The sequence below is a fragment of the Malania oleifera genome, chromosome 8 (genome assembly GCF_029873635.1).
Source record: "Malania oleifera isolate guangnan ecotype guangnan chromosome 8, ASM2987363v1, whole genome shotgun sequence".
In the NCBI taxonomy this organism is placed as follows: Eukaryota; Viridiplantae; Streptophyta; class Magnoliopsida; order Santalales; family Ximeniaceae; genus Malania; species Malania oleifera.
In genome coordinates, this window is record NC_080424.1 from 58,029,993 (window position 1) to 58,089,390 (window position 59,398).

At 34.4% G+C, this 59,398-nt stretch overlaps 1 protein-coding gene across 3 annotated transcripts; it reads left to right on the forward strand.

The window, feature by feature from the left end:
• Positions 1-4,854: 4,854 nt before the first annotated feature.
• On the forward strand, positions 4,855-58,177 carry LOC131162531 (rho GTPase-activating protein REN1). 3 transcript variants are annotated; one of them, XM_058119122.1, is made up of 24 exons: positions 4,855-5,070; positions 5,217-5,294; positions 5,437-5,505; positions 6,088-6,124; positions 8,271-8,347; positions 11,530-11,600; positions 11,719-11,797; positions 31,395-31,542; positions 31,974-32,093; positions 34,795-34,872; positions 35,320-35,375; positions 35,482-35,551; positions 38,558-38,642; positions 40,798-41,041; positions 48,431-48,664; positions 48,831-49,157; positions 49,306-49,355; positions 50,455-50,515; positions 50,600-50,683; positions 54,005-54,118; positions 54,197-54,366; positions 54,631-54,694; positions 56,577-56,798; positions 57,354-58,177. In XM_058119122.1, the coding sequence occupies exons 2-24, from the start codon at positions 5,265-5,267 to the stop codon at positions 57,822-57,824; spliced, it is 2,961 nt and encodes a 986-aa protein (XP_057975105.1). In that variant the 5' UTR covers positions 4,855-5,070; positions 5,217-5,264; the 3' UTR covers positions 57,825-58,177. The 3 variants fall into 3 exon arrangements, with proteins under 3 accessions (XP_057975105.1, XP_057975106.1, XP_057975107.1); XM_058119123.1 differs by having other exon boundaries at positions 56,586-56,798; XM_058119124.1 differs by having other exon boundaries at positions 54,215-54,366.
• Positions 58,178-59,398: the final 1,221 nt, after the last annotated feature.

The window sequence follows — 59,398 nt, forward strand, 5'->3', positions numbered from 1 at the left end:
TAAGAATTGTAAGTCTTGTTAGGCCAACAAGACCTTCTGACAAGAGCAATTAGCTCCAACTCAATAAAGAGGGGAGAGATCCACGCTGGTGCCTTAAATGTTTGGAGTGATACACATTGACACTTTATGACCCGGGAGTGATCCACGTCCCCGCATCATAAAGACGAATCACCTCAAGAGTCAACCCACGCCACTATAAAGAGGGAAACGCAAACAAGCGGAGGTATCTCATTCTTAACTTACCTTTACTGTTGCATTCAACATTTTTGAAGCATTCCCCTTACTTAGGCATCAAAGTGATCCCCCGGAGTACACCCTGGGTCCTCTAAACCTGTTTTGCTTTCACCCTTTTCAGGGCATCGGAAGTCAGAGAGCAGTCTTGCAGGTTATCGCTATTTTTATCCCGCAACATATATATATATATATATATAGAGAGAGAGAGAGAGAGAGAGAGAGAGAGAGAGAGAGAGAGAGAGAGAGAGAGAGAGAGAGAGAGAGAGAGAGAGAGAGAGAGAGAGAGAGAGAGAGGTTTGAATATTATAGCATGTGTTGGAGATCTATTGTTCAAATCTTGGAAAGGGTAAGAGATGAAAGATGGGCTACATCGTATTGGATCTAGTAGTATTACAAAGATATCATAGCTCATAAAAAAAGTCTTTGAGCTAAGATAATGGGAATTGAAGATTGTATAAATGAGAAATACATAGGAGAAAAATGTAATTGTCTTACTACTTTCTCAATTAATCGTTTAGAAATTGATTTTATTTTTTTAAAATTAGAAAAATATTGTCTTGGTCCCACTTCCATTACTTAAGTGACAAAATAGGCACAAAAAAAAAATATTGATCATTCAATTGATGCAATTGCCCAAATTTAATAATTTACCAATTAAAAGATCATTGAATATTTAAAAATAAATGCATTGATGATGCCTCCTTAAATCTTAAGTTCACGATGTCTCCTTACAAGTTTGGCAATGCTTGGAAGTTTCTTTAATTTTCGGCGTTTCCAAATGTTGTAAATATATTGGGAATATGACACCAAATGAATATGTTAATTACCAGCATGCAATAATTAATTTGAAATGTTTTTTTAGATTAAAAATAACACAAGAAGTTATTTAGTGTTATACAGTTACACATAGTGTTCAATAATAACACACACATGCTCTACACATCAAAAAATAAAATTGAAATTAGTGGAAAGAAAATAAATTGAGCTCCATGTTGTAAATATGATGAAAATATGTTAATTAAATTGTTGTATGTTGTCTGGATCAAAATTAATGCAAGATTTTACATCATAACCTATTGATAGCAATGAAAATATATTAAGTTTAAATCCAATGTTCCATAATAATACACAAATATTCTAACTAAACTTGGCATTATTAGAAGTTCATTTGTCTTGACCACTTCAAATACACAATATGTTCATTGACACTATGATTTATTTAATTAATGCTCCTATCATTCATTGAGATTTAAACAATACGGTTCATTGAAGTAATACTCCTCTCATTCGCTGAGATTTAAACTCAAAATATTAAACATAGAATTTTTAAGTTTAAATTATTGTGTTGTCCCCTTTCTAAGAACAAGCCTATATCTTTATCTAATAAAATTTATGATCAACATTGACGAAGATATAAAACATGTATGTCATATGAGGCCATCACGAGTTGACTTAGACCTTTGCCCTAAAGGTTATAATGGAAGGATTTCAAAACTTTCCTAATTAAGACAACAACGATTAGGAGTTAAGGGGAATATTAACAACTTTTTCATCATGAATGTTATAACTTCAGTCTCTTCTCTCCTCTAACAAATGCATCAAAGTAATATCTTGGAATACACCTTGAGTCCTTCAAAGCTTATTTTTCTTTCTCAACAGATACCTAATGAATAGAGTCTATAATTTTTGACACCTACAAGTATCAAGAGCATCAACATTTTTCTAATTGAATGACATCAAAATCCAATTCTTTTGTTTATCAGATGGCATTAACAAATTTTAAGCATTGCTAAGAAAATAAAATTAACCAATATTATTTTAAGCGAATGACATCATCCATTTTTAAGTTTCAGTATTGAAAAAGGTTGGTTGACAACTTCTATATAGTTTGATATTGACATTAAAAGTTAATTGGGTAGTGTTATTACTATCTTACTTATTTCTTATGAAACTTTTGTATTATGAGACAAAAATCAACACTAATGCAAATTATTCGGTGTGTCATTGTTCATTATGTTTTTATGTTATTTCAATATACTTGTCGACATTGTAATTTAAAGTTAACTATACATATGAAATTCTATAGACACTAAAAAACCATAGCGACCATATCATTTGATCATAATATTCAATTGTATCAATTGATGGCACCGCGTCGCGTTAGTGTGTTGTAAATGCAGAATTGAAAAAAAAAAAAAAGGCCAGATGAAAAGAAAAAATAAGTAAACTTCTCCTCTTTCTTTTTAAGTCTTTTTTCAAAGCTTAAAAGTCAAAAGAAAAAAAAAAAAAAAAAAAAAAAAAAAAACAGATTGGTTAATGGGTATATATTGAAAAGCCAGCTACCCTCATATTTGAATTTCTCCAAATCTATGCATGGGAAATCTCATACACTAATTTTACCAATTAAAAGTAGGTAAATACATAATTATAATTGATTAATTAATTAATTAAATTGTTAAAAATTCAGTGAGTTGGGCTCTCTATATGGATACCATGACTACAATCATTTTAGTTCTAAAAGTTAGAGCTGTCCCTCCCCTTGGGTTGGGCCCACTTAACATTCTTAGTTTCTCTTTTTATTTTTATTTTATTTTATTTGTTTTTATATTTATGGAAATAAAGAAACGATAATTAAATACTTAAGTGTGATAATCATATATAATTAGAATATAGCACGCCGTCCCGTCACACAATTACAGCCGACGTTTAAGGGAATATATTTATTTATTCATTTTCACATTCATTTATCTTGTAAAGATACGATTATAAATACCTAATATCAATTTTTTGTGAATTTCTCAAAAATTTCAATATCAATAAAAATGCCTTTTGTTATTAAACTGAAAATATATATGAAAAAAGAAAGATAAAATGACGATGTATGCAATTTTAGAATTTTAATTGAGAATTAAAAAAAAAATTTGAATAAATTAATATGTTATAACTTTATGCATTTTCATTTCCAACAAACATTTCCTAAAAATAATATTACTAGATTTATAAAGTTTGCGTTATTAATAATAGTAAACTTTTTACGAATTTCAAAATACTACATATTTTTTAATATCACTAGATCGAAATGCTTTTTGTTACCAGTCTCATTTAGAGATTCACAAATGAAAATTGCATCAATTTTTTAGCTAACAAAAATTTTCTCGGGAAAAAATTAAACAAAATATATTTTCGTTCTCCTCTCCCTCTCTCTCTCTCTCTCTCTCTCTCTCTCTCTCTCTCTCTCTCTCTCTTTTTAGCCAACCAAACATGCACATAGATAGGGACCTGAGTCTAAACTATGAACTATGAAACAGAGGTTATTTTTGGAAAAAAAAAAAAAAAAAGTTAAGGCCGGCACGCCCTCCCCCATTAAAAAGCAACACTGCCAGGCTGGCAAGATCATTAAATTACGTTACGGTCCTTAATTTATATATATATATATATATTAAAGACGCAAGTGGGTGGGCATATCTACCCACAGCACTGTAATTCTGCGAATTTTGAACTTGAATGCTAAGGTTTCCAACTGAATTTGACGAAATTGTCAACCTTGGTTGGTGCAAAAGATGCATATTATTTTTAAACGTACTAAATATTTATTTAGTTTCAATGTTAGTTTGCAATAAAGTTAATATGTATTAATTGGTAGTTGGAGAGAGTTAATAAGGGGCGGAGAGAGAGAGAAGACATGTATTTTGTAGGGTTATTGATCATTTATTCATTTACAATCCTTCTCTTTTCCTTTAATGTGATTTCTATGTATAAATTATGCACTCGTCGTCAAAGATAAAATAAGGAATAAACGATTTAAATAATTTGAATATTTAAAATGCGGGTGAAGCGATTCACTTGTAAATAGGAGTTAATTATTATTTTTGGAGTTAAAAAGGGCAGGAATAAGTTAAAAATGATTTAGAATGAGATAGTGAAGAAAAACTGAATAGTCGTTAATTTTGTCGAAAAAAGTGTCTTTAATCAAGTGAATTTGTGGAAAATGATTCATGTAACTATCCCCACTTAATTAGATTTAAAATTTGTTACGGTTGTTACTGTACAAAAAGAAGAAGAAGAAGAAGATATATAACAACTTATATAGCTAAAGACATGTTGTATTGGATCAGGTGTCTTGTTGTAAACAATCCGGAAAAGTTAACATATTCTTTTTTTAAGTAAGTTATGGGTGATTTTGAGTATTTGTTGGAATGTTTTAAAATATACATGAATAGTTAAGTTAAAGGAATTTTTTTTTCTTTTTTTAAAATAATTATAAAAATATTTTGGAGATATTAAAGTCCAAAAAATAAAAAAAAAGGAATCCTCTTTCTATGTATCAATAAAAATATAGATTCTCATGGATAACTTTTGGAAGAATATAAAGTTAAAATAAATTATTGAATTTTTATAGTAGTGGTATAATTTAGGATATAAATATTATTTTACTACTCAAAAATTTCGGAAAAAAAGTTACTACGAATTTGTTTTTTTGAAAAAAAGGGAGAAAAGTAAAAAGAAGAAGGGAATATTAATTTATTATTGGCTAATTTTTCTATTTCCCTCCCACGCGTTTGGGGGAGAGCGACAGGGTTGACGTGTACAACGGCCGCATAAACAGGACCCCTCCCCCACCTCAATTTGGCTTGCTTGACCGCCGGGTTTCCGTTGCGACGAAGGCGTGGGGTGGCGGGTGCGTGCGCTACCCATCATCAATTCCACTCTCTCTCCCTCTCTCTCTCTCTCTCTCACGCTCTCTTGCCTCCTGCTCTGTCTCCCCATCTCTGCTCGGGATTAATCGATACCTTTTCATGATTTTTTTTAGCATAAACCTGTTTAATTCATTAATAGGTATGTCGTAAATCTACTTTTCTCATCGAATCGCAGCTTATATGTACCCTAATTTTGATTTTGATTTTTTTTTTTCTGGTTTCTGTTTGGTTGGTTTGCTTTTTTATCTTTGAGCGGCAATGCGATTTTGATCAATGTGAATGCAGGTTGTTTGTGAGAAGCTTTTATTACGGTAGTTGATTCGGATTCTGAGGATGAGTAGTCGTTGCGCGGACTCTTCTCAGGTACATATGGATTAATCACATTTCCACGGAAGCCTCCGCTATGGATTCGATGCGGTCTATTCTTTTCTGCAAAATTGATATTGCCATGTGTTGTTAACGAGGAACTTGGAGTTGTGTAACTTGAATGGCTAATGTGTTGCAGGGAGATGGCAGCATCCCTCCTGCTCCTCCTGCGCCTCCTGATCAATCGCGTTCTCGTGCTGGAAATGTGGTACTTCTCAATTTTTAGGACAGTTGATGTCATCTTTCAGATTTTTATCCATGACAATCGCCAATGTATATTTCATGTTATGTGTTTGTTTGCGCGGACATGTATTCATACATATGTACATATATATGTGCTTATGTAGACGTGCTTCCGCGAATGTGTAATGTGTTTTTTTTGGCTTCCTTCCCCTGTGCTTGAATGTTCATATGGATTTGATTGATCGATTGATTTATTTATTTATTTTAAACTGGATATCCACTTGTCACTTATTCACTTTTAGCCCAAGATGAGGAAATATATACATGGATCACATCTTATCAGCACTTTGAAGATGGCTGCGAGTGTGACCAATTTTTGAATATTAAACAAAAAAAATGCTTAATTTCAAAAGAAAATTTTACTTAAATCTTTGTGAACCGGCCATTTTTTTTTTCTTTGTAAAGTCTAAGCATTATAATTGCTTAGACTGGGTGAGTGACGCATCCAAGACTTAGTTTAGTTTGTCATGTACCCTCCTGTTTTTATGCTCTTGGTGTACTGAAAATGGCTGCACTTTTGTGTTCTGAAATTTACACTGCCTTGCAGGTTTTCAAGAGTGGGCCACTTTTTTTATCTTCAAAAGGTGTGTCTTACATCTTTCTTGGGCATTTGTATTTTCTAAATGTCTTTTATGAGTTGGATGGTAGCAGTTTTAACTGTTTTGTAGTTGGTTTCTTCTTTGGCATCTCTTTTGTTGTGTGCCTTATGTGCTGGAATCAGCAGCAATGTTTACAGTTTTCTATTTCTCTATCCATTAAAAATATAGATTACCAAGTATTTTTTTTTTTGTATTTAAATAATTTTAGGGTTTAAATTTTAGCTACAACTTCTTGGCTACACAGATCAGTTTCTTGAAGTATAGATATCAGATTGTATGTATAACAGCTCACTGTGATGTGTCTCTTTTGTTGAGTGCCTTTTGCGCTGGAATCAGGAGCAATGTTTACTGGTTTTCTATTTCTTTATCCATTCAAAATATTGATTATCAAGTTTTTTTTTTTTTGGTATTAAATAATTTTAGGGATAAAATTTTAGCTACAACCTCTTGGCTACACAATCAGTTTCTTGGAGTATAGATACCAGATTGTATGTATACTCATTGTGATGTGTCCAAATCATCAAGTGTGGAGAAATTGAATTCCTGTTCTGCCATGTCACTTTGTTTGAAACTAAACTTTTAGTTGGACCAGCATTGTCAATTCTTTCACATTTCAAAATTTGCTTTAGTGATATCTTTATATGATAGGTAAATGCAACAGTTGAAACTTGCACAAGTTATTTTTTCACAAACATAAAAGATCATAGTTATATATAATCAAGAAGAACTGGATTATTGGCCCTAATTTAGATGGAAGTCTTCAATACCGTGGATGAAAATTTTCATTCTTGTGACCCAAACAAAAAGGTAGCATCCCTGCTAGCCTGCTAGAATATATAATTTAACCCAATTGGATGTGAAAATAAGAACGACCATGATGAACATTTTGCAACTCCATGGGAAATTTTAATTGTTTTCAGAGCTCCTATGAATGGAGTTTGGTAACAATTTTACATTTGACAAATAACTTCGTTATCTATTGACAAAATTCAAATTTTAGGAGCAGTAAGGAAGAAGAGCTGCTGACTATTTCATGGTTCTACCTAAGTTAGTCCAGCTGTTAGGTGTTCTACCTAAGTTAGTCCACCTGTTAGGTGTTCTACCTAAGTTAGTCCACCTGTTAGGTGTTGCTGTTATCTCTCTGAATTTGTTATAGTAGAGGTTCTATTCTTAGTTTGTTAATGACTTCTACTCTTTTACATCGGGGAAACAACAATCTATAAATGCTTGTACATTGACAAGTTTGTTCATCTATATTCATTTTAATTCTACTATTCAGATTCTTTGGAATTGGGAAAGCACTGCTGATGTTGTTATATACATATATATTATATGATTTACCTTGACATACCTACCTTAATGAATATTTGCTTCTCCCTCAAAATTTGTCTTGGTAGTGATGTTACCTCTACCATTAATGAAGATAAAAGCCTTTCTAATGTGGCACCCCAAGACTCTTGGTAAATTTTCAATTATGTTAATGATAAAATCTAATGTGACTTGGACATAACAAAAGGAGGACTTTATAGAAAGTGGGGATGTTTTTTAGAGACGTGGAAATGTGAGCAAGCAAGTTTTGTGGAGGGGCTTATTGTAGGAGAAGGAGTTGTTGCTGTGGCTAATGAATCCTGTGTGGTGAACCCGAACTTCAATTATTTTAACACATTGCTGATTTTTCAAATGTGGACCCCAGATTCATTTATTTGTTGCTTCTAAAATGGGGTGATGAATTAAGCTGGTATCTTTGCTTGAAGTTGTAGATTGTTGTTCTAACTTATTCTGTGACAAACTTACCTCAGGATTGTATGGATTCAGATAGATACACTGTACATCATACATAGTGGGATGCTTTAAGATGTGCAGAAATTCTTAAGCTTCTCAAGCACAGCTCAGTTTTCTAATAATATGCATCTTTGTCTGGTGAATCTGGGCATGAGAGTGTTGATTTCATCTGATAAATTGGCAGCTGTTCTTATTCTTATTTCATGTGTGTGGTGATTAATTTTTCTACCCCTTCTCCAGTTTTCTGCATATAATATTCATCTGTTGTCTAGACTCATACTTTTTACACACGCGTTGTGAGAGCTATGGCTTCATCTAAGTGACTACATTTTTATTCTTTTTTGTCTAGGAATTGGATGGACGTCCTGGAAGAAAAGATGGTTTATTTTGACACGTACCTCATTGGTGTTTTTCAGAAGTGATCCTGTAAGTAGTTCTACTCTGATCAGTCAACTATGCACATGTAATCTTATGTATCTTAAATTGCTGCTATTTAAAGATTACAAGGACAACACTGCATGAAAGCTATGTTTTTTTTCTTTCTAGTAACACACTTGAGTGAGTCTGTAGGTGATATGTTGTCCTATTTGAGCCCCTTTTTTAACTTCTACGATTTTTCTAGGTAACACTAGTTAGTCCGAACGGTAACATATTCATATCTGTTTGGTGTGAAACCAGAAGAATTTCTATTTAGTCATTTATACGACTGTTAATTTTCCAGTAATCTTCATTTCACATCAAAATTAATAAGTGTCTGTAGAGTTTGTTAATTGTCACATGATGCAGGGAATTTAATTCTGCTGCTGCTGAGGATGATAGTAATATCAATTGATGGCTGATAATGTGAGTCCTATGTTACATGGACTCAAATAAACATTGATTCAAATAAATATTTTGGGTGCACATGAATTGCTAGATTTGTCTAAAGTTTAAATCTTAGGGAATACAGCTGATTTTCAGTGTGTTCAGTTCTGATGGTTATCTATGTATTGCAGCTTGCTAGACAAGGCTACAAGCACTCCCATATTTTGTCATGTTGACTGTGTAATAAAGGAATGGAGTTGGAATGTTTAGGAAACTTCTAGTGAACTTGGGACATGCTCCTCTCTGTTCTTGTTAGATACTCTTGTTGGGTCTTCATCTAGCTATCATCTAGCTATAGTCATGCTAGACATGAATCCATTTGTCTTACCCATGTACTGTTGGGACTAATCTGTACTTGAGACATTTTGAGCGTCTATGTGAAGCAGAAAGTCTCTTTCTATCTCTATCTCTCTGAGATGTGTTGTCATGTTATGCCAGCTTAGTTAATCTCAAGGTTCTAAATTTCCATTTCAACTAAAATTTCAAGGCTTTTAAAATATGGAATTGTAATTGAAATTTCTATGTCGATTTTAATTTCAGTTTCAATTTAAAAAATGATACAAATCAGTAGTAAGGCAAGGAATTTTTTTTATGAAACTCTAGAAACTGTTAATTAGTCATAATAATGCACGATTTAAACAAAAATATAATAAATAAAATACATTAACAAGTGTCATGTATAAGTTGCAATTTTGTAATGCATTGATCATATTAAACATATTCAATGAGCATAAATAAAATTCATAAATTAGTTCAGTGTTAGTTATTATGCAGATATAGCTATTTTTGACATCAAAGGTCGAATAAAAAGTTGTAGCTAATACGTAAGTTCAATTATTCAAAAATTTAGAAAGCCTAAAAATTATCATCCGTTTTCTTCTTTTTATAGTCTCTATTTTCAACAAAATGGAGGATTCATTCACACAGGAATATCAATTTGGGTTTGCAATCTCAAATTTCAATTTCAAGGAAATTTTGCTCCATTGCAAAAGTTTCAAAATATTTCACTGAAATTTTGAGATTTTGATAAGTTTTGAATTATTTGTGGAAATTTTTATGGAAATTTTGCAAGATTGAAGTTGGCTGTCATTTTGATTTTTAGGGTTGTGGAAATTTGAAATTTCAACAATTTCATGGAAATTAGGACCATGGTAATCTTGAGTCTTGATCATTAAGAAGAGTTAATTTTGGATGCACTATATAAATCTGGAATGTAATTAATGGCTTGAAATGATTTGGTGGGGACTAGAATGTTATAAGTTATGAAATTGTGGCATGGTCTGCTATAATTGTAGTCATGGAACTATAAATGGTAGTGAATGCAACCCTATCATGACCAGTTGATTAAGTTCAGTAAAACTATTTTTCGCGGTAATCTTGGCCAGTATGTTCTTACAGTTGCGTGGCTACTAACATTTGAAATATCAAACTGGTAGAGATGCTCTAATATTTTTACAGGCTTGTAATGTCTAATGATCTACGAGTTCTAAATTTGTTATTATCATTCAGATTATTTAATATTTTCATGTATGGGCTTTGGTAATTGTGTAAGATTTCTGTTGAAGAGTTATAGCGTCTTGTGCAGTGTTGGTTTTCTCATTCCTTGTTAAGTGAGTGATGTAATGTTGTCCAGAGCAATGTTAGTCATTTTTTTTATTGGAGGATTTATTATTGGCAATTATTGTTCTGCTTTGAAGAACCAGAGAAATTGTTCTCCGAAAGTGAGCACTTGCTAGAGCAGGGTTTTTAGCATCTTGTTCTTTTGGTTTACAGTTTTCCAATCCCCTGGTATTTTTGCTACATGATGTACCATCCAGATTTCATATTTAATTTGAAAGCCAGCCCATGTAGGCCAGTCGTGGTACTGGCCTTCTTATTTGAATATTGTTTCTTGTACAGTGTTTTTTGGTTTCATGCTATATGTATGTGTGTGTATAATATATTGAAAAACAAATCTATATCAGTTAACATGAAATATTTTTTATAGCAGCATTAGGAGGAGCATAAGAGTGAGGCTCTTCACTTGGATCATATTTGCAAGAATGTGAATGCTCTCTGGTCTTGGACACAGAGTACAAAATATTCAAATTCAAATATTGACGTATGCATTTGTTTTACAAAAGAAATATTCATTTGCAATAACAATTTTGATGCAGAGATTTACTGGAAAATGAGGATTACATAGTTCACCTGCTGGCTGCACCTCTGCCTGGCTTCTCTTTAAATATTTAGTTTTTTGGAGGAAAAACTATGTTGTGCAGATTTAGACTGCAATATTAAAATGCATTGGATCAAATTGCTATGTGTTCTATTATTTAGAAGATATATTGTCAGATAACTCTCTGTATACAACAACAACAAGCCCTTAAGTCCCACTAGGTGGGGTCGGCTCCATGAATCTTTTTCTGCCAATTCACTTGATCAAGAGCGTTTTCCTCTATTAGATTAAGGACTAATAAATCCTTCCTCCCTACCTTATTCCAAGTTAAGATAACTCTCTGTATATTTAAGCAAATTCTAATTTATAGGTTAGGCCTCCATTCATAACCATGGTTTGAATTAGATATGCATGCTTGGTCATGAAGCATTAATTTAGATAGTAGATATCTATCAATAATGGATGTAAATCATCGTGGTTAGGAATCTCTATGTGAGAATGCATGGGTATGTGTCCGTCTATATCTGTTTACAATATCAAGGATTTGAAAGACTTGATCTTTGTTTATTTATTTATTACTTTTCAGAATGCAATTCCTCAGAAGGGGAGCGAGGTGAATTTGACACTTGGTGGTATTGATCTCAACAATTCAGGCAGGTTGGCTGCTGCTTCATATTTGACATTGTTTTATCATTCTGGCTTTCTACTTACAGTTGCTGCATTAAGGAAATTGAACCATTCTGCTTACCTTTTACTTTATTTGGGAATCTTTTAGCGTGGTGGTCAAAGAGGATAAAAAACTCTTGACAGTGCTTTTTCCTGATGGTCGTGATGGGCGAGCTTTTACACTCAAGGTACCTTTTTTTCCCCTTCTCATTTTTATTGTTTCCCTGAAGTTGCATTCGAGGTACATGTTCCTGCATATAGATTTTTCTCTCCCCCCACCTCCCTCTGACCCGGTTTTAAAAAAATTAAACTTTTATTGTCCCAATGTGTTTCAGATTTTCATTCTTGCTTTATGTATTGTTGACTTTTTAAGTCAAGTTGTCTTGAATTACTCACAAACTCAAAATAACTCTTGCCTTCTGTTTTTCTTTATTGGAACAGTTATATAGGCACACATTATTTCCTGTATATCTGTATGTGGTTGTTTTGTTGCTGCATTTTTTTTGGTTTCTAATTTTTATGAATTGAAAGTTTGATGCTTTAAAACTCTCTTGAACAGAGGACAGTTCTCATAAAAACTGAAGTGTCAAATGTTAACTGTTTCATGCATAGATATGGTAAAACAGTTAAAAACTCCTTTAGCTGATCTGTATTTGATCCACCTAAACCAATTCATATCCAATCTGCACAATGAATGATTCAGATGGTGAAATCTTACCCACTTTGTAAATGGATCAGATCAGCTAAACTGATGGATATCATCTAATCCACATATCATTAACAAAAAATTATATGGAATAGTCATAAATTGTATGTATCCCTATATAGAGTAAAAATTATCAATTTTGCCATCCAACCTCGCTGAAAACAAAGAAACCAAAGCACCTAAAACATCCAGAAGAGAAAACCAATAATAATGCAAAAAAAAAAAAAAAAAATCCTCCCCCACATTTCATCAATATCATATAATGATCATGGAAAATGTGAGCATTGCTCTCAAGCCAGATCATCCCTAAAATAGCCAAAAATGCACAACGTCATAATCTGCTTGCTTCCTTTTTCCTCCTGAAACCGCTAAAAGTAATCAAAAGAAAAGCCTCCGAAGAGTTACATACCCAACACTCACCAAAGAAGCAAAATAGTTTGTTCCAAAAACTCCAAGCACCGGCACAATGAAAGAATAGGTGAACATGAGTTTCACCACTAGCAAAAAGCATTACACAAACATCCGGAGACAAAGCCTTGTGTAGCCTTGTAGGCTGCAACACATGGTTGGTGTTAATTCTATTAAGAATGGTCATCCACAGAAATGCCTTAACCTTAAGAGGGAGATATCAGCTCTCCACGTAAAAAAATTTAGTGAGATGTGAAGACTTTGACAAACAAATCAAACAAGAATTTTAAAAACCATAGATTCTTGAAAGGCTATAATTACATTCTTTGGTTGAGTACTCTCTCTTAGCTATCCCAATCTTCTTTTTCCTAACTTAGTTCTCCAGGTCAAAAGATATCATGAAGCAATATGAGCTTTGGGCCTGCAATGGACATGTTAGGCATTTTTGGGATTTCTGGGCAATTTGTAGTTTATTATTTTAAAGATTTTTCCTATTTTTGCAGCATTTTTAAAGTAGGATTTTATAAGCTCATAATCTAGTAGATTATCTAGGGTCTTTATGATTTAAAAGTTTTACATTTATGTGCTTTAATTTTTAGGGATTTGATATTAGGATCTGAGATTGATTTCTAGTGATTGTTTACTTATTTAGTATTAGGAGAATTTAGGATCTGAGATTGATTTCTATTGATTGTTTACTTATTTAGTATTAGGAGAATGCCCATGTAAAGGCTTTATGTGTAACCATGAGGGACAGAATGGAATATTGAGCATTCAGCAGTAATTGAGTTCTGTCTTTGTTTTTATTCTCTCTTTTAATCCATTGTTCATTTTCCTAATCTCTTCTCTTAATTTCCTTCTTCCTTCTCTTGTGCCATTCATTCCAGCATCAATTTGGTACCAGACCTCATTTTGATCCTTCCTTGCCACCATCATCAAACCACTAGCCTCCACTGCCAGATCAACGATCAGACAACCATCAGTCAAGCTTACCAGCCACAGGTGAAACCCTAGCCTATCGCAATCACAAGTGCAGCCGCTACCCACAGCACCCAACCAGCAGATCTTCCTTGCTGAACAACTCTTGAATCAATCATCAGAATCTCCTTTCCTTTCAATCATGGGCCACAATTGGGCACTATCATCATCATTGAAGCCTTGCCAGCAATAGCACCAGCACCACAAGCTGCTCATTGTGCATCTATACCATTGCAAAATTCATGGCTCTTCCATTTCCCATCTGTGAGTTCTACCGAATGTGACCACTTCCCAAATCCCTAACCCACTTCCTCAGTTTCCTCAATGTTGTCATTATTCGGGCCAATTCAGCAAGATGTGCTTGAATTGAAGATCTGGGAAGATATCAGAGAAATCTAGAACAACAATATTTCATCAAGAAAATCATGGACATTAATCGTAAATTGACAGAAGTAATAGGCTGTTTAGGTGTGTGGATCAAAGGGGCCGTAGATATGACTAAGCGAACAACTCTAATGGCTACCAAGCATAGCAACCAACCCATTATTGCTATATTAAAGCTCATGGCATGGTTGACCAAAAGGACTTAATTGTCGAAAAAGAAGAGAGGTATTTGGAGATGCTAAGTGAGCCCCTGTGATGGACGACAGCATCATGGAATTATAGCCAGTAGAGAATTTTGGAGAGATGGAGGAGAGGAGAGGGAAAGAAGAAGAAGAAGAAGGAAGAAGGAAGAAGGAAGAAGGAAGAAGGAAGATAAGGAAAGATATCATACAATTGGGGGAAACTCGCATTCACTTCTCAGTTCAATATCATCAATATTATCCTCTTATGTGGCTTTCACACACTATTTTTAAGAAAGCCTATAATTACACAGATACCCCTAAAGCTTCATGAAATTATATATACACCCCTCAAGTATACAAATATTAAAAAAAATCCCCCAAATGCCTAAATCCTATAATAATTAAACTAAAAACTCAATAATTTATTAGTTAGATCCGAAAACCCTCGACCCAATTCTTTTGAATTGGTCTCCAACAAGGGTCTACCCTTGGTCCAGCTTCTTATCCTAGATCACCATGTCAAAAACAGAGCTGCAAGCCTGCAATTGTTGTATTAGAAACCGCATCCGAGGGCATAAAGGGCAACCTCAAATTGACACATTAACCCAAAGAATCCATGAAACAACTTCAGGGGGTAGAAATTGTAGAGACTAAACCATACATTGAAGGTAAGTCCATTGAGTTCAAGTCTGAAGACATGCATGAATTTGCATATATGGAATTCATCATTCCTAATAGGTTTGTTTCCTATACCTTTGCCCACTTGTATTCATATTTATTTCTAAAGCACATGGATTGCATTATTCCATTGTAAGCTTCTTAAAATATCTTAAATTCGAGGTAGAATTTTCACCAACCAGAGGAGAATGATGCAATATGAGCTTCAAGGCCTACAATGAAAAGGTTTGGCATTTTTAGGATTTTGGAAATCTTGTAGTTTGTTATTTTTAGGAATTTTCCTTTTTCTTTTGCAACATTTTGTTAGTAGAATTTTATAAGCTAATAATCTAGTAGATTATCTAGGGCGTTTATGATTTAAATATTTTACATTATGTGTTGTTTTAATTTTGAGGGTTTGATATTTTCTTCCATTAATTAGGATATTAAATCCTGGAGAATGTTTACTTATTTAGTGTTAGGAATAAGTAAGTGGAGTAAGATTGAATGGCACAAGAGAAGGTTGTGGGAAATTAAGAGAAAAGCATAGGAAAATAAACAGGGCATTAAAAGAGAGAGAATAAAATTGAAGATAAGACTTAGTTAAGTTGAATGGTCAATCTTCCATTTTGTGTTTCATGGTTGCACATCAATCAATGAAACATAATATCAGTTCACTAAAAATTAAAACAATGCATAAATGTACAATAGCAACAACAACAACAACAACAAACCTTAAGTTCCACTAGGTGGGGTCAGTTACATGAATCCTTTTCTGCCAATTCTCCTAATCTAGAGTGTTTTCCTCTACTAGATTAAGGGCTATTAAATCCTTCTTCACTACCTTATTCCAATTTATTTTAGGCATACCCCTACCCCTTTTCATGCTAGAAACAATAACAAACTCACTTTTCCTCACAAGTGCTCTACTAGGCTTGCATTTCAAATACCCAAACCATCTAAGCTGCTCCGCCCTTTTCTTGTTTTCAACCGGTGCTATGCCTAAATTATCGCGTATGTGCCCATTTCTTGCTTTATCTTTTAATGTTAAACCACTCATCCACCTTAACATTCGCATTTCAGTAACTTTTATTTTTTGTACATGTCGTTTCTTAGTAGTTCAACATTTTGAACCATAAAGCATTGTTGGCCTTATAGCCATCTTATAAAACTTTTAATTTTATGGGTATTCTACGATCATACAACACAACTGACGCATTCCTCCATTTTACCCAACCTTTTTAAATTCTATGTACTACATCTTCTTCAATTTCCCCTTTGCCTTGCGTGGTAGATCAAAAATATCTAAATCTATCAGTGCTATTAATCTCTTGATTATCAAGTTTAATCTTCTCTCTGTTGCTACTTGTTACATTATTGAAATTTCATTTCATATATTCCTATTCCTACTTATCCTAAACCCTTTAGACTCTAATGTGGCTCTCTAAAGTTCTAGCTTAGATTCTATTCCGCTCCTATCATCAATTAACACGATATCATCTACAAATAACATACACCAAGGGAACTCATTTTGGATTTTCCTAGTTAGTTCATCAATTTACTAAAGTTAAAAGATAAGGACTCAAAGTAGAACCCTGATGTACTCCTACTGTGATTGAAAAATCTCTAGATTCTCCACCTACAGTCCTTACTCTAGTCATTACTCTATCATACATATCCTTAATGACCTCTGTATATCTACTGCAAACTCCCTTCTTTTCTAAGACCCACTAAAGAACTTCCCTAGGTTCTCTATCATAAGCTTTCTCTAGGTCAATAAAAACCATATGCAAGTCCTTCTTCTTTTTCCTAAACTTTTCCATTAAACTTCTTAAAAGATAAGTAACTTTTGATGTTGATCTCCTCGGCAAAAACCCAAATTGATTTTTAGAAATCTTCATTTTTAATCTTATTCTATGTTCAATTACCCCTTCCCATAATTTCATCGTACGACTCATAATCTTAATTCCACGATAGTTATTACAATTTTGAATATCGCCTTTGTTTTTTGTACCAAGGTACTAAAGTACTTTTCCTCCATTCTTCTGTCATTTTCTTGGTTTTTATAATAGTGTTGAATAGATTAGTTAACTAAATAATTCCTCCCCTAAATATTTCCATACTGCAATTGGTATTTTGTCTGGTCCTATAGATTTCCCACTTCTCATTTTTTTTAATGTCATCTTAACTTCAAGGACTCTAATTTTGTGAATAAATATCCTATTTTTAGTCTTCTCCTCATTTGTCACCTCCAAGTTCAATCTTTCATTTTAGTTTTCAAAAAACAACTTATCAAAGTATCTCTGCCACCTCTCTTTTATTTTTCTCTAATTAAGGCATTATCATTCTTGTCCTTTATATATTTTACATCACCTAAATCTTTGCATTTTCTTTCTCTAGCTCTAGCAAGCTTATAAATATCTGTTTCTCTTTCATTTGTATCTAGTTTAGTATATAAAGTATCATAAGCTTTATGTTTAGCTTCACTAATAGTCTTTTTTGCATTTGTTCTCACTTCTTTATATTTTTCAAGATTTTCTATATTTCTACAATTTTGCCATTTTTATACCAATTTCTTTTTATCTTAACGGCTTTTTGGACTTCTTGATCCCATCACCAACTTTCTTTACTACCTGAGTATCCTCCTTTGGACTCTCACCTTTTTTGCTATCCTTATGATAGAATTTGTCATTTTATTCCAAATATTATTTGCTTCAACTTTATCCCCTACTGTCCAATCACACTTTTTGTTCATTTTATCTTTGAATTTTATTATATTATCTCCCTTCAAATTCCACCATCTAGTCCTCTTGTGTTGATTTATGCTACTCCTCTTCCATTTTGTAATATTTATATCTAATACTAAGACTCTATGTTGTGTAGCCAAAATTTCATCTGGAATAACTTTACAATTCTTACAAGATAGGCAATCATTCTTAGTTAAGAAGAAATTTATTTTACTTTTATTATACCCACTCTTGAAAATTATTAAGTGTTCTTCCCTTTTTATATAACAAGTATTCAATATAACCAAATCGTAAGACATGGAAAAATCTAAGATTGCTAGCCTCATTTTTATCTCCATATCCATGGCCTCCATGTATCCTCTCATATCCTATATTATCCTTTCCAATGTGACCATTCAAATCAAATCCTATGAATCATTCCATTGTAAATAAATGATCTTAGGTCTTTGTCTACAATAATACCTATCCCATTTTTATGTTTCTCTTTACCAATGTACCAAAGTTTAGATCCTAATTTTTTAGTTTCTCTAGCTTCCTCTCCTACCCATTTAATCTCTTGAAGATAGATTAAGTTAGTTTTCCTTCTAAATATTATTTCCACTATTTTCATACTTTTTCTCACAAGAGTCCCTATATTCCAAGTTGCCAATCTAATCTTAGTTTCTTGTGCTAACTTATTAACTCTCTCTCATTTACACTGACCTGATCTATTTCCTTGACCTAGGTGCATTTGGTAAGAATTTATGATAATAAGATCTAACAAAGTTTTATGCTGCTGTTAGCTACTTAACGCAACCTTGCTCCTTTATCCGGGCTTGGGACTGGCTGTGGGAACAAAGAATTTGTGTTACACAGGCGAAGTACATGTTTGCTTTTTTTTTTTTTTTGCAAACTTATTTCACATAGACAATTGTATAAATCACAACCTACAACTAGTAGAAACCACACACACAATACAATGTATTAAAAAAAAAAAAATTTAAGCATACAATTTTGGGTGTGAATCCAAGCTAGACTATTTTTTTTTTTTTTTTTAAAAAAAAAAAACCATGCAATAGCGCTTTTGAAAAATTTTGTACATTCTAAAACTTGCAATGAAAAACCCAAAAACCCAAAAATGAATATGCTAAGCTTACAAATCATAAACACAAAATCTCCACTACTAACCAATTATTGGAAAAATTATTAGTTATAGTAAGAAGAAAAGAAATAACAAGAAAGGAGAAGATCTCTCTTGTGACTTGAACTAAAATGGTAATGACAACTGCATGAAAAATACTATCGTAAGTATACCCTTTGACACAGGAAATTTGATTCTACTATGACAATCAATTGAAGAATATTTAAGCAGCGAGGGATTGCAAGAATTCTTCAAATCTAAATTCAGGATTCATATCCAAAAAATATTGAAGAAACAAGATTCTTCAACCCATTAAAATCTTTATTGCTTCTTCATGATGTTAGTGCTGAAGAGACAAGAGTCCTTGGATTTGTTTGGGTCTTTGGGAGAAAAGAAAGGAAAAGAAAAGAAAGAAAGGAAGTTCAGAGAGGGGATTTCTTTGGTTGGTGTAAAACAAAACCAAAAAGAGAGAATCAAATATAGGAAAATGAAAGAACAAAAAAAAAAAAAGAAACCTTTAGAAGTATTAGTAAAAGAAAGAAAAAAGAAAAGGAATTTGGATGGTGAGGAATTTATTTATTTTTGGATGACTTTCAAAATATGCCTTCTACGGTTTAATTAGGCGAAGGGCAGCTGAAACGTAAGCCCTGCCTTTGAGGTTTGAATGAGAAAGAAACCCAAAGAAGCAGAGAAGAATGGCAAGAATGAATCTCCCCTCAGCTTTGACGGTTTTCAAGACCCTTTTCGGAGAGATTTCTAAGCAAGATGTCTCCACTTCGATCTTCTCTAAGAGCAATCCCTTTCAAAGGAGGCCTAGTGATCATACCCAGAGGTTTGGTTCAGATGAAGCTGCCGAAGATCCTGCAAATGGCATGTCTGAGAACCCTTTTCTGTCTGAGATGAAGAAGAGGAAGGGAGACGGATAAGGGAATGCTGGTGCCGGTCTGGATTCTCCTTGTCAAGCTGACTGTAATCTTGCTCATACAAGGAATTTTTTAAGGTGAAGCCGCAAAGCCTTGACGGTGAGAGAACAAGGCTTCTTGCTCCTGTAAAGCGGTTGTTGGAATTGGTGTGATCCCAAAATGGGGGTGAATTGGGTTTTAAAAATATTTCGACTAATTTAAACATTTACATCGATTTATCACAGTTCATATCCCATTCAGTATAATAGCGTGTAAAAAAATGATGAAGCTATACATTCAAACATACACGTGCGACATATCTCATTTAACTCAAATGTGTGCATGCAAATAATTATAACAGTAAATAAACAAGCATATACATATGAAAATTAAAGTGCAGAAAGTAAATGATATAGAGAGAGACACACACAATATTTGTTATTGAGGTTCGCCAAACTAGCCTATGTCCCTGCCTTGGGCATACCCCCAAGGATTGCACTATCCATACTCACTTAACGGGCTGAATAGAAGCCGTTACAACCTCTCCTTACGGGGCGAGGTAAACCCTAACTCAATTACCAGGTTAAGCCCAACTGGTCTCCCTTACGGGGCGAAGACACTCCAGTTCAATTTTCGGGCTGAACCGAACCGGTCTCTCTTACGGGGCAGAGACTCCCCAGTTCAATTAATGGGATGAACCCAACTGATACAATAAAATATTTTTGTACATATTAAAACGCTTCTAAATACAAGAATGGATGTACACATTAAAAGTTCAAATACATGCACTCTATTATGATATGAGTTATGCTCAGTGGAGAAAGGGTGTTCTCTCAAAACAATATTTTCAATCTTTAAGAAATGATGTGTATGATAAAATACTCATAGATATGACTCTAATAAAACTTCTCCCAAAAATAATTTTCTTGGAATAATAGGAGAACCTAGGGATTTTGTGTTCAAATAAATTTTGCACAAATAAAATATCTATATATATATATATATATATATATATATATATATATATATATATATGAGAATATATACATGATAAATATGTTCTCCAATAAAGATTTTTGCAATAACAAATATTTGGAGAAGCTCGGACTTAAGCTCAAAAACATTTGTGCACTAAATAATTTCTCCCAAGAATATGAAGATAATCAGGAGAAATCTTAAGGCTACTCTCAAAAATGATTTTAAGAAAATAAAGTATGTGTGAGAGTGAGTGCTCTAAAAAGAAATGCCCAAAAAAAAATATATGCTCTTTCAAAAGATATTCTAAGGAATAATAAAGAGCTTTTGGAGAGTATAAAATTTTACCCCAACAATGATTTTGCAATAAAAATATAAGTGGGGGAACTTTGATTAAGAAAATAATTTGAGAGAAAAATTAGTTAATCGAAGTAGCTAATCAAAGCAAATGAAAGGGTATTTATAGTTTTTCAGGAAATTATGACCGTTGGGGACATATTGGGAATTTTAAGAAAGTTTAATTAAATTTTAATTTCAATTACCATTGTAAAAGCACGGCAACCCGAGAGGTTCGGTCGCCCGAACACTCACAATGGCCCAGAGGCAACTTTCCAGTTCGGTCGACCGTGGCCAATGGCCGGTCGGCTGAGCCAGGTGATTTTCTCAGGGTTTCGTGGTTTCGGTCGCTCGGTGGGGTTCGGTTTGTTGAGTCTTGAACTAGGTCGACCAAGGTCAATTTGAACTACTAGTTCGGTCGGCTGAGGAAGGTGAGGAAAGTCACATCTTAGCTTCGGTCCACTGTGGACGATAAGTTCAAATCTGGATCGGTCACCCGAGCCAAGTCAAACTTTTGACTCCGGGCTAGTTCGGTCGACCGAGCTGATTAAAGCTCGAACTGGTTGGTCAACCAAGGGCATCAAAATTCCTATTTTGCCCCTGAATTTGACCTTAAATTATTTTAAAACCTTTTGTATGATTTTAATACTTATGGAAAAGGTTTTTCTAATCAGTGTAAGCTGCCCTAAGGTTGAACTAAGGTCATGTTTGAGCATCCAAACATATCGTGCAGATGCATGTATTATTACAGACCAAATAATAAAAACCAAATGCAATTTACAATTGAAATGAACAAATGTCTTCTTTCTTTTTTTTGCTCTTCTACGTGAAATTCGCCTAAAATGCATAATCTTTAGGTCCATTAAGCTTCCATTTTCTCGTATCTCATGTCCGTGCTGAAATGTAAACCTGTTGATGCACTAAGTGCATAATAAGATACAGGTGTTTTGTTAGCATCAAAATAGGAATCGGATTCAAAAAACCAACAATCTCCCCCTTTCTGATGATGACAAACGCATTAGAACAAAATGGGTAAAGCCTGAAAAGGCTCCCCCTAATAATTTGCATAATTTAAAAATGTAAACAATATAGCACAAGCATATTCACACAAGAAGACATTTCAAAACATATGCATTTAAATTTTGTATTAAAACACAACTGCTCATAAATTTACCCCTAAAAACTTCCCCCTTTTGGTCATTAACATTTTGCTCATTAAAATTCTTCCCCTTTTGGCATCAACAAAAAGGACTTAACTAAGTAGAAAACAATTTTATCATTTAAAACAAACTTAGCAAAGAGAACTTCCTTTTTTCCTTTTTTTTTTTTTAATTTGATTTTACGTTGAAAAACTCTCCCCTTTTTAGTATAGATTATGGACATAAAAATTTCATAACTGCTTGAAAGATATAGTCATTAAGCATACAAAATAGTTTAACTGGTCATAAAAAAAATGACATGAAAAATAAGGTCAGACCAAGAGTATATAGAAACCATGTCAATTTGAGCATTGTATAAGACCTGCAAAAGATTGGAATTTAAAAGCACGCAGCATATAAAAAATAGGTTTGAGCATAAAAAGGGTCCAACTAGTTCGCATGCATTTCATGTATACTCAATGAACCAGTTATACAACACCCATTAAAAATTTGAAAATTCATGACCTACAATTTTTAACACAGAATAGCACATGTCATGAAGGCATTTTAAGCACATAAGCAAGAGATAAATATATTTTATATAAGTTCAATTCTTGCTTTTAAAAATGTATATATATATATATATGTATAAAAATATATCCCCTTAAAATTTTTGATAAATACTAGAGGCATATGCTTGCTAAAAAAGAAACTTTAATTCAAGATTGAGCAAGCAATGTTTTTCTGGCTTGACATTTAAGTGCAATCCATAATATGACCAGAAAAGGCTAACCACATAGATCCAAAGATATTAAATAAATTAAAAAAATAAGGATCATATGGCAAAGCAAAGAATTGTGGCAAGCAGTATATTTTCATTTAATTTTTTTTTTTTAATAAAAGCATCATGCTTTGAAGTACACAAGCCATAGAAAATTTAAAAACAGATCTAAGCCTATAATGTTGGTGAGCATAGCAAAATATAATTTTAATTTCTAGGTGCTCCCCCTATCAATTTGAATACGTGCTTAGATACTGTTAGCAACCTACACTGACACTAGATGTGAAAAATCATTAATAGTTTAAACAGTATAAGTACTATTTTTCATCTTAACAAATTTTACTGGATATATGTTAAGCAATTTGTGTTTTACTAGTAAAACTATTCCTAAATCACACATGCACTAGAAATTTAACATTAAGTCATGTGCAAGGTGTTCATGTGCCCCAAGAACAATCTATATCAAATATTGATTCAATAGTCGTAGGATATGATGTTCATGGTGCGCCGAAAGGTCTTAGGACTCAAAACGTAGAAACAGTAATAATGTGAGTCCATGGGCAAGGTGACTTAAATCCTTTTCTGAAGGATGGGGCTTAAACTCCCCGGTATAATCTCAAGCACACATAAGTGCATTTAAGGGCAAGGATGAATTTTCATTTAAGCACATTTAACATATGTTTATCCTTTATGACAAAACTCAATTTGCAAGAAACTATAGACATTAAGCTCTTACTAATTTTCTTAAGAGTGGGGCTTAAGCTCCCCTGTATATTTGCATGCACGCATACTTGCATTAAGCTCAGGGATGATGTTCATTTAAGTGCATTCCTCATATGTTCATCCTTTCAAAGAATTTCAGCATGCAGCAAATAATAAGCATTCAGCGCATGGCATGACATATTGCATTTCAATTTAAAGAACAATAGTCAATCAAGGCTATACTCAAGGGTTATGCAATAGGGGTTTAGTTATGAAGATAAAACAACTCATAATGCACATTGAGTGTGTGACACGTGAATGCTGCCCCTATGTCATGTGATATTCCCTAGTTACATGGACTTAAATTTTATGACATGATTATTGACCATTTGAATCCTCTATGAAGTTCACATCCTAAGGGTTAGGACCAAATGGTGTCCATGAGTTAGATTTTCCTAGACATTAAGGATTTGCCTAATTTAAAGCATTCTAGGAAAAACAAATAAGGATTATTAAAAAAGAATTGTACATGTTTTCAAATTATATAGCTTTTTGGGTTTTACATGTACTAACCTATTTAATTAATTTGCATGCGTTTTCTACTAAGGATGAGAATTAATATTCTTTTATGATTCACTTATCCTTTCTAAACATCTTGGCATGCATTTTATTATACTCATCTTGGTACATGGTTTTAATTTTGGGGAAAATTTCTATCGAAATTTCAGCAGCATGTTGTATGTAAATTGAACATTTTCCCATTTTTCCATGCACCTAAAACCTGATAGATTCACGCAAGCAATTTATAATTCAGTTTGAGCATGCGAGAACCTATATCCACTATCAGCATGCAATTCACATCACTGCATCAACCATGCAGGAAGTATTTAGTCCAAGCATGCATTTCAGTAGATTCATCAACAATTAATATAGACTATCCATTAAATAATAAATTCATTTTACAAGCAATGAATAGTGGCATTCAGCTCAAAGTAGTTTAAAAAAAAAAATTTCCATTCATAATATAATCATTTAGCAATTATAGATAATAGCATTCAGCTTATACAAGTCATCCAAAAATATAAGCACAGATTAAAAATGCTCATTGGATGAATTTTAAAGAACTCCCCCTCAATTAAACAACCTAAGCATTTTTATCTTATGCTCTTAATTTTCATCATTTTATGCTTAGCTCTAATCTATAAAATTTAACAGGGGATATGCTGCAGATGCATTTGAAAATGATTAATCGTTTAAGCTCCATGATAAGTTTAGGGTTATATGATATATATAATACTATGATAACATCCCTAAACTTCAATCTGTGTAATGGACAAAATATGTTGTTATTCAAGAATTTGAAACTTTTAACATATACATAGCATTAAGAATCTTTTAACAATTAAAACATTTTGTCCATTTAAAGGGGATAGCCAATATCTTCATATATTAACCAATCATAATCATATGTATATATTAAGCTTAGATTGGATATATCAATTAAGATTTTCATATCAGCTTGCTTTCCTAATGTTTTTAGTATAACAATAGTGTGTTTTAAAATTTAAACTCTTAAGCACAAAACACTATTCAATTATTTAAAGTATTATGACTCCTTATTTATATATCCTAAAATCTTATGAGTATTAATGAAATGTTCTTTTTAAGCATCTCATAAGCTAACATGCTTCACATGATTCAACAAAATATTTAACACAATATATATCACAAGAATCATGGCATGAAATATTTTATAAAGTAGAAGGAGGCAGAGATATACCAATACATTTTACTCCTTAATTATTTAGGCACGAAATCCTTGGAGTGGTGTGCTCCTCTCTCTTTCGGTTACTTATACCTCTTAATGTTCCCAAATGTCCTTAGCACTAGTATAAAACATATACTTTGCAAAAATATTAGTAGCTAAGGCACAATATAAATGTGCATGGCACTCAAATGATATGCAGAGGAAGCAATGTCATGCACTTTCAAATCACTTTCAAATTTGGGAAACTCTGCATTTTGAAATCATTTTTCCTTGGGATATGATCTCCTTTGCCAAACACTTTCCAAAACCTTCAATCGAATTGATTTTACACTAATCATTTTCAATTTTCGAACGGTAAAATCTATATAATGAAAATATTGGAGGATTTGCAAAGGGTTTACCCTCAAAATAGGGATACACTGAAAATGAGCTGTTGCGATCTTTAGCATAAGCGGTTAAGCCTTTTGCAACGAGGCTCTGATACCAATTGGAATTGGTGTGATCCCAAGAGAGGGGATGAATTGGGTTTTAAAAATATTTCGGATAATTTAAACATTTACACCGATTCACCACAGTTCATATCCTATTCAGTATAATAGCGTGTAAAAAAATGATAAAGCTATACGTTCAAACATACACGTGCGGCATATCTCATTTAACTCAAATGTGTGCATGCAAATAATCATAATAGTAAATAAACAAGCATACACATATGGAAATTAAAGTGCAAAAAGTAAATGAGATAGAAAGAGAGACACACGATATTTGTTATTGAAGTTTGGCCAAACCAACCTACGTCCTTGCCTTGGGCACACCTCCCAAGGATTGCACTATCCATGCTCACTTAAATGGGTGGAGTAGAAACCGTTACAACCTCTCCTTACGGGGCGAGGTAAATCCCAACTCAATTGCCAGGCTGAGCCCAATTGGTCTCCCTTACAGAGCGGAGACACCCTAGTTCAATTTTTGGGCTGAACCGAACCGATCTCTTTTACGCGATAGAGACTCTCGGTTCAATTAACGGGATGAACCCAACCGATACAATAAAACATTTTTGTACATATTAAAACGCTTCTAAATACAAGCATGGATGTATACATTAAAAGTTCAAATGCATGCACTCTCTTATGATATGAGTTATGCTTAGTAGAGAAAGAGTGTTTTTTTAAAACAATATTTTCAATCTTTGAGAAATGATGTATATGATAAAATACTCAAAGATATGACCCTAATAAAATTTCTCCCAAAAATAATTTTCTTGGAATAATAGGAGAACCTAGGGTTTTTGTGTTCAAATAAATTTTGCACAAATAAAAAAAAAAAAAATATATATATATATATATATGAGAATATATACGTGATAAATATGTTTTCCAATAAAGATTTTTGCAATAACAAATATTTGGACAAGCTAGGACTTAAGCTCAAAATATTTGTACACTAAATAATTTCTCCCAAGAATATGAAGATAATCGAGAGAAATCTTAAGGCCACTCTCAAAAATGATTTTAAGAAAATAAAGTATGTGTGAGAGTGAGTGCTCTAAAAAGAAATGGCCAAACGAAAATATATGCTCTCTTTTAAAAGATTTTCTAAGGAATAATAAAGAGAGTTTGGAGAGTATAAAATTTTACCCCAACAATGATTTTGCAATAAAAATATAAGTGGGGGAACTTTAATTAAGAAAATAATTTGAGAGAAAAATTAATTAATCAAAATTGCTAATCAAAGCAAATGAAGGGGTATTTATAGTTTTTCAGGAAATTATGACCGTTGGGGACATATTGGGAATTTTAGAAAAAATTAATTAAATTTTAATCCCAATTACCATGGTAAAAGCACGGCAACCCAAGAGGTTCAGTCGCCCGATGCCTAGGGTTGGTCGCCTGAACACTCACAATGGCTCTGAGGCAACTTTCCAGTTCGGTCGACCGTGGCAAATTGCCGGTCGACTGAGCTAGGCGATTTTGTCAGGCTTTCGTGGTTTCGGTTGCTTGATGGGGTTCGGTTTGCCGAGTCTTGAACTAGGTCGACCGAGGTCAACTTGAACTACCAGTTCAGTCAGCTGAGGAAGGTGAGGAAAGTCACATCTTAGCTTTGGTCAACTGTGGACAATAAGTTCAAATCTGAGTCAGTAGCCTGAACCAAGTCAAACTTTTGACTCTGGGCTAGTTTGGTCGACCGAGCTGATTAAAGCTCGAACTAGGCGGTCAACCGAGGGCATCAAAATTCCTTTTTTGCCCCTAAATTTGACCTTAAATTATTTTAAAACCTTTTTTATGATTTTTATACTTATGGAAAAGGTTTTTCTAATAAGTGTAAGTTGCCCTAAGGTCGAACTAAGGTCATGTCTGAGCATCCAAACATTTAATGCAGATGCATGCATTATTACAGACCAAATAATAAAAACCAAATGCAATTTACAATTGAAATGAACAAATGTCTTCTTTCTTTTTTTTGCTCTTCTGCGTGGAATTCGCCTGAAATGCATAATCTTTAGGTCCATTAGGCTTCCATTTTTTCGTATCTTATGTCTGTGCTAAAATGTAAACCTGTTAATACACTAAGTGCACACATAAGATATAGATGCTTTGTTAGCATCAAAACAGGGATCGGACTCAAAAAGCCAACAATGGCTTAAAGAGGATTCAAGCCTTCAACGGAGCAAATTCCGGTGAATGGAATCAAGAACATTCAACAATCTAGCAAGATAATCAGTCTAAATTGCACTCATGTTTTTAGAAAAATGAAAATTCCAAGAATTCTAGTCCTATGGTCAAGGGAAAATTTAGCAATAGGAGAATCATCAAGAACAAAAAGATGATAAAAATGGGGAAAACAATGCATAAATGTAAAATCTTTAAATCATAAAGACCCTAGATAATCTTTTAGATTATTAGCTTATAAAATCCTACTCTAAAAATGCAGCAAAAAATAGGAAAGATCCCAAAAATAATTCTGAAAATGCAAAACATTTCCCTTGCAGGGGTTGAAGCTCATATTGCATAAGACCTATATAAAGGCTTAATGTGTATCCACGAGGGATGAAATGGAATTTTGAGCATTTATCCCTAATTGAGTTTTATCTTAATTTCTGTTCTCTTTTTTTTTTCTCTTTTTATTTTTATTTTTATTTATTTTTTATAATAGAATTCCGTGTTTAGTTTCCACTCTTAATTTCCTACATCCTTCTCTTGTGCCATTTGGTCTTGCATGCTGCATCACATCATCGTCCCAAAGGTCTGACCACTTGCACAGCTGGCATTTCTCCTTACCTAGGGTTGTTGGATTAACATGGACACAATCATGAAATCACCAAATTACTTGAAATGATTTTACTTTTCAGACAATAATATGTGCTATGGTTACCAAATAATAAATCAAAACAAAGATTAATTACTGTGTTATAAAATGAATCTTGACCAAATCTACACTATACAAGGGATTCCGCTTGATTGGTTTGGTTTTTTGAAATCCTAAAATGCTCATGTAACTGCTCATCTTCTTTACCCAAAAAAGAAAAAAAAAATGGTACAATAGTAAAAATAAAGATGCATTTTTCTCCTAAAGCTAAAAAAAATAAGGAACTTGGGAGCTGTGAAGCTCATAAAGTGTGTGCCTATAACCTGTAGTAAGTTTCATTCTTAGAATTATGTTATCCACCATCTTCCATGGATTATCTCATTCAAACTGACATTAATCTATCATTTAAATGAATGAAAGATGGATTATGATTTTTGCACCTGGATATCAGTTAAATTCACCATGGATTACCCAATCAAATTTGTTCTGCTTGGTATCTTCATGCATATCCTGAATTACTGAGGTGCCAAATGATGCTAGCCTCAACTCTTAATTAGGAGGATGAATAATTTGTTGATGTTTATTTTAGTCATCTATCATTAGTTTAGTGTAAAATTATTTCTATTGTTCAAGGTTAAAAAGCCAACATAGCCTTAATGTCAGTTTTTTGCTCATAACATGGGGAAGTATACTTTCACTTTTCTGTATTAAAAGGGTGAAATATTTAACTGTAGGTAAAACTGAAGTTTTATGCAACTTCACAAATCATTATAAGATCTAACTGTGGCATGAAATTAAAGTAATTTCTTACAAAAAAAAAGGGGGGCGTCCCCAGGTCACAAAGCTCCCTGCTTTGTAAGGGTAGGGGGAGAGGAGTGTATGCAGCCTTCTCCTTGCCTTTTTGCAGGGAGGCTGTTTCCTTGGACTCAAACCAGTGATCAACAGGTCACAAAGGAACAACCTTACGGTTGATCCAAGGCCAGTCCAACATGATTTTTTCTTGAGTATATCTTGTACTCTGTTTGAGCCTAAGTTTAGCACTTTTTATACTGATAAGCTTATGCTCTTCAAATGCATTTTGATTTAATTGTCATATTTGATCAGAGCTTAGACGAACACATACATGCAACACCCCTTTTGGGATTGCTTGGCTTATCTTGGGGTACCTATAAATGTGCTTTTAAATTGTATTCGCTGTAATTGCTCAATTGAAGAGGAGCTTTATTTATTTATTATGAAATTAAAATAAATATGTGAGGCTATCACAAAATAGAAAGTGATAAGAGTAGAATGCATAGTTTATCACCTGCATTGTGCATGCATCACCTTAGTTGTCCGATATAAAGATGAAGGTTACCATGAACTCTAGGGTAAAATTTTTTAACAAAATTTGCATAGTAGAGAGTAAGAAAAGGAAGTTTCCATACTGCTCATTAAATCTCACATACATGCTTTCAGATGAGTCCATTTTCCAAGCACAATCTTGATTTAATCCCATAAAAGTCGCTTGATGGTTAATAATGAACTTCTTGTTAAATTTTTTGAATATAATTTAAATGGGTGTTATGGCTGGAGTGGATGATTATCAATTATCAAAGCATGGACAATTTTATGTTCAACCGATTGGACATGGTATGTTCGCAATGATAAATATAGTGGGAACAACACTAATTGTGTATCTTAAAAATATGTTTAGGAGGATTTCCTTGCCTAATAATACATGATGAAAATATTAAGGGTGGATAAAAATGTTAAAACTATTGTAACAAAATAGTATTCAGTCAAAAAAAAAAAAAAAACTTAAATCCCGGGTGCTTGGTTTGGCTGTATGAATCCCTTTCGCCTTCTGTTTTATGTATGATTATATGCTCTTTTTTTTTTGCAATCATTTGTTTAATTATCATCTGAACTGACATTTTTTCTGGTCTTCACCTTGTCCTTCAGGCATCTTTAGCTTAACTCCTTTTTGCCCATGCATCGCTGCTCTATGTTATGTGTGTTTGAACCCTATTAAATGACTTCCACTCATCTTTTCTTCAACAGGGGGCCATCTCTAGGTTTTCTTGAATTCATTCTTATCTTGTTCGGTCCTTTATTTATTTTCCAACACACATATTTTAAGTCTTGATCTTTTCATTCTGTCTACACTTTTTTTGACATATGAATTCTTGATGGCCCTACAATCATTTATATGGAGTATCAGTAAGTTAATAGCTGTCTTATGACATTTAAACTTGTTAGAAATTCTAGAATTTCGTAACACTCCAGAGATTTCTCCACATTATCCATTTACCCTAATATTATGGGTAAAGTTCTTCGCATGATCCATTTATCCTGATATTATGGGCAAAGTTCTCCATCATCTTTCCTTTTCTTTTCGCCATCCATTTTCACTCCACCCTCATTTTTATCTGTAGTCTTGATAAGAATAAAAGACTTGTAGGCATAAATAAAAAATGCAGAGGAAAGGTGGTTATTGTCCATCTTAGTGATTGCTTGGAATGGGTCCTTATGCATTTTTCAGATTGCATTAAATTTGAGAAAAAAATGGGGCAGATGTGACAAACCCTTGATAAGAACAAGGGATTCTTGCAGGAAGAAATTTAGGAGGATTTTTCCTTCTATTATTTTATAATTGATAATGTTTAAAATTTGCTGCCAGCTGCGGTACTTAGCTTGTTTATTTTTGTTTTGCAGGCTGAAACCTTGGAGGATCTTCATGAGTGGAAGACTGCACTTGAGAATGCTTTGGCACAGGCACCAAGTGCTGCTCTTGTGGTAGGGCAAAATGGGATATTCAGGAATGATCAAGCTGATGTGATTGATGGTTCTTTGGAACAACATTGTATGCTCCTCTCAATTATACTGTTGTTTCCTGTGTCTGTGTTGAGTATTTCATGGCGTATGATTATTGTCCAAACTGCTAGCATAGCATCATAAAGAGATCTGAACATTGATCAGCCATGGGGTAGGCAAAAACATACTCAATCCAAGCATTACGTAGTATATATATATCTCATATTTCTCTTCGCAGCCTATCCATTGGCCAGGCCAAAACAATTCATAAAAACTGTAGGCATGGTCAGCATATGCTCATTGCTTTGATTCTTTTTTTAATACTTGGTGTCAGTGTATGACAACTCATGAATGTTAGTTCATGGATTAGAATTCGGAATGTGAGTTTTTATGTTAATGCGCTTATTAGGTATTCTGAACCATGTTAAATCAGTTCCTTTCCTTGTATTGACTACACTGAGAATTGTATTCCTTTTGCAGTGAAGGATAAACTACCTGTGAAATCTTTGGTTATTGGTCGGCCAATTCTTCTTGCATTGGAAGATATTGATGGAACTCCTTCTTTCTTGGAGAAAGCTCTTAGGTTTATAGAAGAGCATGGTGAGATCCTCTTTCCATTAGTGTTGCAAAATTTTATTTTATGGAGATTTTGCTTATATATCAGTAAGCTATTAAAATGCAAATTTAATGGAACTGTCTACTTCAAATGTATATCCTATCTGCTGACGATGAGCTCATCATTTAAAAAGAAATGGAAAGCTATATCATGCTTGAGAGATTTTTACTGCTCTAGTGTAGACACCTTAATGGGGAAGTTCGCCTTACTTTTTATTGCTTAGGTTTGTACCTTATTTTTAGAGGGAGAGCATTTTCTCAGAAGTAAGGATGCTATACGCCTATACCCAAACTTGGAGGTCATAGGTTCAAATAAAGGAAACAGTCTCTCCAAAATGCAGAGGTATAGCAGTCCACATAATGCCCTCCCTGAGCCCATGATGTGGCACGGGATGATATATTTTTTATATGTATTATTTAATGTTGCTATTTTATGTATGATATGTTGTCGATTTTAACATTTTCAACATTTTGAGATGGTCCCAAGTTTTTGTTTTTTACAGAAGAAATCATTCCCTAATAAGAAGGGTTAAGAATTTTCCAGTCACGTTTTTTTTGCGGATACTCTTATTTTGTGATTTATTGTCAATACATGCTTTTCTGTATTCTATTTTATTCTGAGGTTTACCTAAACTGCAATACCATTTGTCATAATGTAAAAAGTTCAAGTACTAGTCTCTTGTCATGGACCAGACATCAAAAGAGGCATTTAGCATGGTACAAAGGCTTAAATGGTCAGCTGAAATTTTTAAGTGTGAACTTGCCAAATGAACACCTTCGCAAGCATCGAATACAAAATATATAGTGAGTGGTAAACATGAAGTAAACATGAGAGTCAAATGGCGGATGGCAGGGCAACGTAATTCATCTTATTGCACCTTTGTGGGAAATGTGCATTCAGCGAGGGAGCTAGTAGGCTAAGAAAATTACAATAGCTAGTAAGTTTTACAATGGTTGGCAGATACTCATCCTCCTATTAAGAGCTTTCTTTGCAAATCTTGCGCTGGCACAAGGAAACATGATTATGTGTGAGGAGTCATACTCTTCTTTTTCCTAAGGCACTTCTTAGCTTGAAAGATAAACCCATCAAATGAGCACAAGACAAGTGGTCATAGAAAATATAAGGCCTTGAACAAGCTCGACGTGTGACACCAAGCTTCTACATTGCTTTGGAAGAGATTATGGAAGTAGTAGTACTATAGGTATGAAAATTATGACAAACGGCAACGACAGAGCTACTATTAGGAAGATTACAGTGAGAAAGACTTCTTCAGTCTGGAAAGTTACCAATGAAGAGTGAGAAACAACATCAATGACTACAAAAGTAAAAGATGACAGCACAGCATCAAGAAGGTTCAAGTTTCCTCTAAAGGTTGAAGCATATCAGTCTCCTTCCTTTCGGAAGAAGGAGGGATAGGGCAGCTTTATGGAAGTGGGCGTATTTGCAGTTTTATGGGGGATATGGCTGGAGCAGAATGCACAGATATTCTCTGGGAAGAAAATAAATTGGGTGCTGAGTTGGGATTAAATCCAGTATTCGACCTCACTGTGGTGCGTTGGTTTTGGGTTTTTTTTAGAGGGACTAGTTTCTAGAAGTTACAACGAGATTGGAGGAACATGCTGGCTTGTTGATCTGTTCTATTTTTGTCTTTTTATTTTTTGTTTTTTATTTTTCTCTGGTTTGTTCTGGATCTTTTTCGGTAGATATCTCGTTCTCCCTCATGTAAGTTCTTTTCCTACTATTGACATTTTCTTTTACTATCAAAAAAATATTAGTCTCCTTCCTTGCCAGGAAGTTGCCCTCCTTTCATTTGTCTGATCTCCTTGCCCGACCAAAATCGGGCCTAGGGCATATTCTATATCCAAAATATTCCTCTGAATAACCAGTACCTTACCAAGAATCTACCTAACTAGATGAATTTATCCAAAAACTATTGAGGGGTATCCCTCTAGAAAATGAGACGAACATCTATGGAATATGCCTCTGGGAGGCCTCTTTATTCTGCAAGAATCTTTGTTATTATGTTCTTGGGCATTTTGATGGACAATGCCAGCCTTCGTTTCATTAATTAAATGAAACCAATTAACTCTTTATCCGAACACTTCCTTTCCATCAAGCTCACTATTTAAAAACATTTTCTTGTTTTATTTACTTACTGTTGAATGGCAGGTGTCATGCATGCATAACTTGGAAACCTGATGTAATTTTATATCTATTTTTGATGTACTGTTTTATTTATTTAATAGACCCAGTTAATGCTTTGGGAGATTTAATAGGGTGCAGGCTGACTTTTTATGCTTTACATTTTGCATAAACAACAACAACAAAACCAAGCCTTAGTCCCACTAAGTGGGGTCAGCTATATGAATCCTTTTCCGCCAATTTATGCGATCATGGACCATTTTTTTCTATAAATTCAAGGATATTAAATCCTTACTCACTATCTCCTCCCAAGTTATCTTAGGTCTACCACTACCCCTTCTACTGCCCCCCACAATAACTAAGTCTATGCTCTACATTTTGCATATTTGTTAAAAAAAAAAAAAATCTAAGTTAGAATTATCCCAAAAAATTTGCTCTGGTCAAGCATAAGATCTCTTTCCATGGTTTATATTGTTAGATATATGTTTGGGTGTTTGGTTCATTTGATTGTGACCATATGATCATTTGAAAGTAATATGACAGGAGTCAAGGTAGAAGGAATTTTGCGACAAGCTGCAGATGTTGATGATGTTGAACATCGAGTCCGGGAATATGAGCAAGGTTTGTTTCTTTGAATCTACTGGTGTTCTTGGTTAAATTTGTGCTTTATATCTATAATTAGTTATAGATTTTGTGGTTTAATTGGATTATGACCATATTTTCCCATTAAAGTTTATGTATAATATGATAATATATACCAGATCATCAATTTCACTTCAAGGATGCTTGCTGCATGTTAGTGAATTGCAAATTTTAACACAGATTGCAGGGGCATATTGACAATGAATTCATCTCCTTTTTCTGCGTTTACTATTATGCGTTAAAATGAAAAATATGTTGCTGGATTTGTTACAGACCCAAATGCAGTTTTGAAGATAAAATTTCAAGCCAATAGTTAAACTGAAATCCTCTTTGATTATGTAATACAAAGTTTTTTTTTTTTTTTTTGGTGTCTTTTACTTATTTCACCATATTTTGATTTGTTGTTTTTAATGCTTTATAATTTAGGAAAAACTGAGTTTTCTGCAGAGGAGGATCCTCACATTGTTGCTGATTGTGTTAAGGTATCTTCTTCTTATCAGAACAAATCTGTAATTGTTTTTTGTCGGTTGCAACATCTTCTGGAACTTGTTTTAGCTTACCTATTGTTTCTTTGCTGCAATATCACAGTATGTCCTCCGGGAGTTACCATCATCTCCAGTTCCTGCATCTTGTTGCAATGCACTTTTAGAAGCTTGTCGTAAGTTTGCTATTAGAGGCTTGTTAGGTCAATCTTCATCTGTTTATGAATTGCTTGCTAGATATTTATAAATTACGCCATGTACTGGTAAAAATTATTTCAAGTTTTTGAGGAAAACATGTCATTAATGTCTATTGGACAACTTATATGAATTTATTATGAATATTTTTTAAGTTTGTTATCAATGTGCTGTTGAAGAGTGTATTTTATTCAATACGTCTTCATCTCCTGATGTGTTGATTTCTGGACATTTATGAATTCTGTCATAGATGGTGCTCTGCATGATGGATCCATTATATTTTGCATTCTTTGAAAACTCATTTAAAATTTCTGATATGTGCGTTACTGATATTTATTGCAAGCTTGTTTAATTAAGATAAATATTTTCTTGATCATAGAGCCTAATTTCTGTTGCAATTGTAGTTTCAGCTACTACAAAATATTCCTTCCACATAATTACAAGTGAAACATAATAAATTGATTTAAATAAATTAAGAAACAGTAAAGTAAAATTTTGTATCATTTCCCCTGGTATGGTTGCCATATTTTTCTTTGTGCAAAGGTAAAAATGTATAAGTCAGTGAATTACAAACGTAAATAGGTGGTGGATATAGGGATTTGAGCTGTTCCTCCTTGAAATTTTAATGTGAAGCTTTGTAATGGAGTTGGCATGGCTAAGAGTGAAAAATAGGGAGTTATGATAGTTGGCACTCTCATTGATCGAAGAGGTTTTATTACATAAGGAGGAAGAGAGAGGCATCAAGAGGAAGCTGGAATTGACTTCAAAACATTCCGATTTTGATTAAGTGTGTCAGTCATATCTTCCCACCAACAAGGGAAAAAAGAGAGAAGCTTGGGATTCCGGTGGGGGTTGTTAGCAAGCTTGAGAGGATTATGACACTTTTTTTGGTCTGCTGGGGTGGAGTCATAGGGATCATCTAGTGAGCTGGGATGAGGTTAGTAAACCTAAAAAGGAGGGGGGGTGTGGAGTTGGGTCTTGGTAAGCTGGTGTCTAAAAACATTGCTCTTTTAGCTAAATATCTATGGCACTTCCCTTTAGAAGAATCGTCCTTTTGGCATAAAGTAATAAGAAGTTAGTTTGGGATGGATGAGAGAAGATGGGATACCAATGTTAATTTAAGATGTTCTTTGGGGAATTCGTGGAGGTCAATTTCTCAAATATATCCTTCTTTCACCCATCACACTAAACTTGAGGTGGGGAGGGGTTCTCATATCCGTTTTTTTGAAAGAACCTTGGTTGGGAAAAAGGACCATTTTCCACTTATTTCCCTCGTCTCTTACATCTAAGCTCTGAGCAAAATAAAGCTGTTTCTTTCTTTGTTGGTGACTTGAGCAGTCCTTTGGTTTCCTGGAATCTCCACTTTAGGAGACCTCTGAACAATAGGGAGATGGTGCAATTGTCATCTTTGTTATCTTTATTGAATGGTAACCTTTCTTCGGGGAGGGATGTTCGTTCTTGGTTGGACCTGTCAGGCGTGTATTCTTGCAAATATTGTCTTGAATTTTTGAATCATTCCAACTCTTCTTTTCCGCTCTATTATACTATTTGGAAGGCCAAGATTTCCCCTAAAATAAAGGCTTTCACTTGGTTGGTTGTGCTTAATAAGATAAATGCTATTAACTTGTTGCAAATTAGGATACCTTCGAAGGCTCTCTCTCCCGATGTTTGTGTGCTTTGTTACAAGAACTCCGAGACAGCTTCTCATCTTCTTTTGCAATGTGAATTTGCTTGGAGGATTTGGAATATGGATTTTGGCATTATGGGAGAGAGCTGGTTATGTCCTTCAGTTGAAGGCCTTTAGATATACCCTTCGTAGGCTTTGGCAGAAGGGAAGTTAGGACAGCTTATGGAAATGTGGTTTTTTTGCAGTTGTATGGGGAATATGGATGGAGCTCTTGGAAAAAATTAAATTTGATGTTGATTTGGGAAAAAAATTAAGTACTTGGTGTCACTATGGTGTGTTAATTATGGATATTTTAGAGGGGCAAGTTTCTAGGAGTTTCAAAGAGACTGGAGGAACACGCTGACTTGATCATCTCGTCTCTCTTGGTTATTTTTATTTGTCCATTTCTGGATTGTCCCAGTTTGTCTCAGGAGATATCTCATTCTCCCTCTTGCAAATTCTTTATCTATTAATGAAATCTTCTTTTGTTATCAAAAAATAAATAATAATAATAATAAAAAAACGTAGTAGCTGCTAATGGATTTAAATTAGAATCACCCTATGAGATTAGAACACTTTGAAGACATTTGGCATTGGATTGTTGGAGAAAAATCCATCAATCACAATGCTTTGGGATGGTGATGTCGAATGTTACCACCTTTGGGGTATCTTATGTATGTAATCGGGCATATTGTCTAAGTTGGATCTTCTAAATGTGAAAAATAGAGTTCACTTTGAATTTGCTTGAAATGTTTATCTATTGTTTTTTTTTTCTACAATTGCAACATAAATTGTCGCACATTACAAAACAAAGAATTATAGCGCACGATGTTCTCTATGAAAACCAGCTTTGGTTGGAAATCTCATTGCCATTTCTCTTGAGATGGCTGTCTGAAAAAAATAAAAAAAAACTTTGCCATGGTCAGCCATATGCCGTCAGTCACTTTTGTTTATTGTTGCCATGCATGCAGAGGAATCATAGGTCCTATAGCTGTATTTTCCCACTCAAAGTTGATAGAAAACCCCCTTAACATGTCTATTGCTATTGTTTTAGATACCTTTTTTTTTTTTTTTCCTTTCTTTTTTCTTTTTGCAAAAGAGAAGAAGAATATTTATTAAAAGAGAAATAATCCAGGATGGGAATCAACTGAAATCCTCAACATTAATAAACTATTATATTTTAAATGTTTATTGTAGAAATAATATGGGAGATATCATGTAAAATCTTATTTTATCATAATGCAATGGGTACTTGACTGATTGTCTTGGTGTTTATATATTCTTATTTTTCCCTGATATCGGAAAAATTTGCATTTATTAGGAGCTGATCGCAGCATCCGAGTTACAGCCATGCGTGCGGCGATATGTGAAACATTCCCAGAGCCAAATCGCCGCTTATTACAAAGGTAGTCAAATATGTTTGTTTCATTCTTGTCTTCAACATTTTAGTCAGCAATAATCATTCAAGTTTATTACATCAGAATTTGATGTTGAATAATAATGTGAATTCCATTAAATGATTATTATTAAAGCTTGATATACCAGTGATGGTCCACAACCAATAACCTTCAGATTTTAGGTAAAGTGGTCATCTGACAATTATTTTTTCAAAATTTCTTCATGTTTGAAACATACCACTTTTTATTTCTTTAAATGTAGGGGACTATTGTTTTATTCTTATTTCTAGTGCCAACGTGCTTTGGCATTTTTCATAAAAAATTATGGCTTGTTTGGTTCATGGAACAGCAATTCCTTGGACTAAGATGGAATATAGTGAAAATTTTGGGAATCCAGGTAGTAGCTATTTCTTGTGCATTCGTTATTATTTTAATCAACACGTAATAAGGGAGGAATATACATTCCCATGATAAAATTTGGGAATAGTTATTCCTTGCCTATTCCTTGTTATGGACTCATAAGTATAAAATTGTTATTTGTGTATTAACTAATTGTAACTAACCTATTATAACTAATCTATTCCTAGAGAGGCATCTTCATTTGAAAATAATGGAATGTAAGACTTGGGTTGGCCCTTTTGTGCATTTCGTGTGTGGAATCTTGACCAGAACAGGTGGATATAGAACCTCAAAAAGGGAATTTTCAATGGTGTAGTATATTTTATTTGTTAAATTTTTGCTTGCTCTTGATAATAACTAATGGGGATCATGCATCTGGCAAGATATATTGGTTCCTATGCTCCTGAGGCCTGGCTTTGGGGTTAAAAGGTTGGGATGGGTATGAGAGATCCTGGGTTGTTCAAATCTTACTAATCAGTTTGGATATATTTGGTTCTTATATATGTTCCATTCCATAATGCCGATGATGAAGAATGTGAAGTATCTTAAGAACTCTATATGTTTTCAGATTGAAGATGCTAGTTATCAAAATTTTGTACTGTTCATTGTATTTAAAGGAGGTTAAGTATTAAATTTAAGGTTTTTGAAACAATTATAACTTTCATAATATGGGCACATTGTAGGATCCTTGGTACCAATATGAGCTGAAAAGAAAATAGATTACACGTTCTGTTAACCTAGACTTCCAGTTTGAGTTTCATCATGTGCATTAAACTTTAGGTTTTTTTCTGCCAAATATTGCTATGCATTAAAACTGTAGTAATCTTTTAGGCTTTAAAATTTTTTTAAAGATTGAATTTTGGTCTTTGTTGCAATGCACAATTGTTTTTTTCATTCATAATATGAGATGGATGCATGGTTTTAGATTTTGCAACTTTGAATAATTTGGTTTTGGAGATGCAGTAGCATATAAAAATATTTTGGTAACACAACCTGAGGGTGAGCCTTGGCCTAGGGTATTGCATTCAAACTTAAAAGTCACAGATTCAAGTTATGGAAACAGCCTCTCCAAATCCAGAGGTAAGGTTGCATACATCATGTCCTCCCCAGAGCCTGATATGTCACAGCAGCTTCATGCACTGAGTGTTGCATTTGTAGATTTGTAGAGTGTTTAAATTTGAATTGCATCTTACGAGTTACAGTGTAAATGTTTCAGAATTGTATGAGCATAATCATGTTAATACTAATCGTTTGGAAATTTTGCAAAGGTAAAACCACTCCAAAGAATTGGTTAGTGATAATTGGTAATTAAAATGTGAATTGTTGTGGTCCTTAAGGTTATAAGGATTATAACCTTGCTGCGTTATTTTCTTTCTATCTTTTCTCTCTCCTATTTCTTGGCAATGACCAGCTGGAAGCAATATCCCTTTTGATGAAGAAACTTCAAAATCTGACAGGATTTTAAAGTTATTGAACATGATGGATGGTTTGACGCTGTTGATCTAACAACAAATGTTATCTTTAAATGCTTACTAATTATCATTAAGATGCTGAAAGAGGTATTAATGAAAAGTGAGAGAAAAGGAATAAATATTCTTTTCTTATGGTTATTTATGGTTGCCAAGTCAATTTTGGATGAATAATCCTTTTTTGTCCCAAGTATTGCTTGCACTTCCTCTACATTGCTTGTGTTTAATTTGGCATTTATGTTCCCCTCTCCCCCAACCCATATTCAAACTTGTTTCTTTTATTCATTTGTGTCCAGAATTCTTACAATGATGCAAACTGTGGCTTCACACAAAGCTGTGAATCGAATGAGTTCTTCTGCTGTAGCGGCCTGCATGGCACCCTTACTTCTTCGGCCCCTTCTGGCTGGTGACTGTGAACTTGAAAATGATTTTGATGTCGGTGGCGATGGTTCTGTTCAACTTCTGCAAGCGGCTGCTGCAGCTAACCATGCCCAAGCCATTGTTATAACATTATTGGAGGAATATAATAACATTTTTGGGGTAAGCTTAATTGTCAGATTTCTTCATATTTAACATGAATTTTTACTTTCAAAGATTTTTCTTTTATAATTAGTTGTCTTTATGGAACTCTCTCACACATGCACATTGCTTGCCCTTACGCCCTGATAAGAAATTAGTTCATTAGAACGAAATCTAATTGTGAAGGAGCAAGGTTTTTAATTTCAGTTTCCACTAAAATTTCAAAGACTCGGTACAAACATTTTGATGGAAATTTTAATTTTAAAAAAATGATGGAAAGTCCTTATAATGCATGATTCAGAACTAAAATATTGTCTATAAATGCACCAATGACTAATATGTTGTACGTGAGGTGCAATAACTGTGAAAGTAAAATGAAACGAATATTAAGCCTCTTCAATTAATAGAAATGAGGTTTATAAATTAATTAAAAATCTTATAAACATATAGCCAAGTTAGACTTAAAAGTTCAATCCAAGTATCATAATTAATATCTAAGCTCAATTTGCATAAATTTTCAATAGGACTTAATCTTATCATTCCTACCCTTGCTTCATAATAATTCTTATTTTAAATAGAAAACAAGTTTGATTAAGAGAAAGTGTCATTTAATCATAAATCAAAATTTTAGATCCCAGTTTATAACAAAATTCATATGATAGTCTAAATAGGTATATTTTGTTGTGTTTTTGGCGTACTTGTTTATACAAAAATATCAAAATATTTAATAAATCAAGCACTAGTTATGAATATTTTAGGATGTAAATGAACAGAGTAAAATCAGTAATTGAAAAATATGAACAGAGATTGAAAATATATCTATGCAAGCTGTAACTCAATATGGTTAAGGTTTTAAATGAATACGAACAGTTTCAATAAATATTTGACAGAATTACCAAAGCTTCATTCAACTTCAAATGCTTGAAATTATATCTAAATCAAGAGATATATTTAATTTATTTAATGTAAATCTTTGATAGTTTCAAAATTTGCATGACACTTATTTAAACCCTCAATATTTCCATCAAAATTTTACACGAATTAGACTGTTATGAGTTTTAGTGTTGGAGGGCTTTTAATCTCAATTTCAATTTCAAGGAAATTTTATTCCTAGTCAAAATTTTGACAATTTTGTTGGAGTTTTGAGATTTTGATAAATTTTGGATGATTGTGGAAATTTCAATGGAAACTTTTTAAGATGGATACAGTACCCTTTCAGTTCCAAAGGTGGCAGAAGTGTAAATTTAAGACTGAAAAGGAGGAGGATGAAAATTCTTTAAACTGGAATTGAGGGCACCTTTGGAACTTGGAAAACATGAAGGGAAGGAAATGGAAATATGACGGAATTCATTTTTCTTTTTTGGTTATGAAAGAAACAAGAAACAAAATAAATGTATAATAAATCAATGAAAAATTGATTCCCATCTTATTTTCTTTTCCTTTCCTTCTTTCAAATCCTTGGTCCATGCAAATCCCATAGAAACATGAAAAAGAGAAGAAAAAGATAAGTACAAGCATCTTCACTTAGGATGAACAGAAATGATCCCTAAAATGTTTAATGGTGGCCGTTTCCCCATTGGCAGAGTTAGACACCCCCACTATCTCCATATACAAGGTATAAAAGAGGTCTGTGAGTTGTAGATAGCCAGAGTCCAAGTAAATCCACCCTTTTCTGGCCAAATTATCAGTATCAAAGTATCATCTATAACAAAATGATCCCCAAGACCTCCCAACAGTTCGCTTATTCACTTTAACACTGGACCCGTGCCCATTAATTTGTAAATAGCCGATACTATGATGCCTCCATGATCTCTAAGGATGTCAGCAGAGTTTAATTCCCCAAAACATCCAATTTGATGAATTTATCAGAGTAGCCAAATTGGTAGAACTAATTAAAGCTCTATAAATGGAAGAGCTCGCAGCTTGACTGGTAGATATAATACACATCAAAGGACAAACAACAGTAACAAACAGCAGCAAATACCTGCCCTTAAGTAACTGATGTGTAAGCTGTTAGAAATGATGTAGTCCCAAGAGGGGGGGGGGGTGAATTGGGTGTTTACTTTAACCTAATGCTTTAACAATTTTAATCACAATTTAAGCACATGATCAAACTGTGTAAATGCAATCAATATTCACAATAAATATGAACAAATATAAATGTGCTTAATTTAAAGAGATTAGGGAAGAGAGAATAAAAACCCGTATTTTTACAAGGTTCGGCAATCCTTGCCTACGTCCTTGCCTCAAGTAATCCACTTGAGGATTCCACTATTCACTCCTTCAATAGGTGGAGAAACCTCTCTCTTTTAGTAGGCAGAGAAGCCTTTACAATCCCTCCTTCAATAGGTGGAGTTACCTCTCTCCTTCACTAGGTGGAGACGCCTCTCTCCTTTACTTAGGGGGAGTTGCCTCTCTCCTTCAATAGGCGGAGTCGACTCTCTCCTTCACTAGGCAGAGTCGCCTCTCTCCTTCAACAAGCGGAATCTCCTTTACAGAGTGAAATCAACAAAAATAGATATGCAAAGAATGCTCCTCAAATGAGCGAATAAGTACAATGAAAATAGCAAGCTAATATCAATATGATTATGAAATGAAGCTCAAGGAGTAGATGGTGAGCACTTGAAAGATAAACAAAGAAATTGCAAAGTACTTGAGAAAGATTTTCAACAAAAGATCAAAAGCTTGGATTTGCATGATGGATGTATATCTCTCTTTTTCTTCTTCCCAAAACAAGTTAGAAGCCTTGTATTTATAGGCAAGATGGTCTACTAGCCGTTTTATGGCTGTTGGACTTTGATAATAATTAATCATTTTGAAAACTAGCCGTTGCGGCATTTTGCTATGATTTTCAGTCGACCGAATTGAGACTCGGTCGCCCGAATTCCCTGGAGATTTCAGCTGCGAACACCGTTCAGTATTTGGAGCATAACTTTTGCTATAGAACTCCAAATAGGGCGATCTTGGTATTAACAGAAAGTTAAGAAAAAATACCACAACTTTTGTGTTGAACATTTTTTAATATGGGAAGTTATTAATAGAGAAAATTGCACATCAAGGCGGCGGCAGAAAAAAGTAGGGGATTTGGAGAATCTTGTATTGGGGTTTTTCATTCCAAAAATGATTTTAACACTTTGAAATAATTTTTGCACATTTAAAAAATGATTTTCAATGAAATATAGAGTGCCTAGGGTCCAACTAAGGTCACCTATGAGTTTCTTCACATAATCAATGACATAGGTCCTATTTGCAAAATACATGGAAGAAATTCTTTTAAGTCTTCAAGCTTGGACTTCATGAGCTGCATAAACATGGCCATAGTCTTCATGCTAGATCTTTATAAGCTCCATGTTTATAGCCAAATAACGTCGTCTTGTGTGCTTCATTGCTTTCCAATTTGCATCTCTTATTATGCTTAATATCTTAATTCCTATGAACACACTTAGTAGCACAATTAGAGGCTTTGGTTTGTCATTATCAAAACGAAATGAAACCTCGAAAAGCCAACATTAAGCTATAGACTTATTTTTGCTTTATGATTAAGGTGGACCACTGCTTTTAAATTATAAACCAATATCTGAATTTAATCTTGCATCGATCCTTCTATCCTTAGTTTCAACTGAGAAGCCTTTGCCTTCAAAGACTGTTTTTCACCCTTTAAACTGCCAAATAATTTATTGTAGGGGCAAAGAGCCAAATACTCCCTACTAATTTATTTAGTCAATGCTTTCTGATGTTCTACCCTAGTTATATTTCAAGTGCACATGTTATATTAATTCAAGTGCAGGGGAGCAGCAAGATTAATTCACTATAGATCCTTATGAACTCATTGCTGATCCATGTTGCTTGAAGCACTGAACAATGCCTTTCACTCTGAGCTTTTTCTCACTTCATCAAGCCTTACTTTACAGCCATGAGAAAGTCCGATGCCAAATTATTTATTGAGTTTTCAGCTTCTTGGATGCTGCAATATGAAACTTAGGAATGATAAGCCAGATACCTAAATGGCTAGGGTTCAAATGCTTGAAACACAGCTAAATTTCCTCCTGTAGTGAAGTAAGGAAAACCTCCTCTGGAAGCTTTTTGCTACTGTCCTTATACCAAGGTTTGTCCTACTTTGGTTTAAGGGTTGTCCTATTTTCATGTTTTACACTTTTACTCATATACTCATCCCAGCTTAGTAATGATTTATTTGCCCTCTCATGAACCATTTTATAAGGAGTGTAAAATTATCATGACATCCATGTAGGATAAATCCAGATATTTGTCTTATGTGTTTAAAGGTCGAGTGAACGTAGTGATCATTTGTTTCTTGGTTTCTCCATTGTTGGAAAGCAGCTTTGGGCATATTTGTTCTCAGTTTTTAATGAGGAAGTGGTTCTGCCACAGACTGTCAACTCTTCTTTTGCTGGTTTGGTATAGAGGTTTTGGGAGGAGTAAGAAAGGGATGGTTTTGTGGAGATGCACCATTTTTGCCCTTTTCTGGACTTTGTGGATCTAGGGAATGCAGGGACATTAATTGGCAATTTGACTCCTTCACATTGTAGGAGAGGGTTGTTTTCCTTGCTTCCTTTTGGGCTCGGTCTCTTGTCCTCTTTTCTGTTAATGATGTTCTTCTTCTGTAGTAAAGAAAAAACATATTATGGTATTAGACACGTTTAGAAGAACATAAATTTCCCCGGAATCTCATCCTCATGGCTGGAAAACTTTAGCTATACCCATAGCCATATTCTTAGGTAGATATTTGAGTTCAACCCATCCAATACAAATAAGCACATCAAGCTAAATATTAAAGTTAAATGTGTTGGAAGTCCCAACACGGAGTATATAGTCTAGAAGAGGGATGAATAGACTCTTTTTGCGGAATATGTATTTTTCTACAAAATAAAAACTCTTGGCAAGATACAAGAAATTATATCGCAATATAAATATAAATCATGCACAAGATATAAAATAAAGAGTGCGAGGGAGAGAAAGAACAACACCGGTATTCTTACGTGGTTCGGCACCAAGTCTACGTCCGCGCCTTAGCACAAAGTCAAGGATTCCACAACCCACTAAAGATACTCCTTCACAGGCGGAGAAGCCTTACAACTCGAGAACAAATCCATACACTTGGGAACAAATTTCTACCACGCTCACCAAGAGCCTTCACTTCGGTTCACAAAGAACCCTACAACAATGGTTCGCAAAGAACCTTACAAGAGATTGGAAATACAATTTAATGCTCCTTAAATGAGCTAATATGAAATACAACCAAATCCTCACTCTATTCTCTTAAGGAATGAATCTTACAAGATAAGTGAGTAAGAGAGGATTGAGCACTTGTGAAGAATAACTAACATGCAAAGTGCAAAGTGCTTAGGTTTTAGATAAAAGGATATTTTTCACAAATATGATCAACAATGCTCAAAACCATGTTAATACAAGTCTAATAGTTTGTATTTATAGCCTAAGAGCCAAATGAGCCATTAACTAGCCGTTAGGGGGAAGAAAAATTAGTTTGTTTGGTAAACTAGCCGTTTTCCACCTGTTGGACTCGTCAGCGAGTTCCTGCTCTCGTCGAGTAATCACATACTGCCACTCGTCAACGAATCCCCTGTGTTTGTCGACGAGGTCCCTGAATCAGAATAAGTAATCAACCTAAAAGTTGTGGCATTTTGTCTTAGCTTACCAGGGACACCAAAATCGTCCTTTTTGGAATTTTCTAGAAAAAGTTATACTCCAAATACCAATGGGTGTTCAGGACTCAAGGCTGCACTACGTTAGTGACGATTGCTTTGTTTTTCCTTGTCAAAAAGCATTTTAATGATTTAAAACATTCTTGGAAAAAAGTATATGAAATATATTAAGCCTAATGAAGACCAATACTTGTACAAATGATTTTTCCTTCAATATAAGATATCTTATTTTATGAAAACACACTTAAAACTTATTTTGATATCTTATATGCTTAATATGTCGTTTATAGAAATATGCTTGACTTTTAGGACTTTAGGACATACAACTAGTTTTGCAAAACCGGGACCAAGTTATGAAAATGTTTTATGACTCATATATTACTTAACACTTGTCCCATTTTGAAAACTTAATTGAGTATAGGATTATTTTGACAAACTCTTTGTTTTTACTTTGAAAACTATGAATTGTGAGTTTGTTACTTTTGTGCAGATCCTATATGCTCATGTGTCCTAGTATGCTTATGCAATGGCTCAACTCTTACTCAGAAATCATGCAAGACACACACCTCAAGAGTTACAATACGCACTCACTCACACAACCCTTATTACAATTAATTTATACACAATGAAAACTTCGGGATGTGCTTTGGTGCTTCCGAGTCAGCGTCCTTCCGATCTTTTCTATTTGATGTCTACTCGGTCCGATCTTTGCTTCTGATTTGGTACCTCCGTGTATCTGACACTTTGTACCTGTACTAGATAAGATCTGCAAGGATGGAAAATATTAGGAATAACAAATAGGTTAATATCATCAAAACATATAAACCAAGATAGTGTAACTGTCAGGGTTAACATTCTCCCCCTTTTTGATGATGTCTAACCTATTAAGAATCTACTTAATCTTTGCATTTGTGTTTGTTCTTACTAAGGCTTACTGTGCAAAGATAAGCTTACTTAGAACCACTAATGGTTTGTTGTCATCAAAATAAGACAAATGAGATCATGTAGCCACTAAGGCTAACAAAATGTACAAACCTAAACACACTTTTCTTGTGGAGTTCCATAATTTCAATTCAAGAACCCCTTCATGGTGATTACTTGCTTCAGTAAAGTTCTTCTTCACCCTTTACCTGAGTGAAAAGCCCTTTCAGTTGATGTCATGTATTATTCTTCAAACCCTTTCACTTATTTTCAACTGTTTACTTCACTAAGTCCATAAATTGTTTCTGTTCTTGGGCACATGTACAAGCAGTTATCTTTGCCTCAAACTTCATACAATCCTCTATACATTTTGATAAATTTTGTGACTCATACAAAGCTTTCCACACATTCAAGTAAGTTGTCAAGAGTTCGACCAGGAATGCTATTGATTCCAACATTGATATCTAAACCCTAGGTTTCAGATGCCCTCTATTATGGTGAAACACCATTTGTCTGGTTCAGGCCCAGTGCGGTTACAGCCAATATTTGGATTATGGCTTTTCTTTAATGACCAGACTGTTAAAATTGTCCAGAAAACATTTAGGTTAAATAGAATCACATGCACTTCATGAGTTAGGGTTGGTGGTTTTTGTCAAAGGGTAAAGCCTAATCTAAACAGAAAAGGTGTGTGTGCGTGCATGTACATTTACATAAATTCTAAACTGTTAGGCCAGTTCATTCCCTGCTCTAGGTTTCTGTTATTAATTACTGAATTTCTTAAAATAATTTTTACTTTTGAGCTCTGCAGGAAGCTTCAGTGTCTGCAGACTTGTACTCTGACTCAGAAGAGAGTGGAAGCGAGAGTGAGGATCCAACTGACGATGACGATGACAATGATGAGAGTTATGAAGATGATGAAGATGATGAACATGATGATGAAACAGATGACCTTGAAGATTATACAGATGATCTTGAACATGCGCCGGGCAGAACCTGTAGTGAGAGTGGGGACAGTGGAGACAGTGATTTGTACGACAATAAGGCTCGTGTCTACCCTTCTTAATATAAGCTTCCATTCAGATTTACATGACTAGAAAATATTTAAGCCTTCAATATATATGATACTGAGCTTCTTCAGAATATAAAATAAATATTTGATGTTTCTGATTTTGAACACCATATTTACACCGAGTACTTTGAAGCTGCAGAGTCTTGAAGGTTCTAGCTCAAGTTCCAAATCACCTGAAGTGGGTCATCATTTTGAAGCCATTCAGAAGTCGTCATCAAGCTCACCTAAAACTTCATTGCCTAAACATGATAATGTAAAGGGAAGAGAGACCTCTCCAAATAAAAGTAATAGTACATCAGTGCAGTCTAAGAAGTCTGGTGAACTACAAGAAGATCTTCTTGCAGAAACAAGTTCAGTATATAAGCTGGCTGGTCCGAGTCCATCCACGTGCATTAAAAAATCTACATCCATTTCTAATGCACCAGCTCATAGTGTCAGGCGTCCCACTGTTTGGGGGCGTACCTCTGTGAGTATATTCAGTTTTCTAGTTTCTTTAAATGGCATTCTACTGCTTGTCAGGGGCTTCCAGATTTAATTAATCTTCCACATTCATTTTTGTAGGCATAATTTTTTAAACTATGTGGTAATCATATATTTTTCCTCCTTTGGTCCAGGCTAGAAAGAATCTATCTATGGAATCCATTGATTATGCCTTGGAAGATGAGTAAGTCATTCTTCTGCCTCAAAGCAAATTTTTTATGTATAGTTATCTGTAAGAAATTTTGAAGTCTTGCATCTTGGTCAGGGTCAAACATTAATTGTGCCACATCTGCCGTTATGTTGCAAGTGCAGTAACATTGGTTAGATAGCAATCGGCAGTGATACTTATTTGTACAGATACTTTAGATTTATTTTGGAAAAACAAAATTGGTATCACTCAAGTACATGTGATGTATGCATCCTACAAATGGGGACCATTCAGCTTGAATAGTTTTGAGTGATAAAATTTGTAGGTAGGTTTACACATTATTCAATCGCCAAAAGTCAAATGGCTGCTATGTGGCACAGAATTCATACCAAAATGAATACACCGACTTCCATCAGTAGTCTCCTTTGGATTGTGTAGTGAGAGTGGGTCTTTGATTCCATTCACACCTGTCTGTATTTAGTTAATTACTTAGTTTGTAAACCTTTACTGCCTTTTAGCCATGTATCCTTTTTAAATCTCCTGAAACTTTATTCTCTGTTCAATATAAATGCTTCGGCTGCCACTTGCTGAGAGCAATTCTTAGTAAAGATTCTGAAGCTATCTGAGCTATGGATCGCAGTGTAGGTACTAAGTTATAGTGCTAATGTCCATGTCCATGCCTAGTAGTGCATCTGAATGCATGATCTATGCATAGTCCCCCTGGTTTAAAGTTTATATTGCGGTTTCATTTCTCTCTTCCAATGCAAACTGTTATTTTATTTGAATTATACAGATATTAAGCATTAAAAACTTCATTGCTGGCAATTAAAGTGCAGGTCTATTGGGAGAAAGTTGAAACTAAAACTTTGTTATCTCCAATAGTTGTGGTGTGAAGCCCTTATATCTTTCAATGAATTAGTGTTAACCATTTAGATATATTTATCAGAAATTTTATTTCTCTTGGGGTGAAAAAATATGGAACTTAATTCAATATGTAAAAAAATTTTCTGTCGTGATTCTTGGTAGCTTGCTTTATGAAGCTTTTAGAAATCTGTCTCATATGTGACTTATCTCTGTGGCAATCAGTCACTTTGTTCAATGCATCTGATATTCTGATTATTTAACCCATACATAGGGCTGAAATCCAAAGGCTTGAGGATGCAAAAACAGACTTACAGAATCGAATTACAGAAGAGGTAAAGGCTTCAAGTTTTATCTGTTTGAAGCATGTTGAAAATTTTTCATTTAGTTATATACATAATTTTTTTCCCTTGCAATAGGCTAAAAGGAATATAGTTCTACAAGAAAGTTTGGAGATACGAAAGAAGACATTGCACAAACGCCGCCTATCACTTGAGCGAGATGTAAGATGTTCCATCCGTCTTGTATAAGATATGAACTCAATTTTTTATTTTTTTTCAATTTTTTTTGTATATGCAAGGATATGTACAGAATTTAGACAAATGAAGATGCATGTTTTCTTTTATTAAAATGTAAAATACTATCACTTGGTAGTTGGTAGTCAATTTTACAATGTTTTTAAAAAAAATCCATTTCCATCTAGAAATCATGATTCTGCCAGGCAATGTTTACTTCATTTAAAAAGATCTATAAGAAAGGTCTAGAAATAGCTGTGCTATTACATGAATGCACCAGATTAATTACCTAAGTTTTTTTTTTTTCTTTTTGTGTGTATTTCTTTTTAGGGGAGGGAGGGGTGGAACATTCCTTAGTTTAGGAAAATGGGTGACAAATGTATAGGTCTTAAATATGCATTCTGTTAGATTTTAAGTAAAATTGTTTGTATATTCTAGATGCAAGAGCACCTATACCAGGTGATATTCTTCCTTTGGAACTTTGATCCAGCAGTTCTTAGGTAGCACCTTGATGCAACCTTTTCCACAATCTTGCTCCCGTCCTGCCCGAATCTTGCTTCCATGGCTCAACATACCTTCAGACAAATCACAAGTCCTAATTTTCATGCGCAGAATCATTTAAGATGAACTCCTACTAAACTATAATATAAGATGAACTCCTACTAAACAGTTCAAGCTATAATAGTGTGTTGTGTAAATTTAGAACATCATGACATGCCAACTTCCATATTTTCATCTTAATTTTCGCTGTTGGGGGTTGTTTCATGGCAAATGTTTTCATTATTGGCTACAAGAAGTGGATATATATAATTATCATTAGAAATCAATATATGTTATCTTTACAACTCAATCATAAAACAAGCTATGCATTTGGGCACAAAATGTAGCTCAACTATATATTTGCTTGTTTTGATAATAATAATAAAATAAAAAAAGGTTAGTATTTCATATATATATATATATATATATATATATATATATAGAACATCACTATGTTTAACTTTTATATTTTCATCTTTAAAGTTTGCTTTTACTTTGTTTTCATGGTGAATGTTTTCATAATTCATAATTGCTGCAAGCAATTTAATATATTTAAATAACCTTATGAGATAAACATTAAAGGAACTAAGCTTTGGGGTGCAAAATGAAGGAAAAATAAATGTGTGCACAAAATGAGATACAGTCAGATGCAAATGTTAAGATGATGAATGACAAAACAAGAAGGGAGCCATTAGTTAATGCAATTTTTATAATGTCGAGGCAGTACCAACTAGGGATAATTTATGACAAAGCTGATTGAGATGGTTTGTTCACTTCCAGCTATGAATAATAATTGTTTTAGTGATTAATGATATGGTTTAGGTAGTAAGCACTTCAAAGATGAGAAGGCATTGGCTGGGACGTTGTTGATGTAGGCCCAAGATAGAGCAGAAAGAAGAAACTATGTTTTTGTAGCTACCTGCACATAGTTTGATTTGGGACTGATGACTGATCTGTTGTGCGAAGCATATTTAATTAGCTAAACGTCATGCAATTATATTTTCATTTTATCTAGTGACATGTCCATATACACGTACCTGAGTTCTTGTCGTTCCTGAATTAACAACGGCAATATGTCTGACATGTGGAAACTGACTTGCGCCTGATGCATTTCTTAAGGTAGTGTGTATACATTGTAGGCTTAGAAATCTAATCCCAACCAAATGAATAATTTCCAAGGGACTTGCTTTATGGCATGAGAGCTGGTAATTCTACATTTTTTTCCTGAGAAGTTAGTGATAATACAAAATAAAGAAGGTTTGGACTAGAGTCAAACAAGTAGATTAGCTCTTTTGGCATGGTTGGGAAATGGCGGACCTCTTTAGAAATTGGGTCAAAGTGCTTAGATTCTGAGGCCCAAGGGACCATGGTCAGAATTTAGGAAGATTTTTTGGCAGCAGGATGTATTCCATGCAAAGTAGTACTCTTCCACTTTGGTTGGTTAGGGATTGAAGAATGTACAATCCACATGCTAGGGTACAGAATCAGAGGAGAACTACTTTAGGAATCAATCAAGGGTCATCTACTCCTGGGAGGGAAAAAATGACATTCCAGAATTCCATAGATTGAAGATTTCAGGAGGAAGTCTTGGGAGGAATTATTGAGAATTGGAAGGGAACATCCTTGGTGTGGATTTTATGCTTTTCCGAACAATAAAAATAAGGGGATTTTGGTCAAGCCGTTTTCTCTCCTGCACAGAAAAGTTTGCCTTATATCCTCTAGGTTAGAACTGACCCTCTTTGTTGCTTGAATCAAAAGGACTATGGGATTAGGCGTTCCCTAGCTTGGTGTATTTTCAGGTGCCATTGGTTTGAATTATAATACATTTAAAACGCAGAGAGAGTTCCATGACTGCCTCTCAGGATAATGGTAGAGAGAGAAATGACTCCTATGTACACAGTAGATCACTTGTATTGGTAAGAAGTCTTTTAGTTGTCTAGGAAACACTGACAAGTGAAAAATAAATAGAATGCAGCAAGTAGATAGATTAACTAAATGGACGGGCAGACTTAATCTTTCTTAATGGAATTTGACAACTTAATCTAACATTTCAAAAATCATCCTTGAAATAACCTTCCTTGATTATGAAAATTTTCTTAATATCAAGTTGGCTTCATACATAATTATTTTCAGTGGGAAAATTTTAAAATACATAAAGTGGGTGGATGTTGGAAGACAGGATTCAATCTGCGGAACAATTTTTTATATTATTTATATATTTATTGTGGTACTGATACCTGGTCTAGGAAGTGTTTTACTGATTTATGGTGCTGGGGCATCAAAGTAGGAGCGGCAGCATTCATGGCATGAAAGACAGAAAAGAAAACTTGTGGCAATTAGCTTGAGCTAATTGCTAATGGATCTGATTTCCGTTGTAATACCAACTAGTACAAAGGGGTTTTATGGGATTAACATCCAGGATTTTCCCATTGCCTACAAATGAATTGAACTGTAGAATTGCACCAGTTGTCAACTATTACTTATATTTCCTCCTCTTTTGACTCTTTTGTTTATTGTAAATATATATATGTCCGTGTGTCATTCTACTAGAGGCACAGAAGTTTAAGTAAGCATTTAACCAGTTTCTCTAATGTTCTCCAACCATCCGTCATCCCCAAAATACGGGGTAAGATTGCCTACTATCCACGTTCTCCAGACCTTCCTGAAGGTGGGAGCCCTTGTGCATTAGACTGATTTTCAATGTTCGTTTAGCAAACTAACATTAATATGAAGACTGATTGTTACAATTGTTAGTAACTGTTCTAACAGGTGGCAAGACTACAAGAACAATTACAAAGGGAGAGAGAGTTGAGGATGGCTTTGGAATCTGGACTTAAAATGCCTCGGTGGTTATCCTCTGTCTCTGCCACTATTGATGAAAAGGTTAGTCTACCTCACATTGTACTCATTTAACTGCTTCTGAACTTTTTATCAAATTTTGAACTTGTACATGTTCTGAAGACCAAGGCTGATCTTAAGGAGGTTGCTCAAGCGGAGGCAGATGTCATGAATTTGAAGCAAAAGTTTGAAGACCTCGAATTGCAGCTTAATCAACAACGTGAACAAAACCATGGTTATGCGCATGAATCATGCGATTGGCCCCAACAAAGCTCCAATAATCATGGAAGACAGTATGTTTCTTATTTTCTAATTATTTTCTCCTTGTTTCTCATCTTTTAGATACCCTTTTTAATACTTTTTTTTCTAGACATTCTGTCTCAAAACTGAGGTAAAAACAAGCCAGACTGTCTGCAGCTGCATCACCTTGTCTGTGTGGAAAGAGTGTGTGGTGCCTGGAAACAGATAAAATGCACACATAGTGGCATTATTCTTGTGAATTTTTAGCACTTAGTCTGTCTACTCAATTTTCCTTTTTTGGGAAAAAAATTGTGCAGGAGGCATAAGCAAAAGGATATTGATACTACAGTTAATCTTCTTGAGAGGTCAACAAGAAATAAGGTATATCTCCTTTCAAGTTGGCATTCATCCCATTGTTGGCCAAGTTGAGACATGCCCTGTCCTTTTACTTTCAGTAGAGGTAGTGTTATTTTGTAGTAGTTAATCATGATCAGTTGAATTTCATGAAACTAAATTAACTCCCAAAGTTATGGGATGGTTCTGGCTATCAATCCTCCATTTAATCCCTTTTGTTTTATGCCGTAGTGGCCCATGTTGTCTGGCCAGGTCAGCATTATAATAGTGATCTGGACCAGCCAACTGGTGTCTTGTGGCATAGAGGACAAAAAAGTGGGGAGAAAAATAAAAAGAAATTGGTGGATCATAGATTGTCAGGCTGATATGCATAAAATCAAGCTTTGTTTTGTGTCGCATACTTGATCTGCTAACAGGGTCCATTGGATGGTGGATTTGTACTTAATCTGTACAGAGAATGATTGACTAAGGAAGAAATTTCCAAGTTATCAATCACAAAAATAGGGCAGCCCTCATTTTTTCCTCTAATAAATGGTTAAAAGGGATCTCTCTAATGCTTGAGATAATTAATGGTGACTGCATGACATTATTGCTTGTTTTGTTCTTTGGAATATGGACATTAGTATCTCTCCATTTTCCCATTCAACATCCATGGTTTTTTATGCTTCTATTAGGATACTTCCTAGCATAATTTTCCATATTATATGCCTTACTGTTAAGGCTTGATAACCCACTGGTGGCCCAATCTAACAGCTTAAGCTTTTAGGTAATGTGGTTGCTACACATGGGCTTAGAGCCATGGTTGGCAAGTGGTCCTGGGTTCTAGTCTTGTTACCCAGATTTATTGTAAGGTTGTTAAAATAAATTACTGTTTTCTATATGGTTATTTTTCATTTTTTTGTTTTATCTCTCCAAATGCATTCAGGCTGCGTGTGCAGTGGAGTGTTAGGGCATAATATACATTGTTGGCCCACAACCTGATCTTAACCTTTTATGTAAAGCCGTTGCTTAACAATTACAATGAGGAAGGATGGGAATGGAGGATGGACTACTCCTGTTATGCAACCCAGGACAAGTTGGTCCTTCAGCGGACTAAAAAATAAACACATATACTTTCAGTACTGTAAAATATCATGCATAAAATGATGAAACAGAATTTTTTTGACGAGTCCTGATTATATTATGATTTTTGGAAGAGCCCAAAGTTTAGTGACAGTACTGTAAAATATCATGCATAAAATGATGAAACAGAATTTTTTGATGAGTCCTGATTATATTATGATTTTTGGAAGAGCCCAAAGTTTAGTGAGTCTCAGTTTGAATGTACAGCGGGGAATCACATATGCCGCATTGGACAACATAATTTAACAAGTAAATATGCATACTGCATATAATAATTAAAGGATTAAGAAGGTTGGGATTGGTATCTGAGTAAAACACAAGAATATCATCTGAGTTATGAAGTTAGGGATGCAACCATGCCTTTTTGAGTATAAAAAATATTCAAGCTGGGCATGGTTCAGCTTGGGGTTATTTAAGTGATCTTGGGCCTGCTCAATCTCTTCTCACCTTCTTGAGGTTTGGTTTGTCTAGGTTTGACAAACTGATTCGTCAGTCTAAATAAACATTTATTTCTTACATTCTGCTTTTACATGACAAACTAGTTATTAGAGCATCATTCAAAAACCTACCAATTTTCCATACAAGCTACTGACTCTAATATTGCTTTTCAATTTTGCCGTTTAAGTTGTTTACTTTGAGTTAAGTTTCTCACTGGCTAGAGCTTGACTGGTTTGTTTGGTTAGCCTAAACAAGCTTTTTAATGAGGGGAGGTGGAGCTAATTTAAAAAAACAGCTAGCAGTGGCTTCACCTGCTAATCATTTCTTACGTTTAAATGCCTTTTTTTAGGTGTCCCAGGAATTTTATTCAGATGGAGCGGACAGTGAGAACGAATGGAGACAGGATCTACCCAATTTCTCAACCAAACATCCACCTCACAACCAGCAGCTGGAATCGCTGCGTAGCAGCAGCTCCAAATTTTCCGGGGCATCCACTTCATCTGCTTCAGAGCCAGTGGCAGCCAGGCCACCTACGACAACCAATTCTAAGAAGTATGGGACTAAGAATGAGGTAAAAGTTTCAATATTCTTAACAATGATCTGTTTTAATACTCGTCCCACGTCTGCAGAAGATTAAAACAAGACTTTAAGAAGTTACGGGGTATTGTGGAAGCCACCTGGAAATGAATTTATTGCATTTGATTTTTGTTTTGTCTGAAACAAGTATTAATAACATTCTAAATTAAAGGGTCATCATTCAGGGTTCCAAGCAATGATGTTGCTGCCATTGCCAGTTGTAAGTTTTCCATTCTTTAGCCCCCCTCATTTCCTCACGCTTGTTGAATCCTCACACAGCATCAATAGATGCCACTGTCTTTCTTTCTTCTTCTTCTTCTTCTTCTTCTTTTGTGTGCTGTGGGGGGTGGGGGGATAAGGAGCGATTCCTCGACAAAGAATGGATCTATCTTGAAATTGTATGCTATAAAAGATCAATTAATTTCTGGGTCGCTGAAGTTCCTCCTGGGTCTTGATAGGTCCTTCGGCTTGGCAAACCTTGTTATTACCCCCAAAAATTCAATGGGATCAGATAAAACAGTGGTACTGACTCATAACCTGCTTATGACAGGGAGCCAACTCCACAACCTCCGCGCTTTCAAAGCTGACAACCCGACTCAACTTCTTGAAAGAAAGACGGACACAAATAGCAAATGAGCTCCAAAACATGGACAAAGGTCGAGGCTCAGGTCGAGGACCATCTGAACCCCACCAATCACACTCAAATATGGACAAATGTCAAGGATTAGAATGTCCACTTAATCTAAACTTAGAAAAAGGTAGGGGAATTGATGCCAGCCACTCTCTCCAGAACTTGGACAACAGTGTAGAAACAGAAAGCCAGCCGATCCAAACACAGGAAAAATTTAGAAAATCAGACACTCAACCAGTTAAAAACCAGGAGCGAGGAAGAAGACCAGACGGCCCAAATGTCCAAAGCCTGGAAAGAGGAAGATCAGAAGGGCAGTCATTCTGGAATGTGGAAAGAAGTCGAGGATCAGAAGGCCAATCTTACATTCCTCCAAGGACAAACTCCAGATGATGCTAGATTTCATAAGATGATATCTCAGCACTTAGCTTATGCAACATGCAGCTTATGGGTTGCTTCATCATTGATGTTCTGCTTCGGCAAAGATCAGAAACAGGCAGGAATGCAACCCCTGTAAGGTTGATTTTTTATTTGATTTTATTTTTTTTTTCTTTATGTTCATACACGAGTTTATAGTCTGGACACAGTAAAAAAAAGGTCCAGGATGTACAGCCCCATCACCCCTGATGTTAGTTTAATTATTCAAAATCCAGTTTGTTAATTCTTGACTGGTTCAGACACCATTAGGGCCTTTTCTTGTAATTATAATCCTTTGTATCGGTAAATGCAAAATCTAATTTCTTTAAGAGTTGCTTGCTGGCCCTGCCTAGTATTGGTGAAAAAAAAAAAAAAAAGCTTCATTAGAGATTATTTTGACAAAGACGAGCTTTGTTTTAAGCCTCTTCACTTTTTGAGCTTCAACTGAACACCTTTTGTATTCATCTCAAGCACAACAATTTGAGATTTTTGTATTATGCATCAATTAAAACTATGCTAACTAGCAACTGCTGTTTTTTAGTCCAATTTGATTTTTTTTTTGGAACAATTAATTAGTGTAATCATTGTGGGCATGTCATGTTGTAAAAAAAATCAAAGATCGATCTTGGGCTACAAGGCTCTTCGCTTTATTATACACAACATTAATCTTTTTTTTTTTTTGGTGGATTACGCACCGAGTATCCATGCGTCCGTTTTACGATCCACTTGACTAATCCTGCGCCCCTTGAAGTTGACCCCACAACTCCAAAGGGAGGGTAAATTCAGGAGTCTAGAGGCAGAAACGAGTCCGGAAGGGTTGGAACACCTGATCTCGTGAGAGGCACTCCCACAGTCCGCACTACCACCTGAACCACACCCTGGGGGTTGCACAACATTACTCTTGCTTTTATGCTGAGAGGTTGTTTCTTTGGACTTGAATTCGTGACCAGATACAAAGAAATAATCTTACTCTTGATCAAAGGTCTGTCCTCATGGGAAAAAAACTAAAAGGACAACTGGGATGTTGAATGTAGAAATCATCTATTGAATTGCTACTTCTCAAAAGAGGTTTGATTAAACCTTTTCAAGTGTGGAAGCGGATGTGCAATGGCCATCAACACTTTGGAATGGTTGAATGGAGTAAATGTTGTCATGTAAAAATTGCTTGGGTTGCGCCAGTTTATCATCTTTGAAAAGTAAAAAATAACTACTTATTCAATAATGCAGTAACTACATCTAAAGCTACTACTTGGAGAGTTTTTTCTTTACTTTATGGTGCCAAAATTTGCTGATGTTTCTAATTTTGTTTGGGTGTATTTTCATTTTGAAGGCTTGGTCGTAATCTTGTTCTATCTTGTTGAACAAGTATATTTCTTTTTCCTCGCTTGAGAGAAACAAAAAACCATACGATATGCATCTCATTTAGTGTATAAGATGTGAGGTTAATGGGGTGAAGGGAGAAGATGACACATAGGAAAGAGAAAGTATCATTCGATTAGAAAACTCGAATTGAAGTTTAGAGGCCTCTCAGTAAAGTAACATAGGTATAT

Coding starts and splice junctions, on each gene's coding strand:
- LOC131162531 (XM_058119122.1), top strand. CDS start 5,265: ATGAGTAGTCGTTGCGCGGACTCTTCTCAG. Junction 11,601..11,718: donor GATCTCAACAATTCAGGCAG/GTTGGCTGCTGC, acceptor GGAATCTTTTAG/CGTGGTGGTCAAAGAGGATA. Junction 41,042..48,430: donor AATATAATAACATTTTTGGG/GTAAGCTTAATT, acceptor TGAGCTCTGCAG/GAAGCTTCAGTGTCTGCAGA.